Source organism: Camellia sinensis, chromosome 5 (assembly GCF_055761805.1).
Source record: "Camellia sinensis isolate YWXY chromosome 5, ASM5576180v1, whole genome shotgun sequence".
Classification (NCBI taxonomy): domain Eukaryota; kingdom Viridiplantae; phylum Streptophyta; class Magnoliopsida; order Ericales; family Theaceae; genus Camellia; species Camellia sinensis.
The window spans coordinates 113,302,206-113,362,291 of NC_138965.1; the positions used below are offsets into that span (position 1 = coordinate 113,302,206).

General features: G+C 37.0%; 1 protein-coding gene across 1 annotated transcript; it reads left to right on the forward strand.

The window, feature by feature from the left end:
* The first annotated feature begins 25,099 nt into the window (after positions 1 to 25,099).
* Positions 25,100 to 38,323, forward strand: LOC114307401 (3-phosphoshikimate 1-carboxyvinyltransferase 2). The gene is made up of 8 exons (XM_028252808.2): positions 25,100 to 25,689; positions 28,838 to 29,082; positions 29,726 to 29,879; positions 31,845 to 32,059; positions 32,139 to 32,256; positions 33,835 to 34,045; positions 37,495 to 37,556; positions 37,657 to 38,323. The coding sequence occupies exons 1-8, from the start codon at positions 25,351 to 25,353 to the stop codon at positions 37,873 to 37,875; spliced, it is 1,563 nt and encodes a 520-aa protein (XP_028108609.2). The 5' UTR covers positions 25,100 to 25,350; the 3' UTR covers positions 37,876 to 38,323.
* The last annotated feature ends 21,763 nt before the right edge of the window (positions 38,324 to 60,086 follow it).

Sequence of the window (60,086 nt, forward strand, 5' to 3'; positions counted from 1 at the left end):
GTAGGTACTACGTGCCTTCCAGTTAGGAGCCAGTGAAGTGGGAATTGGTAGTGCTTAATATGCCTACTTGCAGACACTAGCCTAGGAATTACCTGAGTCATATTTACCACCTCGTATGTTATATTTGAAATTCATTAAGATAGAGAGCTTTTTGAAAAGAACATTGCATGTGATTTCAAAAGAATAGAACTTGTGAATTGGAGCACAACATGACATTGCATTCATATATAAGACTGCTTAAACATATATATTTTGTTAAGATCATCCTACTGGGTTTTGTACTCACTCTTAGTGGATTTGTGCAGGAAAGGATGTGGTGAGTCTGTCTACTTAGAGGCATAGGAAATCTTTTGAGAGCACGGAGCTCTTTCTCTTTTCTTTTGTTGTTATTTTTGGCAAGTCAAGGGTTTTATATGTATGAGTTTGATAACCATCTTTTGTGTAATCGGGTTTAAGCCTTGGAATTTGTAACTCATGGGGCATTCTTTTGTGTTAGTTCTTGTACTGATTGTTACACATGCTATGGATTCAAACTTTAAAGAGATGGAATATGTATTACATGTTGACTCTTTTTTGTGAATCTCTCACATGATATGATATACAAATAAAATAAATAGATATTTGACCAATTGAATTGAGATTGTTTTGATTGAGTGAAATAATCAAAATTATTATTATGTCATTTATTTGGGGACGTGACAGTGACAATGGAAAAAAGTGATGGGGAGAGTGGGTGAAGGGTTAGAGATATTAGTGGTGGATGGTGAAAAAAGGAACAAGTGGTACGGAGATTAGAGAAAGGAATGCAATGGCGGTGGATTATTCATAACGGCAAATGATAGCCTGTGGGAGTCTGGAGAAATTGTGTTTTTAAATTAAATAAATTATAGCAAGATTTTTTTAATTATTAGTAAATATTATCTTACTTATGAATTTATACATTTTGACAATTTCAATTACAAAAATACATCGGTTTCATCCCTTCAAATGATCCATTTATACAATTTGTATAATTGAGATGATCAAAATTTACGAGTTCATAAATGAGATAGACAAATTGACATTCACATAGTTAAAAAATATCGGGTTATTTATATGGAGATCCTCTAAATTATTGAGAAATATTATTTTGACCCTCTAAACTATAAAAGTATACAATAGATTCCTTAAACTATAAAAGTGTACAGTAGATTTCCTAAACTATTGTTGTGTTTCACTTTGATCTTCTAAACTATAAAAGCGTACAAATGGATCCCCTAAACTATTGATGTGTTCCACTTTGACCCCTTTCATTACTGTATCGTGAGCTAAACTAAGCTTTTGTCATTTTTGAGATGAAAATACCCTTCAACACTTTATATATTTACAATTTCATTATTATTATTTTTTAATTTTTTTGATATAAGCATTCATCCATTATTATTGTTTTATAAATTTCTTTGTAAATATATTTTTGCAAATATTATATTTGACTTTTTCCTTAAGAAACTTAAGTTGTTTGGTTAGTCGGTAGATAGATTGGAATATAGAACATTCTTTTAATTGATTTAATTCTTTGATTTCAGGAGGAGATAAGAATTTAAAGGTTACTGTTTGACCAAAAGCTTGTGTTGTTATTCCATGATTAGTGGTAGTGAATGGGTATAGTAAAAAGATAAATGGAGTTCCTAAAATGACTTTGTCTGTCATATTTCGAACTAAAACAAATGATGTTTTAAAACAAATATTATTTTGACAAATATGTACTTTAGGTAATTTGTATTTAATATACATTTGACTTCCATTAGCAGAACTTAATTGTTCACTAGTTTTATGATAATATTTTATAGGGATTAAACCTTTTTGGATACAATTTAAATCAGCGTCGGTATCAATTAGGGCTATGACTTCTATTTCAAAATCATTAATAACTAACTTGACTTTCGAATGCCATGTTTGAATATTAATTCTATTAATAATATTTAAACGATTATTATCATCGTGCTTATCACTGTCATGATGGGATTTAGTTGATCGATTATCAATGACAACACGGTTGGAATTGTGACTAGAACTAGATTCATCAGAGAAGTATCATTATTATTTTGAAAATTATTAAGACTTTTATTGATTTTTAATATTGCAATTTCTTCTTCTAATGATTTGTCTTTAGTTTTTAATTCTTTGATAGTTAATTTAATTTGGTTAATTTATTTCTGTAAATCTTATAAGGTTACTTCTTATGGTGAGCTTTTTTAAATCTTTCTAAAGTAGAAGTTAAACTGATAATTGGTTTATCTTGATGAGGTTTTTTATCTTTATTCATTAGTAAATATTTTAATTTATTAGTATATTTTCTTTTCAAGTCAGGATTGTCTAATTTTACTAATTAATTCAATTAATGAATCTTCTTCTTGCTGAGATTACTAAGTACAGTGACTTGTTTACGGTAGGTATCATTACATCCTAGTTCAATTGGATCATCACCAGTATTATCAATGGGAGAATAATAGTCAGAAGTACTACAAGATAGATTAGGATCACTTGATGAGGTACTAGATGGATGAAGAGAGTGATTCAGAGTATTAGTTAAGTTGAATATTTCAAATATTTGACGTTGATTTTCTTCAGTAATGTGTAATTGGTTAAGCTTGCCCTTTAGGTTGGCTTTAGCTTTACATTTGTTAGAATAATGACCCTTTTATTGTAACAAGTAACAGTTTAGGTAGATTTGGCTTCTTAAAGTTTTTGGTTTTCTTGTGATATTTCTTGTTAGGTTTAACATAATATTGATCAGGTGATTTAGAGGATGAATGCTTTTTACAATATTTCTTATATGGTTTAGGGAAAGTTTTATTTTTTTTATGTTTTTTACGCGATGGGACTATAGGGGATAGACCATATTGTTCATAGAAGTTACCTAATTCATATTTAGCCTTATGTTTATCTTTAGCTACTTTTTGAAAGTTTCATGTCAATATACATTTTTAATCCTTCTTTTTGAATAGTACTAATTATATCACCATAAGTTAGGTTATCATATTCAATAATACCAGTAGGTTGACTAAGGACATCTCTAATTTTATGGGTAAAAGGACTAGGTAATCCATTAATAAATTTTTCTTTCCAAAATGATTTAATGCAATCATCTCTAAGCATTACTCTAGAAGTAAAAACATCTTTATACCAACGAAAATCACTTAATGTAGCGCAAGTTAAATTACTAAGTTGATCATGAATGCGAGAATGAATATTAGTAGGTGTTCCAATAAAATGTTTGATTATGGTAAATATTAAAGTATTAATGCCATCAGGTTTACTTATTCTTATGTCTTCATCAAATATTGGGAAGTCATTTTCATCAACTTGGACGGCATTTTGAATATCTTCACGCATATCCTAAGTGAGATATTTGTTCCACTAAGATTTAAGCATACCAGTAAAATCAGAGGTAAGTAAAGAGACGATTTTAGGTTGAGTGTAGCCAGGATAATTGCTAAGATAATTATTAGCTATTTTAGGCATGTGATTTAACTTTTGAAGAATTTGATTTTCACTAAGACCATCTATATTCCATTCATATAATTTTTTGACAGAAATAGAAAATTGATTGCTAATATTTGTTTCTTCAAATTGAAGATCAAGTGGAGTTGGGTTATTATACCAATTTTTTGTAAGAGTAGTATGACTAACTTTTGGATGTATATTCGATTAAGATGAGTGGTTTGAAATTGTTGTGCTAATTGACTAATTTCATTACTAGATGTATCGGAGTCACTAGTAAATTCTAAAAGTGGTTGTTGTGTTAAGACATTAATTCCTTTTTTGTTAGAAGGGATAGATAACCTAGTAAATAATTATTCAATAGCTTTAACAGTATGAATATCTTGGGTAACTAGACTTAACCTTTTCCTAGTGCTAGGAAGATTAATAAGAGGTTTGTCTAAAGGTTTACTAGTTGATATATAACTAGTTGAGTAATCATCAAAATGAGTTTCAATTTTATCTAATTGTTTACCAATAGTTTTTAAACATTGATTTGTATAATTATTTTGTTCAATCACTTTTTTTAATTTCAGATTCATTACCAAGAAGTTTAAAAGGAGAAGCATGTACAAGCTACCCTTTATGTTCAATAAGGATGGTTTCTAAAGGAGGATGACTAAAAGAAACAGTAGTATTAGAGGAAGTTTTCCATTTAGTTTTTATAATAGTATTTAATTTTTGATAATAATTTTCAAGATAGTCAAAGAAATTGATTTCAGTATCAATCTCATTCATAAATTTATACAATTTCTTAATTATTTTGGATTGTTGTTGTTTACTATAAGTATTTTGATAAATCTACCGTTTTAATTTATTATTTTTAGACTTAAATTCAGAATGAAGTTTATTAAGATCCGGAGTAAAAGGTTTACGAAGAGTTAATAATTATGGATTAATAGAAGGAACTACTTCAAAATCAGTTTGAGTGGATGAATCTTGAGATGTATTATCTTCCTCTTGAAGATGTGTGTGTGTGGAATAAACATGTTTACTAATTTGAGATGTAGAGGAATTATCTATTCCTTTTAATTTACTATTAGTAGCATGTGAAGGTCGACCTATTAAAAGTTTTCTATCTTTTTGTATAAATAAAGGAGTACTAAAAATTTCATTGTCATCAATAGGGATACTAGCTGTATTATGCCGAGAGGATTGACTATAAGTTGGGCGATTAAAACGTGTATGAACAAAACCATCATCATTTTGTTGTATTTGTCGGACATCATGACTATCAGATTGGTGTGGGTGAACATAATTTTCATTGACTGTGGTCCAATTATCAGGAAGAGTTACGTCTTGCCAAAAAATAGTTATAGGAACATCTATATTGGCGTCATTAGTACTACCTTGTATGAGTAGGGTTTTATCTTTGGGACTTTTAACTAAGGCATGTACATTAAGATTGGTTTTAATACACTTGTAATAAATTCGATATATTAAAGCAATAGAGTGTGCATCTCTAAGCATTTTAGTAAAGGCACCGGAAATTTGGAGGTTTAATGTTAAAGCTTTTAATATGTGAGGATCAGGAAGACTCAAAGTAAAATTAGGAAACCAATTAAAATCGACAGGTCCTTTGTGGAGACCAGATTGCATCATGCCCATTAATATAATAATATTCAATAAACTGAGCATCTCTTAAACATAATAAAACAAAAGAATTATGGCCTTGCATAGTTAAGCGTTTGATTGCAACTTAAATTAAACCAATATGAATAAAATTATGACCAGTGGATAAATGTTTTTTTTATTGATTCTTTACTTAATCATTGACATGTTTCTTGAATTTTTGTTAAAGCATAAACTTGTTCAATGGTTTTAACATGTATATCGATATTAAAAGAGGATTTCAAAAAACTAGTTTTATATATTTCCTTTATAGGAACTTTTGGGATATTCCAACTTAAATCTATTTTTAAATCTTGAAATTCATGTTTTTCTTCATTTATGACTGTATTAGGTATTAGGAGCTAAAGTTGTAGATCTAGAGCTGACTGAAGAGTTACTTCGAAATAATTGACTCATTGTGGTTCTGTAGAGTAATTCAAAATTCAGAATTCTTGGATAACTTATCATGTTTTCACATACTATGTGTTCGCTCATACCCTCTCCGAGAACCCCTATATCTGTCAACTGCCTATCTTGAGGACTTACACAAGATGTAAGACGAAAGTTGAGTGGCTACAAGCAGAGTGGAAAACAACGAGAAGTTAGAAAGAATAAAGGAGGCTTGAATTAAATTACAGAGAAAGAAATGAGAAGAATTAAACAGAAATAACTAAACAGTTAACTATCATCAACCAACTTGGCTCTGATATCAAAAAGGACGGAAGCAGGACAACAATAAAAGATAGTTATAAAATAAAATTAAAACAATAACGTAATTAAAAGATAGATAAATGAAATAGAATAATTAAAGACAAATTTAAAAGACAGAAAACTGAAATAAGACTAACTTACAATCGTAAATTGTTCACTGAAAATAATTTGAAAGCCTAGCTTCAAAATACATAACTTCAAAATATAGCAATAAAAGATAGTTATAAAACAAAATTAAAACAATTAAAACAATAACAGTAATTAAAAGATAGATAAATGAAATAGAATAATTAAAAGACAAATTTAAAAGACAGATAACTAAGTTAAGACTAACTTACAATCGTAAATTGTTCACTGAAAATAACTTGAAAGCCTAGCTTCAAAATACATAACTTCAAAATTCAACTTGAATACAATTTTTTGAGAGCAAAAAGTAAGAGTGAAAGGCTAGTGGATTTTCAATTCTTGAAAATTCTGCCTTCTCCCTGACTAGAGAAGCTCTTTTATAAGCCAAGCAGATGACTGTGAGGCTTGTGGCTTCAACAGTTGGAGGGTAGGAGGTACACTGTGAGGCTTGTGACTTCAAAAGTTGGAAAGTAGGAGGCACATGGGTGCTATGTGATGGCAAGCTGTCTACTTTTAACTCTTTTTTTTTTTTTTCTCTCGTGATTGCACAATTGATTGATGGGGAATCAATACATATATCAACAGCTTTTCTGAAAGTAAAAGCAGTGACTGAAGCTGCTGTATACATGGAATCCAATGACTGTTTTAGTCATATAGGTCCTATACATCTTGGAATTGTGGACCATATGGATCATAACTAGTAGAGACTTCAGATGAGGCTGATCCATTTGAAGCATCTCCTTCTTGTGACTTGGCTTGGGCTAATAATAACTTTGCAATATGAATAAGTTCTTCATTACTGGACTTGGACTTGGGCTTTGACGTGGATGACTTGGATTTTGAAGGCCCATAATTGGCTGTTGGGCTCCCAAGTCTGATTGTGGTAAGAGGAAGTGGGCTTCCTTGAGTGATTGAAGCAATTGGGTTCTGTTAAGAAGATTTAACCATTGCAGGAGTAGGAACATGAATATTGATTGAAAATTCTTGCTAGACTTGTTCAATAATGCGTTAGACTTTGAAAGCATCCCACCATTTGACAAAATGATGGCGACTGACTAGGTTGTTGGAAATATTGTATTGCCATTTAAATATCATAAAATGAAGCAAAATAGGGAATTAACTTTTATGTTTACTCAATTTATAAACTGAAGAGAAATAATTGACTTGTTCCATTAAATCAGTAGAAATAATTTCTAGGATGGCACCATGTTGAGACCACCATCTCAGAAACCATGAAGGAAATTTTGACTTGAATTTATGGTCAAAAGAGAAGAACTAGGAGTGACTGTATGACTTATTGTGGTGGAGAATGATCTTAAACTATGCATCAATGTAATCATAGTAACTATATTGTATCTTGTGATTGGGAAGGTCACGAAAGAAAAAAAGGGAGATCCCATTCATTCATGGATACAATATTATGTATGTATAAAGAATGGTAAATGATTTTACTAACATTGACTCGGTCATAGATAGGTTTGATGACTATGGACTGGTGATGAAAGGGGATGTCTTTATAAAAAGTAATTGACTTTTCTGTATGGGAAGGAATAAAATACCATCCAGAAAGGAAATAGGATGTAACTAGTTCATTGACATTGAGAATATTTTTATGAACTAGTTCTTTGTAGAAAAGATGGATTGGTTGGGGTTTAAGAACATAATATGTTATTGTAGTTCTATATGGATTATTAGGAGGCATTGGAGTAATGGACTGACAAGGGATCTGAAGCAAGGGCAAAAGTGTAACTAGGTTTAGGAATGTTACTAAGAATTTGGTATCCGTTGACTAGATCAATTTGAGGAGCAACAATAGGTTGACTGGTTGGAACAATGGCAAGTTTAGAAAGAGGCTTTTGACTTGACATCTGTAGTTGAACAAACAGAAGTTGATTAGCATCCATTGAGGAGATCTAACTTATCAATATGGAAATTGAGAATATTAGTGTAATGGGAAATCAAATTGCGTTGACTGCAAATTTGTTGGAATTGTAAATAAGGATCTTGGTCAATCATTTCTAAATAGGTTATTTTGAAGGAGCAACAATGAATCAATTTGCGATATCGGGTGACTGCTAACTTGTGTGTAGAACAATAAGGACTAGGCATGATGCACTATCCAAACCAAACCAAACCAAACCAAACCAAACGAAGCCTTAAGTCCCATCAAATGGGGTCGGCTACATGAATCCTTCTTCTCCACGCAGCCCTATCAAAGGCCATTTCATTGGTCAAATTAAGTAGATTCATATCTCTATTTATAACGCTAGTCAACGTTAATCTAGGCCTACCTCGTCCCCTAACACTTCCATCTACCGTTACAGCATCGCATCTCTTCACTACTGCCTCTGTTGGTCTCCGTTGAATATGACCAAACCATCTCAAACGATTCTCTCTCAACTTATCTTCTATCGGTGCTACTCCTACCCATTCCCGAATACACTCATTCCTAATCCTGTCCTGTCTAGTCTTACCACACATCCACCTTAGCATCCTCATCTCAGCCACACTCATCTTATCTACATGTTGTTTCTTAGTTGCCCAACACTCCGTCCCATACAACATAGCTGGTCTAATAGCCGTTCTATAAAACTTACCTTTGAGTCTAGTAGGTATTCGTTTATCGCACAATACCCCAGATGCACTTCTCCACTTACACCATCCCGCCTTAATCCTATGGGCCACATCTGCATCAATCTCTCCCACTGTTGTGATAATTGACCCTAAATAACGAAAATGTTCACTCTTAGGCAGTTCTTGGTTCTCAATCTTCACTTCTCCTCTGCTTTCATTGTTACTGTTACTAAATTTACACTCCATGTACTCTGTCTTAGTTCTGCTTATCCGAAATCCTTTAGATTCAAGAGCTTTTCTCCAGATCTCCAACTTTGTGTTAACTCCTTCTCTAGTCTCATCCACTAACACAATATCGTCTGCAAAAAGCATACACCATGGCACGTCATCCTGAATATTTATCGTCAACTCGTCCATAACTAAAGCAAAAAGATAAGGACTTAAGGTAGATCCTTGGTGTAACCCTACAGTGATAGGAAATTCATTTGTTTCTCCAGCTGGCGATCTAATAGTGGTCACCACCCCTTCATACATGTCCCTAATCACGTCAATGTAGCCTTTTGTCACCCCTTTCTTCTCTAACGCCCACCATATTATATCTCGGGGCACTCTATCATATGCTTTCTCAAGGTCGATAAACACCATATGAATGTCTCTTTTCTTTTCTTTATACTTTTCTATTACTCTCCTCAAAAGATAGATCGCTTCCATTGTTGACCTACCAGGTATAAACCCAAATTGATTCTCTAACACCTCTGTTATGTCTCGCAATCGACGTTCCATCACCCTCTCCCACACTTTCATTATATGACACATTAGCTTAATTCCTCTATAGTTGTTACAATTCTGGACATCACCTTTATTCTTATAGATTGGCACTAAAATACTCTTCCTCCACTCATCTGGCATGTTCCTAGTCAACAAAATTTTACTAAACAACCTAGTCAACCAAGCAACTCCCTTTTTACCCAAACACTTCCAAGCTTCAATAGGGATATCATCAGGTCCTAAAGCCTTATTTGATTTCATCTTCTTAAGTGCAATCTCCACTTCAAAATTTCTAATCCTGCGATAGAACCTATAGTCTTGGTTTATCGTATTACTGATTATTTCTTCCCCTATTGTCGTACTTCCATGTTCCTCATTTAATAGTTTCTCAAAATAATTCTTCCATCTTTCCTTAATCTCATCGTCCTTCACTAATACCTTAGAATCCTCACTCTTGATGCACTTTACTTGATTAAAATCTCTTGTTTTCCTCTTCCGCATCTTAGCAAGTTTGTATACCATCTTCTCTCCCTCTTTACTATCTAGTCTAGTGTATAGGTCATCATAAACTTTCAACTTAATCTCTCTCACTATTTTCTTGACCTCCTTATTAGCCAATCTATAGCTCTTAAGGTTTTCCTCAGTTCTATCCTTCTGCCACTTTTTAAAGCACTCTTTTTTTGCCTTAACTACCGCTTGGACCTCTTCCCTCCACCACCAAGTTTCCCTAGAGCTGGGTCCCGTTCCTTTCGACTCTCCAAGCACTTCCCTTGAGATTCTCCTCATACAATTGGCCATCGAATTCCATATAGTGTTAGCCCCACCTTCTAAGTCCCAAGTACCTTCCTTATCCATTCGATTCTTAAATATTTCTAGTTTATCCCCTTTTAAGTCCCACCATCTCGTCCTACGACGCCCACCATCCTTCCTAGCTTGGTATTGCCCTCTAAAACATAAATCTAGTATCAAAATCCTATGTTGAGAGACCAGACTCTCTCCAGGAATCACCTTACAATCATTGCATTTTAGGCAGTCTACTTTTCTCACTAAGAAATAATCTATTTGGCTCTTAACTAATCCACTCTTAAAGGTCATCAAATGCTCATCCCTCTTCTTATACATAGTATTAGCTACCACCAAGTTAGAAGCCAACGCAAAATCTAAGATTCTCTCTCCAGCCTCATTTCTGTCACCAAAACCGTATTCACCATGCACCCTTTCATAACCTACTTTATCTATGCCCACATGGCCATTAAAATCTCCACCTATAACCAGGTTCTCTCCTACGGGTATCTCCTGTAAGATCTCATCCATTTGCTCCCAAAAATCCCTCTTAGTCTGATCATCTAACCCTACTTGAGGGGCGTAAGCGCTAATAATGTTCACTATATTCCCTCCAATAACTAATTTAACTAGCATAATCCTATCTCCTTTCCTAATGACCGCCACCACACTTTCCACAAGACCCTTGGCAATTATGATTCCTACCCCATTCCTGCGTCTATCCTTACCACTATAATAAAGTTTAAAACCAGTATCCTCAATTTCCCTAGCTTTCTCTCCCGTCCACTTAGTTTCTTGTATGCAAGCTATACTAACTCTCCTCCTAATCATAACATCTACTAATTCCATCGTCCTACCAGTTAAGGTTCCTATGTTCCAAGTGGCTATCCTAAACCTATAGTCTTGGACTAGCTTCTTTACCCGCGCTCGTCCAGAAAAATGCGGAAACCTTTGCCCATTTTTCACCGCACCCAGGCGTCGATGCGGCGCCCCTTGCTCACTTTTCGAAACACCCAGAGGCAGGCGCAACACGTCACTTGAGGGGAACGACCTAGCATTTAAACGATTCAAAGTAGGATTCATTTTCATAAGGGATCCGAGCGGCTTTTTTACGTGTTGGCTGTCGGTTTTTTTACGTTTTGACTACTAGGAATGTATTCAATATCAAAATCAAAGATACTTAAAATAGATTGCCAACGGGCAAAAATATGTTTATTAGCAATATTTTAGACATTTTTTTGTAAAACATATTTGTTAGGTTTTTACTCTTGGCAATCCCGTTTGACAAAACTCCTTTCAGTTGTATTTATTTTTTGCATTTTTATTTTAGTGAGGTTATGAGTTTTTAGATGCGAATCCAACCTGAATTGTGCCTTACAGAGAAGTTTGTGATGTTAATACTTTCAAGATTACCACTTCGCTGATTATGACGGGGATCGAGCTGCCCGGTCAGCTCGCGGGGGTCCAGGGAGCAGCGCCCCTTGGCGGGTTCGGGGCAGTGCCACGGCGGGGTTGAGGGGCAGCGCCCCCGAAGCAAAATGCAAAATTGCATTCAAAGTTGCATGTCCGTCCTTGCTCGCTCGAGCGAAGAAGTCCTCGCTCGAGCGAAGGCTGTGTCTGTGTAAAAACCTGAAAGAGATTAATGTACACTCGAGCGAAGGGTGCGTGGCTCGAGCGAAGCCACTTATGGAAAACACGCATTTTTGGTTCCTTGCTCGAGCGAGAGAGTCTTCGCTTGAGCGAGAGAGTCTTCGCTTGAGCGAGAGAGTCTTCGCTCGAGCGAGCATCGCGATTCAGATTTCTATAAGTACGTGATTCAGTCAGATTTTAGGATTACTTCTCCAGATCTTCTTTTTGGATATTAAGGTTTATCTCTGGAGATATTTTGCTAGTTTTCTTTGATGCTTTGATTGAGTATTCAACTCATGGTTTTAGAAGTTTACATCAAAGGATTTTTTGTTTAATTCTATACAAAAGAGAGAGTTGTTCTTCGGTGGATTCTGAAGAATACGAGCCTGAAGTTTTGGTGGATTCTGGAGTGGCTCATCGTCAAGACAATTCCGAGGTGAAGACGGGGTTGGAAGAGACACATAGAGGTTGGTTCAATTCGAGCGTGGATTCGCTAGGTAATTGAGAGTATACCTGTGTAATTCTTTTATATCTTCTTAGTAGATTGTTTTGTGGCTGTTGCCCGTGATTTTTTTATCACAATTAGAGGTGTCCAATTGTGGTTTTTCCATATAAAATCGTTGTGTCGATTTGTCTTGATTATTTGATTGGGATTGTTATTTACTACTTAAAATTGATACATAATCACAAATCAATATCTAGGGGATTTTTAGGTTTTTCAATTGATATCAGAGCAGGTCGTTCTATTTTTTAAAAAAACAAAAATTCTTTTTGAACAAGATCTTGTTTGATTTGTGATAATGGATTCAATTCGTGAGGGAAATTCTATGGCTCAACCACCCCTACTTGACGGATCCAATTATTCGTTTTGGAAAGCTCGGATGAGATCATTTTTAAAATCTATTGATGAAAAAGTTTGGCAATCTTTCATGTATGGGTGGACTGAGCCAACGATTACCGTTGATGGAGTAACTTTTCCTAAACTAATTGATAAGTGGGACACAATTGATTACCAAAATAGTAGCTGGAATAGTAAAGCTATCAATTCTCTCTTTTGCGCTGTCACACCTGAAGAGTTTAATCGTATTTGCAATTGTGAAGTCGCAAAAGAAGCTTGGGATATCTTACAAACTATTCATGAGGGCACTCCTTCTGTGAAACACTTAAAACTTCAAAGGCTCACATCTAGTTTCGAAAACCTTTCAATGAAAGATAGTGAGACCTTTGATGAATTTTATGCGAAGTTGAGTGACATTGTAAATTTCAGCTTCAATTTAGGTGAAAAAATACCAGAATCCAAAGTTGTGGGAAAAATTTTGAGATCCTTGCCCGATCGGTTCCAACCAAAAGTTACGACTATTGAGGAGGCTCAAGATGTTGACAACCTCAAGTTGGATCACTTGGTTGGAAATCTCCAAACTTATGAGGCACATAGGAATTTCAAAAAGAAACAAAAAGATATTGCTTTTAGTAGTGCTCATAGAGTTGGAGAGGATTCTGATGAGGATTGTGAGATAGATTCCAAGATTACAGATGCTTTTGTAAAACAATTTAAAAAATCTTTTTTGAAAAAGAATCCTAATCTTTTGGACTCTACTCATACTCATAAATCCAAAAGCAAAGATAAACTCAAAATTAATTCTATAGCCAAGAAGAAGAAAGGAAAGATACAAGGGAACTCTGAAAGAGTCCAATGCTATGAATGCCAAGGATTTGGCCACTTTGCTCAAGAATGCCCCACTCGGTTGAGAAAGAAGAATGTTATCGCTATCACTTGGGATGATGAATCAGAATCTGATAAAGATGAAAGTGACAATGAAGATTAAGGTGAAGAGGGACATAAACAATTCCTTACTTTCATGGCAGCTTCTGAAACTGAAGGACGAACAGAGTATCTGAAGAGGCCGGTTGAGAATGCTACTGATGATGAATCCTCGGGAAGTGATGATGAAGAGCTTGAGCAAGCTTATGAAAAGTTGTATAAGGAATCTCTTAACTTATCCAAATTGAATGACAAACTCACTATGAAACTCAAAGCATGTGAAAGTAAGAATGTCAAATTAAAGAAAGAGATTTCTGAGGCTAGAAATGATGCCCTTAAGATTTCTAATGATTGACAAGTTATTTGTGCAAAACTCTTGACTTGTGAGACAGAGAGGAATAAGCTACAACAAATCTATGCAACATATGAATAAAAAATTGAAAATCTCAAGATGTCTCAAGTTGCTTTGGAAGAACTAATGATTAAAAAAGAGGAAGAGCTCAAGTGTGCTATGGCAACCATTGGTCTTTGGAACAAAGGATCAAAGACTTTGGACAATATCATTGGTTCTCAACAAATTTGTTCTGACAAGAGTGGCATTGGATTTAGAGGTAAGAAAGAGCAAAAACAGAGTACTTCCACATCTCATGATACAAGAACTCAAGGGCAAGGGGAGCACAAGATTCAACGAGAGGAAAGACTTCTCAATATTCCTAAAGTTGGTAAGGTCAAAGAAAAGAAGGTACACCCTGTTTTTATTTGTGATCATTGTGGTATGCATGGTCATATTCGCCCTTACTGTTATAAGTTGCATGGGAAAGTGTCTCATAGAGATGGAAGAAATTCCAACATCTTGTGGGGTAGGAGACACTTCATTGGTGGTAATGAGGTTAAGGGTCATTTTAGACCTCGTTATTTTGATGTGCTTGAGACCAAACATAGAGCGAGTTTGTATTTGTTTAGACCTAGGAATAAAAAGTTGGACACCAAGTCTAGACGGGTTCCCATTGAAGGGAAAGGAAACCGCAACGTCAAGACACCACCCAAGAATTGCAATTCTCACAATTTTGTTCATACTAAAGCAGTTTGGGTGAGAAAACTTGACTTGTGTTAATTCGTTTATTCTTTTTGGTTTTTGGGTTTCTGTGTGTTTTTTTTTTTCTCTTTTAAGTCGTTTAATGTGTGCATGTTCGTTTTCTGTCTTGCTTTGTTTAGAAAAAAAAAAGAAAAAAAAAAGAAAAAATCCCAAAAAGATTTTCTTAGTATGGTTTTGCAAGCTTGAAATTTTTGAGTGGTCCTTGGTGCATATTGGAATTGATAAGAATATCTATTACATGTTAATATGTGTGTACTTTCTGTGATCATTACTCATTCTGGAGTGTGTGTTTTTTGATTAGTATGTCTCATTCTGTACACATTCTTGGATTAGCAAATTTTGGAGTCTTCCGCCTTAGTGATTATTTTTTCTCTATGGACTTCTGTCATTGATCTTTTGTTTTTCTAGAGGAATTGACCTATACTAGCATATCATGGGTGATGTTGAGTCTCTTAACCACCTTCCATCTTTTTGCATCTCCATGGCTTTCCCCTCTATTCTTTGTAGTCCAGCCATGAGGAAAAGGCTACCTCAGAGTCACCAACCAGGCTATCCTTATTATATCCATGCTTCTCTGGTTCGGTTTCCATACTCTTGAGCGTGTCAGCCACCAATGAGTGTGCAAAAGAAAGAAACAAAAAAAAAAAAAAAGAAGATGTGCAAAAGAAAGAAAAAAAAAAGATGTAAAAAAAAAAGGAGAAAATAAAGGATTTATTGATTGAGGGGGAGCCTCCGCTTTTACTCACCAAATACCCCTTATTTCCTAGTGGTTTGACTTTCCTTAGTTGTGCTCAGATTCTCTTGTTAGAGGTCCAGCTTTCATATCACTACTAGGATTTGAATCTAGTATTTGTCGAACTCCAAGAGTCACACACACACTTTTATCATGGGATCTATGCATTTCACATAATGCATCACTTTCTTTTATGAGGAATCTTCTAGAGGCTGTGCACATTGCGTTTTCAAGTAATTATGCTTCTTGGATAATCTTGTGTGTTTTAAGGTACTAGTCTGAAATTCCTTGCTTGCTCTACCATATTATTTTTGTCGTTTTTCTTCTTGTTCATTGTTTTTAGTGAAGGGGAGTTTGGTTTATCATTACAAGAGTTTGTTAGCATGAACACTTTGATTTGTTTGGTAAGGGAGATTGGCTATAGTTGTTTTGCATGTTGCTATGCACTGTTTGCTAATTATTTCCTTCTTGCATGCTTTTGATATTTACATCATCATATCATTGCTTGTGTGGTTTCTGATCTTGCTTTAGTTAATTGAGCTTCCTTTGTCAATTCGTGACAAAAAGGGGGAGTAATGCTGTCCGGTGCATGTGTCTTAGGATTTCATGTATTCATGCATGTGTCTTAGTTTTCAGGTTTTCATGCTACATGTTCTTAAAATCTCCAAAGATAATCTTGTCATATGTTTATTGCTTTTTCATATACTCTTGTGGGACTAATAGTTGTTTTGGAGATTGTGGCACTAATAACTGTTTTGCAGATCATGGCATCGAGAAAGAAGTTTGCTTTTGTTGGTGGTAATGGGTTGGGGTGTTTAGGATTTTATTTGTTAGGTGTGTTTTGTCACGGCATTGCCAAAGGGGGAGATTGTTAGGTTTTTATTCTTGGCAATCCCGTTTGACAAAACTCCTTTCAGTTGTATTTATTTTTCGCATTTTTATTTCAGTGAGGTTATGAGTTTTTAGATGCGAATCCAACCCGAATTGTGCCTTACAGAGAAGTTTGTGATGTTAATACTTTCAAGATTGCCACTTCACTGATTATGACGGGGATCGAGTTGTTCGGTCAGCTCGCGGGGGTCCAGGGGGCAACACCCCTTGGCGGGTCTGGGGCAGCGCCTCCGAAGCAAAATACAAAATTGCATTCAAAGTTGCATGTCTGCCCTTGCTCGCTCGAGCGAAGAAGTCCTCGCTCGAGCGAAGACTGCGTCTGTGTAAAAACCTAAAAGAGATGAATGTACGCTCGAGCGAAGGGTGCGTGGCTCGAGCGAAGCCACTTATGAAAAACATGCGTTTTTGGTTCCTCGCTCGAGCGAGCATCCCGATTCAGATTTCTATAAGTACGTGATTCAGTCAGATTTTAGGATTACTTCTCTAGATCTTCTTTTTGGATATTAAGGTTTATCTCTGGAGATATTTTGCTAGTTTTCTTTGATGCTTTGATTGAGTATTCAACTCATGGTTTTAGAAGTTTACATCAAAGGATTTTTTTGTTTAATTCTATACAAAAGAGAGAGTTGTTCTTCGGTGGATTCTGAAGAATACGAGCCTGAAGTTTTGGTGGATTCTGGAGTGGCTCATCGTCAAGACAATTTCGAGGTGAAGACGGGGTTGGAAGAGACACATAGAGGTTGGTTCAATTCGGGCGTGGATTCGCTAGGTAATTGAGAGTATACCTGTGTAATTCCTTTATATCTTCTTAGTGGATTGTTTTGTGATTATTTCCCGTGATTTTTTTATCACAATTGGATGTGTCCAATTGTGATTTTTCCACGTAAAATCGTTGTGTCGATTTGTCTTGATTGTTTGATTGGGATTGTTATTTACTGCTTAAAATTGATACATAATCACAAATCAACATCTAGGGGATTTCTAAATTTTTCAATATTTAACACTTTTACAATCAACTCATAATAAAAATTTGTGATTTAAAATATCATCTTGAAATTTACTAATACATAATACAGTAGATAATTTTTTTTTAATAGTACTATAATTTTTTTATGCTTTGTTCCAAACACCAGAATAAAAACGAACAATTTGTTCAAATGACTTAGGAGTGATCTTCTAAAAGAGAATGCCACCATAACCAACATTAGAGGTATCAGTTTAAATAATTTTGAATGAATTTTCAATAAGAATACCAAGACAAGGCAAAGTTTTGACATATTTTTTGACTTGTTACACAATAGTAATATGACTGGGAGACCATGGAGCAGGATCATCCTTCAACCGATCAAAAAAGGGTTGACAGGTTTTCCAAAGGTCTTGATAGAATTCAACAATGTAATTAAGAGAACCAAAAAATCGTTATAACTGAGTTTTGTCTAAAATTTCATCAGGAAACTTAGAGGCAAATTCAATAGATCGACTAATTGGAAGAATAGTACTTTAATATATATCATAACCTAAAAATTTGACTTTGGTTTGAAATAACTTAATTTTAGGGGCAGATATAACTAAACCATTATGTTTAATAATCTGGAGGAAGGAGTGAAGATGTTTCCAATGTTCATCTATGGACTTAGAAAAAATAAGAATGTCGTCAATGTAAACGATGAAAAATTGACTAAAGGGATTGGATATTTCATTCATGATGTTTTGAAATTCACTAGGTGCATTTTTTAAACCAAAAGGCATGACATTCCATTTGTAATGACCAAAAAGTGTAGTAAATGCATTTTTATACCTATCATTAGGGTGAATTTGTATTTTCTAAAATCCACTTTTAAGATCAAATTTGCCAAAAATGACGGCTTGACTAAGACGTTTAATTAAATCTTTTTTATTAGGGATTGGGTAGCGTATCCATTCTAAAACTTTGTTTAAAGGTTTATAATTGATGACTAATTGTGGAACACCACGTTCAAGTTCAACATTTTTATTAACATAAAAGGTAAGACAAGACCAAGGTGACTTGCTTTTACTAATGATATTATTTTTAAGTAATTCATTGATTTATTTTTTGCACATTTCGACTAATTCATTATTCATTTGAACTGGACAAGATTTAGAAGGAATGCGTCTTTCATTAAAAATTTTAATATAAGGATGTTTAATTATATGTTTTTTCCTATGCCAGAAAGTACTAGGTAAAGTACAACAGGCAATAGTTTCTAAATGGGTTTTAAATTCAATTTTAGAAACAAGAATATATATGTATATATATATATAAATTAGTTAGTTTGATAAATGCTTATCTTGAAGTTCTTGCATCCCAAAAATTTCCTTCCATAATTATTCTCTGTGAGTGCAATTCTCAAAGGAGCTCTCATGTAACAATAGCAGTATACATTATCCAAGTTTTGTAGTTGAGAGCATCTCCAGTGGTTTGCCATTGGAGTTGCCATTGCTATAATATAGCAATTGTTTTGAAAAATGATACTCTAATGGTTGAATATGGCTGCTGTCAAATTTGACAAATGCCAAAACTTGTGTCAAATTTAATACAAGCTTTGGCAACTGCCATTTGTGCTAACTCAACCAAAATCAACTATTTCCCTCATTCCTCCCTCCTAGCAAAACAGATAATTTTTTGCAAAATTAGCCAACTTAATTTTTTGAATTTACCCAAATTCAGTAAAGTTCAATTTTTTTAAATTTATTTTTTATTTATTTTATTTTTGTATGGAATCAGTTAACAACAATTAATAAATATGAACAAATTTGAAATAATTTCAACAAATCTCAAATTCAACAACAATCAACAAAGCAATTTCAAACAAATTTGAAATAATTTTTACAAATCTCAAGCACTTTGAAATAAATCTCACATAATATGAAATAGGAGAAACCCAAAAGAAGAGATCTGTGACTTATTTTGTTAGTGAGAGGGACGAGATCGTTGAGGGAATTAACAGTTTTTCGACCTCTAGGGCTTGTTCCATTGAACTTCGCGATCGGTGGTGTTCCATCAAACCCAAATAGTGGTGTTCCAAACATTGGTGTTCCATCAAACTTCATGATCAGAGATGGGTGAGAGAGAGGAAGACGATCGGTGAGAAAAGAACATGAGATACAGAGAAACAGAAAGAAGAGAGAGAGAGAGAGACCACCTCCTCAATTAATTGCTAATTATGTGATTTGCCTTGATTATGTGTGTATATGCTAATTATGTGTCGTGTGTCATTTGTCTTGTGATAATATAAACAAATGTGTAGTGAATAGGAAATAAACCTGTTTGAATCAGTAAACCATAAGGTTAAAACTAAATATTTGGAATAAGAAATTAGAGCCTAATTCACAAGAGTATGATTAAATTTAGTATAATTTGAAGTGGGTTGTGATGAGAATTTAGTTAAGTGAGTGAAATTGATTTAAATCAATTAATTAGGCTAAACTTATATGAAACTAGGATTTAGAAAGCATTAGTGAATTAATTACACTCTTTGAATCTAGTCAACAAAATAGAAAGAAGAATATAGACTAAGTGGGTTTTGTTGGAGAGAGAGAGAGAGAGAGAGAGAGAGAGAGAGAACTCAAGAAAGGAAAGAGAGGAAGAAGAACAAGAACAAGAAAGATTTGAAGGGATCTTCTTAAATCATCAACTCTAGGTATGAATTTCTTCCTCATGTCTTGAATTTGAGTCATTGTCACTCATAATCCTCTAAGATTGAAGCTTAAATTGAATGAACTCTTGGTTAATTAGGGATTTGTTGTTATAAAGGAATTAGTTTAAAATATTAACATGTATGGCATATTTTTCAAGGAATTCTTGTTCACACCCATGATTTATTGCATGATTACGGAGGATGGAAGAAGAAACTTCATGGATTTTGAGAAAAGGAACTCAAGTATGCATGAATGATGATTTTATACTTCAATTCTTAAGTTTGATCTTTTAAATGGAAAATTGGGTTTTGTTTTGAAGTCATGGTTTTAGTTTGAAGTTAGAAATTGTTCATTTAACATGTTTTTGTGAGTTTTGGGTTCTGAATTGCATGAAAATGAAGATGAGTTTGCAAAAGTTAAGCTTCAAATTTGAAATAGATTTTCGGGCTAAAACTCAACCCAGACTACATGTGCGACCTGAGGCCTCACACGAGCAGCCAGCCTTCCCTTGCCTCACTTTACATTCTGCTGAGTGGCCAAATCCATCGCACGAGCGACCAGGTCTACCGCACGTGCGGTCTGCAGGGTAGTCTCAATTTGTTTTTGTTTTTGTTTTTGTTTTTGTTTTTGTTTTTCTCTGACTTTCGGGCCTCCATTTGCATAGTTTTCATGTGTATTTCAAGTTCATATGCATATCATGAACACGAAAGAAATTAAAGAATGGATAGGAATAACTAAACAATCAGGTAACGAAAGAACCGATTGAATGAATGAAATGTGTTTAGAGACGTTGTGCTTGAATGTGTTGGATAGGACACTTGCACGAGAAGTATTGTCTGACCAAGCACGGTAAGTAATGTCTTTGTAAAGATATTTTTGTATAAATCATTTTGAAATGGCTATGCAGTATGATGTTTTATGAAATCCATGTTTTGTTTACGAAATGTCCAATGTGATAAGTGTTTTTTGAAATGTTACGTTATGCTACGGAATTTTGAAATGCTTCTGATATGATCGGGTTTCCGACAACTTATGTTTGCTAGAATGAATGAGATTCCCTTTTGATTGACGAATGTAACACTCGTGAACACATGCTTTGATTTTTAGAAATCTCTGTTATGCTTATGTCGATCCATTGTGGTCGTTATGTATACTTCGACCCATTGTGGTTGTTATACCTAAGTCGATCAATTGTGGTTGTTATGTCTTTGTCGATCTATTGCGATCGTTATGTATATGTTGATCTGTAGTGGTCGTTATGCCTATGCCCCCAATCTTTTGTGGTTGTTTTCCTAATATTTTGTTTAGTATTGTTGTACCCCAAAACGTAAGTAACTCTGAACGGTTGATAAACTTTATGAATTCTAAATGTGTATATATGATAAATGCTTCATTTCGGCGTAAACGTTCTATATGGAATTTTGTCAAAGGTTTAATAAAGTTTTTGGAAATGTACCGTGCTATGTCTTACACTATGAAAGGGTTAAAGGTTTGAGGAACTTTATTTCTGATTACAATTATCCAGAAAATACTTTGATCATGTTAAGAACATTGTTTTGATTTTATAAGTTATGGACTTCATTCATTTAACCTCTTTACACTGATGTTATTCACTGGGCTCTAGCTCATTATTTTATACATGTATGTAGGTGAGCAAGTGCAAGAGCGAACTTAGTGGCGTCAACCTAAACTCTATTTTGTCAAGCCAAATACCGTGCCTCACTGCGGGGTTCCAAACTGTCAAGCATTAAGGCTTTTGGGTGGTTAAGAGTTCATCATTTTGAAATTGTGATCAAGTGTAAAGTTTAGTCTTAAGATTTTTGTTATGATTGGTTTTACTTTGTTAATGTGATTTAATCCCTAAGTCATGTTTATATTTTGTGTACCTGAACTTGACATGGACTATGTATATATGTTTATATATTGGTTTGTTTTATTCCATTTAAGTCTGCATAACTTATTGGACGTTATGTTTTATTAATTATTGGCTTCCGCAACCCCTATTATTGTATTATTGTTAAGCAGGCTTTTGGTAATCTCAGATTACTGGCCGGTCATGATGCTAAACCTATAGAGGCGGGTTTAGGTCGTGACAAAGATGATCGGAGAGAGAGAGAGAGAGAGAGAGAAAGAGGAAGGCGATCGGGGAAAACAATCGGTGAGAAACAGAGAGAGGGAGAGAGAAAGAAAGACAATCGGGAAAGACGATCAGTGAGAGTGAGAAAGAGAGAGACAGCAAGAGTGTTGGAAAGAGAGAGACAGAAAGAGTGAGAAAGAGAGAGACATAAAGAGGAAAATGGTTCTAGAAGTTAATCTCAGCCGTTGGATTATATCAAGATCCAACGATGAGGGTAACGTCTTGGAATGTATAACATGAGCCCAACGACTCTATTTCAATCTGGAAGTAACAAATGGTTACTTTTCCAAACAGACAAGACACTAACGACTATATATTAAACGGCTAAAAAAAAAGGTCATGTTTTTTTAGTAGTATAAATACACACACTTTGTTTCACCAATTTGAGTTCACAACAAAATATCTTCAATTATATTTTTCTTTTTTATTTTTCACTTAATCAGTATGGAAGGTTCATCAAAAATAAAGAGAGGAAAATCATTTATCACTCAAGAAGATGTGGCAATTTGTTGAGCTTGGTGTCACATTACTAAAGGCCCAATTATTAGGAATTCGCAATCTCATGCTCATTTTTGGGGAAGAATTTTTGAAAATTATTGTTCGTTGTAGAATGATCACTTAAGAACACAAGTATCTATATCATCTCAATGAGGTGTAACCATGAAATGTTGCAACAAATTTCGTGGGTGTTTAACGCAAGCAAAAAATCTACACCCAATCTCAAGTTGATATAGTAAGATTTCATCTTCATTTATTATGTTAGTTTTTTTTTATTTCGTCTCATATAAAAATTAACTAATTACTTAATTTAATATTTTATTGATATAAATGTTTCAAGCAAAACTTTTATACCATCAAGATGAAAAGAATTTTTTTTTTCTTTTGAACATTGTTTGCCAATCTTGCAAAACAATATCAGGTGGCAAGATATAACTCCTACGAATACAGTGAAGTTAATGATACATACATCGTTTTCCCCCTAATTCAGCCCCCGATTCCCCTATGGATGACTGCATTTTCTCTTAAAGATGACAACAATCCAAGTGTTGGTAACAATCCAAACTGTTGGTAATAATCCAATCGATGAGGGTAGTATCTCTACAAGGAGTAAAAGGCCTATGGGTAGGAAAGCTGCAAAAGAATTATTTCAGGGAAATCAAGTCGTTGAAGCTGAAGTCCACAAATTTAGCAATGTGTTGGAGACATTTAACCAACATCTCGCTGAGAAGGAAATGAAAAAAGCTAAAAGAGAAGAAAAAATGCTTCAAGCACTACAGGAGGTGAAAGAACTTGAGATCAAAAGACAAGAACACGAGATCAAAAAGGAAGAACATTTGATAATGACTACGGGTATTCTCATTTGAACCATCAGACAAAAGCGTATTTAATAATGCGAAAAAATGAGATTTTCGTCAAGTGGTCCGCAAATGTTAGCAACCCAAATTTCTATTTTCCCTTGCCTCCTGATGAATAATTACGGGAGAATGTATTTTTTAATTTTGCAATGTCATTTATTTTTTAACGTAATTTTTAGTCTTTATTTGCAATTTCATTTTTATTTTGCAATGTAATGTAGTGGTGCATTTAATTTTGAGTATTTTTTATGTTCCAATGTAATTTCTTTTTTTTTTTAGTGGTTTGTTTTTTAGTGGGGTGAATTATATTTAATTTTTTTTCAATTTTTTTTTTCATTTTTTATATTTGTCTAGTCGGGTATAATGTAAATTTATAATTTTTTTTTTTTTACAAACAATTAAAAAAAAGGTCCAAAAAAAAAAATCACTAAAAAACCAATATCCAAACAACAACACCTACAAACTTAGAAAGTTTGTTGAGATTTGTCAAAATAGCATTTGTACCATTGGAGTACCATTACTATAATTTGGCAAATTACTACTATTCATTGCCAATGCCAAATTATAGCAATGGCTATGGTATTATAACAAATAACATTGGAGATGCTCTTAGCTATTGGATGTAATTTCTTTCTTGTTTGAGCTTGTCCTGTTACTAGATGCTATTTTTTTAGTGTTTGGTGAATTATGGAGAGGAAGAGGTTTAGGGAGAGAGACTAGAGAAAAATTGAGAAAAAAATGTTGCTGGGTGTTATATAAAGTGTTGAAGGGTATTTTTGTCTAAAAAAATATCAAAAGCTTGGTTTAACTCATGGTACAATAACGGAAAAGGTCAATGTGAAATACAACAATAACTTAGGATTCTATTTATACGTTTTTATAAATTAAAGGATCAAAATGATATTTCTCAACAATTATTTGTATATTTTTATAATTTGTGAGGCCGTAGTGTAAATAACTCAAGAACATCTTGATATAATCAACCTTTTAAAATTCCATAAGTAAAATGTAAAATTCCATTAGAATTTCATACTTTCTATATTTTTTATTCCATTTTTTTATGGGATATTCCATTTACATGATTGAAATTTTCATAAACTTTCTATTAGGTCTCCAATCATTCATCTTTTTTTTTCTTTTTTTTTTTTGTTGTTATTATTAAATTTGAGTAAAAGCTTAATTTGATAGGAAATGTTCCAACAACTTTCATCAAATTTGATTAAAAGTTTGATTTGCTAAAAACAATTGAATTCTTCAATTCTCACTTGCTTAAAAGTTTTTATCAATACTTTTTAAAAATTTCAAATTTGTCATCAAAAAATGTTTTCATTAAATTTGGTCAAAATTTTATTCTTACTTTAGTTTTAATTTGGTCAAAAATTTTGATACGATACAAGTTTGATAATATGTTAAAGTAATTTTTTTCTCCCAAATTTTTCAACAAAATTGAATTGGCCATCCAAAAAGAAAAAGAATGAATAAGTGTAAATTACCCTGATTTCTTTGGTATTTTAAAAAAAAATACAATTCTAATATAATTATATTAAGATTCCTTTAATGTTGTTATCATTTTTACATAAAAATTTATACTTTACGTTATTTTTAGTTTTGTATTTTTGCATCATAATCTCAATTTAACTTATTAAAAAGAAAATTACTATAATTATATCAAAATTATCAAATTTATTATATTTTTTTTAAATATTAAAGAATTTAATTTACCTATAAAAAAAAAAAAAATGGGTTGGTAAGAGACATGACAGGAGGATTCAATGGTTAACGTGCGCATCCCCTCCAACCCCCAACTGGGTTCGGTTTCTTTGGTAGGTAAACCCTGAACAACAACTCAACACGCCTCTCTCTTAAAACTCCCAAAACTCTCAAATTCTCACCCTCCATTGCCACCTACCTCCTCTTCTTCCCATTTATAACACATCAATCTAGAGAGAGAAACAGAGAAAGAGAGAGAGAGAAAAAAAAAGAGAGGAAGAAATGGCGCAAGTTAGCAAACTTTCCAGTGGAATCTATGGCTCCCATCGCAATCCCACTTTACCCAAAACCCATAATAATCACAAACCTTTTCTGGGTTCTCTACTTTTTGGATCAAAACTAAAGAAGGGTTCAGAGAATTCACTGTGTTTGAGCTATGCAAGGGTTGTGAAGAACCATTCAGCTCCACTAAGGGTTTCAGCTTCAGTTGCCACCGCCGAGAAACCCTCAATGTCACCCGAGATCGTGTTGCAACCCATCAAAGAGATCTCCGGCATCGTTAAATTGCCGGGCTCGAAATCACTGTCGAATCGGATTCTCCTTCTTGCTGCCCTTTCTGAGGTGCATAAATTTTCAATTTCTATTTTTTGGTGTTCTTGAATTATGATTGTAGTTTAGGATTGCTCATTTGGGGTTTTGGGTATTTGTCTAAATTCTGTGATTTCTTTATTTGATGAATATAATTAATTGTACTTATCCAAAAAAAAAGAATATAATTAATTGAGTGATTTGGTGAGAAATGAAGAGAAAGAGAACTAATTAATCATGTTTGGTTTATAAGTTAGGTGAGAATTGTTGAGAAACCATAAGAAATGGTTAGAAAGAGTAAAGAGAACTCTCTTTTCATTTTTTTTACCAAATGTGATGTGATTTAGTGAGAAATAAGTTGATTAGTTGTAAATTTTTCGTAATACCGATATTACCCATTAAAATATGAAGAAAGAAAAAGAAATTCTACCCATATCACTATATTATATACTTTGCTTTCTTTTCCATCTAAATATGATAGTGACAAAACATATATACCTAGATGAGAAATGAAAATCATTTCATTTTTTTTCTCAGCCTGTGATCAGAACGGAGTGTAATTGAAATTTGGTGCTTTTAGAATTTAAATTTGAGATGCAGCATATTTGGTTTTGAGAGAACTGTATGTATCATGTATTTATGTAGAAAGAACATAATGTTAGTTATGGAAGTTTCATAAAAGGTTGAAAATTGTGTTTTTGTGTAACTCAAAAGTGATGATCATGCACATTTGGATGAGGATGATTGAGTTTAGGTATTAATCTAATCTGCTTTTGGGTGTCCTGTGGAATTTTAATGGTCTTATTGTGTTTTTGTTTTACATAAAATCTGAAGCTTTGAAAGTCTGTGATTTAGTCTGTTTTCCATAATTGCATGCCTTGCACTGTCAGTTTGGTGTTTTTTAATATTACTTGGAGTGCATGCATTTGATGGAAGCAAATGATGCATTGACAAGACTTGCACTCAAGGTTTTAAAAAGCGGCTGCAACCGTTACTGCAACCGTTACGTAACGCTGTTACGTAACGGTTTTGGCGTTTACCGCCACCCGTTACGGCCGCTTTTGCAGTGTGATCGAGATTCACAGGTGTGTCGGCCGTAGCGGCTGCCATAGCGGTCGTAACGGTGTCGTAACGGCCTGTTACGCATCGTTACGTAACGGTTTCAAACTGTTTCTTTCGAAAAAACACACAAAAAAGCTGAAAATAGGGGAAGAGGGATAGAGAGAAGAGGGAAGATAAAGAGAGAAAATAGAGGAGCAAGAGATAGAGAGAGAGAAGAGGGAAGATGAAGAACATGTTATTGATTTGTTGAAACTGTAAGACTTATGCTATTCTATTCAGCTGCTATCACTAAACCATTTTGTTTGTGTGTGTCTATCTATATATTGTTTAATAATAATAATAATAATAATAATAATAAGTGTGGTCATTATCTATTTAGTTTGGTTAAAATATGTATATATATATATATTTAGGTCCTTATTTATTCTCTTACTTTTGTCATTGTTTATCTTATATATAATAGTTAGTAATTGATTTTTTGTATAATATAAAGTTATTAATTATTAAAATAAAATGTAAAAAACTCAGTTTATAATGATTTAAAAATATGAAATATATTGGATCAAACTTAAAAATTTACAAAAATTGATCAATATTTATTTTTAACCCAATAAATATGATTATGGAAAAAAAATATGCGTATCGGTAAATTTTTTTCAAATTGTGCGAAGAATAAAAAAATTCACGGTTTCGGTTACCGCAACCGTTACACTACGGCCTTTACACCCCGCAACCGCAACCGCAACCGCAACCGCGTCACCGCCACCGTTACGGCGACCGCAACCGCTTTTCAGAACCTTGCTTGCACTTCATAGTAGGAGGCCTACACGAAGCCTTGCATTTTCAGTTTATTCTTTTAAAATGATACGGAGCTCATGGAAGTAAATCATATGTCAAATGTTTTGGAACTTGAAAAGTTTCATCTTATAATTCCCAGATACAAAAGTTTGTACATGTTATTGGTGTCTTTAGAGGTTGATAGCGAAAGCTTTGTCAATTTTCAGACCACAGGAACTGACACCTAATTGTTTTTACAGGAGGTAAACAAATCTTAGGAAGAGAATATCAAAACAAAACTTTAAATGATAGCATTGGAATGGTTTGTTTTACCCCTAAAAGTGCGTCAAAGGTAGACTATATTTATTTCCAAAGGAACTTGAAGAATTCATAGAATGTAACTATAAAAATATTAATGAATTTGGAGAACCATAAATTAAAAATTTGTTAATGCTCACTTCGGAAAAAATTGCCTAGGTATCGGAAAAGGTGGACAGAGAACTGAATGCTTGGCCAATTTATGCTGTGTAACGTATCACTATTAAGCGTTATCTGGCCGTAATTGATTCGTAAAATTTCTTGGCTACTAGGTAGAGAGACAAGCAAGGATACCAAGATGGGCTAATTGAAGCTGGGTAAAGCTTAAGTGCTAAGATTTATTTAAACTGCAGTACGTTTGTCTAATGCTGACAAACCATGATTCTAGCATGCTACCTAGAACTAAAAGTATTGATCCAATATGCGCTCTCTTCAGGATGGTTGAAGTAGCATTTGTGAGAATTAGTTAACAAGTCTCACGTTTGGCAACAACTTTTAAGCCAATTTATTCTTCTTCTCTCTCTTTTTTTTTTTGTTTTTTGTTTTTTTTCCCCAGTTATCTTTTCTGTCTTCAGTGAATCTTTTTTTTTTTTTTTTTATATAATTTTTACTTTTGAGGTTCTTATAGACTAGAAGGGCCTAAAAATATCAATAAAAAATTTATTTTTGTTTTTATTCAATATGTTCTTGATGATGGTTGGAGTTTTGTTTATATGATTATTTTCTAAATTCATCATTTTTTGATTTTAGAGGAATTTCTTTGCTTTCATTCTTTCCATTTTTTTTTCCCTTCTTTTATTTGATTTTATCAAGTGATAGAAAGTGCATTATTATTTTTTTGTTTTAAATATGTCCCCTTAAAGTGAATTGTCACTAACTAATTATTGAGCCTTTTCTATATAACTATCATATACATATATATATATATATATATATATATATATATCACTTGTGTTTTTGTATATGTTTGCCCAGGATCTTAATTGATTGCTTAATAATATATGTTACATTTCTTATTTTTTAGGGAACAACTGTCCTGGACAACCTGTTGAACAGTGATGATGTCCATTACATGCTTGGTGCTTTGAGAACTCTTGGGCTACATGTGGAAGAAGATAGTGAAAACAAACGGGCCGTAGTAGAAGGTTCTGGTGGTCTGTTCCCTGTGGGTAAAGAATCAAGGGATGAAGTTCATCTTTTCCTGGGTAATGCAGGAACAGCAATGCGTCCATTGACAGCAGCAGTAACTGCTGCTGGTGGGAATTCAAGGTCTGTCTAAGTTGTTTTTGAACAAAGTTATGCTAATAACTGAAATCCTTTCAATGTTTTAGTGGGAATAATATGATGCCCGCTCTTTGCTAGACACCTTTCATATCACTTTCATTTTAGCTATAACTTGGAATTTTGTTTGACATAAAATTGAATATTTCTTAACATTCACACGACAAGCCTTTGTCCCGGTTACTTGGGGTTGGGTGCATGGATCCATATCCTTCAATGAGTTTGACTTGAAGTCATATCTTCAATTAAGTTTACTCGTGTTAATTGATCTACAATGCACATGGCATGTGACAGAAGCACTGTGACACAAGTTTGGGACCAGCATTTAATGCAGATCAGTTATGACATTTTACCTAACAAAAATTTTATATACCAAAATTTCCAAGTTTTGATATGATGGAATTTTTTAATATATAAATCACTATGCCTTTTTGTTATTATTTGTGGCACCTATGTGACCTTTTATTCCACCTAAAAGGTTGGCATTTGACTTGAGAGTGCCTAGTGATGTATCATATGGTGTACATCACTTTGTCTTAGAGATGTTTAATGTTTACATTTTATTGGTTCACTTTTTATGACCTTTAAAAATTAAAACTAACACCTTTATACCGTTTTGAATTGCTTTTAGCTACATTCTTGATGGGGTTCCCCGGATGCGAGAGAGACCAATTGGTGACTTGGTCACAGGTCTTAAGCAGCTTGGTGCAGATGTTGATTGTTTTCTCGGTACAAACTGTCCTCCTGTCTGTGTAGTTGGAAAGGGTGGTCTTCCTGGGGGAAAGGTGAGCTTTTCATTTACTTTAGCATTGATATTTTGATGTTGAACATGGTATTTATATTGTATGGCTTATCTTTCAATTAACCATCCGTGATTGAATTCCAATTAACCATCACATGCTCTGTTATCAAAATCTTACAATTCAATTTGCAATTTTTTGCAAAATCGATATGAATTTATAGGTGAATCTATTTTGGAAGTCAATTTATGGTGAATTGCACGATTCACAATTGATTTGATTCACTTTTTACGGTTCATACAATTATTGAAACTAGCATGTCTGACATATTTCGATTATTTTTATATCTCCCTCTTTTTAGTAAGAATGAGATAATATAACTTTTAATAGTGTCTAGTACGATAATAACCAATATGTATAAATGATTTGTTGTTATTTTGGTGATTAGGGAGTTTTTAATATGATTTTTAATCGTATTTAGTTAGACCCAACATGTTTTTAACCTTTTCTTTCTCATTTTTTCCTTTAAAAAATATCATAATATATCTTTTAAAGGTGTTTAAGGTTAAAGTAACTTTGAAAGGTACTCATTGTCCAAATGTCAACATTATTGTTACTTAAAAATTGAGGGTTTGTTTTTTTTTACTTGCTTTATTAAGAATGGTTAATAAGAAGTATCTAAAAAAAGGTACTTGTGATAACTTCTTACCTATTAGACCATGTGATCATATATTGATGCATTTGATTGAGGGGTAGAGATATTGCTGTATATGTTGATGCATATTATGTTGATTCTTTGTTTTGTTTACTTTAACAAGGGATTCGGTTTCTCTAGGTTTTTGTTGAGTTTGTTTAGGGCGTTTGAGTAGTTGGTATGCTTTATAGTTTTGTGTTTTTTGGCTTTCTTCTTCTGTTTGTTCTCTTATACACTGTGCTTGTGGTTTGGGTTTTTACCCATTAGGCACTTCTAGTACTTTGTATGACTCATCACAAAACATGTGTTCTACTTGACTCTGTTGATATAAAGTTTTTTTTTGTTGATACATTGGAGGTTGTAGCATGGGGAGGGGGTAGTCTTGTTTATGACAAGACTTGTAACCTTGATCTCCTTGTGAGGTGCAAAGGTTTTGGCCAATAAGGCTTACACCAGGTTGATATATAATTTTGTAGAGGGTAAATTGCACAAATAATCCCTATAGTATACCATGAATTTCATTTTGGTTCCTAATCTCGAATTTGTATCAATTGCATCCTTACACTTCACACATTAATTCAATGTAGTTCCTTCCCTTAATTGTTGCCTGAAGAACAGATGAAAAATACTTAGGTCAGACTCATGTCAAGCATTGAAGGGCACAAATGACATATTAACATATCTAATTATGCAAAATATTATCAATCGAATACCCAAAAACGTTAGGCCCGCAATAATGGACTGAAAGGTTTTGATATGTTTTGTTTCATAAATAATGTGCATTTCATGTGCCTTGCAATTTATTTAGGTAGGAATTGAGAAAAATTTCTCCTATTGCCTTTCAAATGCTTGATATAAGACCGACATAAACATTTTTTGCATGTTTTTAAGTCGATAGTTAAGGTAAAGGACTAAATTGAATAAATGTGTGAAGTGTTGGGATGCAATTGATATCAATTAAAGATTAGGGACCAAAATGAAATTAGTGGTATACTTTAGGGACAATTCCTGTAATTCAACCTTTTCTAGATGAAAAATTGAAAACAACTGCCTTTGCAGATTGTAAAGCATGCTGACTTTTATGGGAATAAAATTCATACTTGAATATTACAACTTCTAACTGTTAATATCGGAGGGTTTCATATGTTATTGTAACCTTCTTATTTAGAGCCTAGTTTCTTTTACAATATGTGTTCATCTGAAGCTTGCCACTTTTTTTGGCTTACCCCTACATCGAGTCTCTGGATGATATGGTTCATAATAATAGAATAAAATTTATTATCACTAATCCTCCTTTTTTCTCGATCCTTTTGCAGGTGAAGCTCTCCGGATCAGTTAGTAGTCAATACTTGACTGCTTTGCTCATGGCAGCTCCATTGGCTGTAGGAGACGTGGAGATTGAGATTATTGATAAACTTATTTCTATACCTTATGTTGAAATGACTTTGAAGTTGATGGAACGCTTTGGAGTCTCTGTAGAGCACACTGATAGCTGGGATAGATTCTTGATCCGCGGAGGTCAAAAGTACAAGTAAGCCTCGTTTGCAAGAAATTGTTGTACCAATTTGTGAAAACTTTGTTGCATTTGAATAAAATGCAAAATTCATCAGGTCTCCTGGAAAAGCTTTTGTCGAAGGCGATGCTTCAAGTGCTAGTTACTTTCTAGGCGGTGCTGCCGTTACTGGTGGGACCATCACTGTTGAAGGTTGTGGCACAAGCAGTTTACAGGTATTGCTCACACCAGTATACAAATTGATTTTTCTTATAAAACAAATTGAATTTTGTTTATAAATAGGGTAAATTACACTTTGCCCCTTTTATGTTTAATCACTTTCTCACTTTGGCCCTTAAAGTTCATTTTTTCTTACTTCGGCTTTTTAGGTTTCAAGTTTTTTCCAATTTACTCCCGAAATTAACTTCTGTTCAAAATTAGACAAAAAATGCCATAATACTGTCACATAATATAAAAAATATATTATTATATTAAGGTTTAAGTTTATGTCAGATGTGTGAAATATATAATAAAATATTTTTATACCGCGTGATTTTCAATGTGTTATTTTCTGTTAAATTTTTAACAAAAATTACCTTTGGGAGTAAACTGAGAAGAATTTAAAACATGAAGGGTCAAAGTGAAAAAAAACAAACTTTAAGGCCAAAATAAAAAAGTGACCACTCATAAAGGGGGCAAAGTGTGATTTACCCTAATAAATAATTTAACATTTTTTTGATAAGTAATTTGTAATTTGTTGATGGTTGGCCTCTTAATCATCTGTTAGAATATTTAGGCCAAGTTTGGCATCTCCCCAAAAAGCCAAAAAGTCAAAAAGTCAAAAAGTTACTTAAAAAGTTAAAAAGTTATCACTATTCACTAAAAAAAAATATTAAAAAATTAATTTTTACACATCAATTCACACAGCCGTACAACTCATCCATTGACCCATGAAGCCCTGTGCTGCATTTGAAAAGAAAAATTGCACAGTTTGGTGCAATTTTCACACACTGCTGTTCGGTTCATGGGAGCCCATCACGGGTCCCGTTTTGATAATTTGAACCGTTCAATGTATAGAACTCCGATAACTATATGATCAAATCAGTTTTGTAGAAAAAAATGGATGGTGTTATAATTAACGATTGAAAAAAAACAAATCTGATCAGATAGCTATCGATATCCGATCAACGTGATTTTTTATAGGCGTATAGTACTCGACGATTTTTACATGTTAAACGGTTCAGATTATCAAAATAGGACCCATGATGGCCCCCACGGGCCAAACAAAACCGTCCAGTGCATTGCCCAAACAGTACCTAATCGTTTCTTAGCCTCAATTGAATTGCCCAGAAAGTAGGCTGCACAACTCTCAATCTTAATCTTTCCCTACACACTATTTTATATAATTTTTTAATACACATTTTTCTATAAAAAGTCAAAAAGTTAACCCAAACATTTATATTTTTTTCCTCAACTTTTTAATCCAAAAAGACAAAAAGTGCACTTATTTAGGACACCCCAAACAACCCCGAAATTTCTTGTGTGTGAATGATCCACAAATATCCTCTTTCGTAATTAATTATGCTTCTTTTTCCAGCTTGGTGATGATGCCTAGCTATTAATTCTTGATTTCCTTGTAATTTTCTGTTGCAATTTGCAAATGAGTGCCCAAATTCACATTTGTACCTATTTTTCAGATGATTTTTAACTGTACATATGTTTATAATGTCTTGTAAATTACATATCTTTGTTATGTATTGTAACTTAAATCAAAGCCGACATTTTTTTTTTTCTCGTCTTTTCTTTCAATCAAGGGGGATGTTAAATTTGCTGAGGTTCTTGAGAAAATGGGCGCAAAAGTTACCTGGACGGAGAACAGTGTGACTGTCACGGGGCCACCCCGGAATTCTTTTGGAAGAAAACGCCTACGTGCCGTTGATGTTAATATGAACAAGATGCCAGATGTTGCCATGACTCTTGCTGTCATTGCTCTTTTTGCTGACGGTGTAACTACTATTAGAGATGGTATGATTTGGCTTTTTGTTTGTGAAAAATGTGATTTAAAAAGAACTAGTCTAATTTCCAGATCTGAGAAATTCCCATTTCTTGGTTATGTACTTCACAACAAGGAACAATTTTTTTGTTTTTTTTCCCATTGTGATGGCCAGAACATTTCTGTTTTCTAGTAAACCAAAACTCAACATTAGTGGAATACCAACATTTTAATGTTTCCATTAAAACATAACAAAATACATCAATACTCCACGAAACATACAAAAACAATGAGTTGTTTTGACACATATTAAGGATACTTAACAATGCTCATTTCTATTTGTCTTTTGTTAAGTAATGAATTTATTAAAGAATTGAGAAACTAGATAGAGGAAGAGGAGAGATAGAAAGAAGGTAAAACAAGCATGATTAAGTCAATTTTTTTATCCCTACTACTTTAGAATTTTGCATTTTTTAAAAATATTCTCTCTTCCCCAATTAAACCTTTGACTTATTTGTTTGAGTTTCTATTATTCATAGGTCTCAACATGTCCAATTATTTAATATTTAGAATGTATTAACATTTATGTAGGTTTTAGTTTTTGTTTCCAAATATGTTCGAACGTTTTCAAATTTTTTAACTCATTTCTTTTCTGCTGCTGAAACATTTTTGTTTCCATACTATTTGAAACAAAGTTTTGATCCTTGCTTCATAGATAGCTTTTTGTTTGAATATAAGAATATGAGATATAGATACATATAAAATTCCATTTACGTGGTGCATATATACATATAGCCATTGTTTGGTTATTTGTTTGAAGTTCAATACTGACTCATTAGAAACCATGGCCCACTTTGTAAGCTTTGCATTGTATTTTTTTTTTACATGCTATTTTTGTCAATTGTTTCTATGTACAAAGCTTGTCTAATACTTAACCTGTTACTTGATTTCCTCTGGTTCCCACTTGATGTGAGAAAAGAAATTTTTTTGGAAAAAATCGTTTTCTTTTCCTTTTTTTTTTCTCCGCCCTCTTTTCTATTCTCCCTTATCAAACTTATTGTAGCTGCATAGCTGCATAGTGATTGTTCATGTTTTAAATTTAATTCTGTAGAAAATTTAATGTATAAAGAGAAATAGAGAATTGTATAGATATTGATTGTATTATTGATAGATGTATTGAATGTTACAATGATTCCTATATATAGAAGAGTAGGTGGTAGTAGGTGGTAGATGGAGTAGGTAAAGTGGAGGTGGTAGTGGTGTAGTGGGTTAGGTTTAGTGGAGTAGGTGAGGTGGTAGTGGTGTAGTGGGTTAGGTTTAGTGGGTGAAGTAGGTGATAGGTTTTAACAGCCCTCCGCAAACTCAAGGGGGATAGGAACTAACCAACTTGAGTTTGGAGAGAGTAATAAAACAAGAAAAATACATAAAAATAAAAGAGGATAGGAGACACTGTATGGTCGTGTCAGACCATTGGTGAAGACACTGGATGGTGGTGTCATAACGTTGTAGAGGACACTGTATGGGGGTGTCATAACGTTGTAGAGGACACTGTATGGTGGTGTCATAACGGTGTAGAGGACACTGGATGGCGGCGTCAGACCGATGTAAAAGACAGTTTATGGGGTCATGTCGGACCGTTGTAGCAGACAATGTTGTGACAGTTGTTGTGACAGTTTACGGAGTCTTGCTGGACCCTTGTAGAAACTAACCGGAATCAATGTCGGGACAGTTTATAGAGTCTTGTCGGACCCATAAAGGAGCTAACCGGAATCAATGTCGGGACAGTTTACAGAGTCTTGTCGGACCCATGAAGGAGCTAACCGGAATCAATGTCGGGACAGTTTACAGAGTCTTGTCGGACCCATGTAGAAGACAGTTTATGGGGTCATGTCGGACCGCTGTAGAAGACTGTTTACGGGGTCATGTCGGACCGATGTAGAAGACAGTTTATGGGGTCATGTCGGACCGGTGTAGAAGACACTGTATGAGTGTGTATATAGGCTGCCCAAAAGATATACATGTAGATATATATATCGAGCCCGCAAAAGTCGCGCCCTCAAAAGGCGCGCCCACTTTATCAAAAGATGTGCCCGACAGAAATCATCGAGCGGCGAGCCATCAAAAGGCGCGCCAGACACGCGGCGATGCACGTGACCGACAGAACGCGTGTTGGCCTCTTCGTCAGGGTCTTTATAAACCGAAGCGGAGGCTGAGGCTTGGAAGCATAACAAACCAGTTGAAACCTCTGCATTCTCAGAGAGCTTGTCTCGAAGAGCTGCAAATCTTGAAACACTCTGTAACCAACCCTGTCTGACAGTACCAATCGGTAATCGCTGCTTCTCTGAAACACTTAGCAACCCAAAAATATGGCCTCTTCTTCCCGTCCAGCTACCCAGAACATGGCCTCTTCTTCCCGTGGCCTGCTTACTCTCTTTCCCGACCTCAACGAGTCCACAAGAGAGATAACTGGTGCGGTTGCCCTTGAACCTCAACCAAACGCCCCTGAGTTTGCTCCGTTGACCTTTCCTATGCGGTCTGTGGAGCAAAGAATGGCAGCGCAATCAGATATTGAGGCGAATCAGTATACTTTGAAGTCATGTGTGGAAACCATGACTGCGGTCACAAACTTGTCGCACCGGCTGCAGAGTAGGACAAATGAGGTGCAGCAGTTAAACGCCCAACTGGCTCTGCTCCAACGCATGTATAAGGATGCGCGAGCAGAGATAAGTGTGCTAAAGGCGGAAAATAAGGAACTGAAGCGGAAGGCCACCGTTATGTTCCGATTTGGAGGTCCGCCATATGCTGCAGTGGAGGAGCAGGGAGTAGTGATCGTGCCCAGTGGAGTGGGTGCGGGAAACACAGAGACAGCACCGGCAAGGGCCGCCCAGGACGGAGGCAAGAAAAAGCGACCCGCAGCAGAGTAGAGAAGCAAAATCCCGCCTGTGGATGTGGTTGTTTTGTGTGTGTGTGTTTTTTTTTTTTTGTTTTTTTTGTTTTTTTGTTTTTTTTTTTGGTGTAAAATGCTGATCGGGGTTGATCCCCGGCATGAAGAAATGACAAGTTTGTAAAATGTTTTTTTTTTTTTTTTTTTTTTTTTTGGGTAATGTTGTGTTGAAAAAATAAAAATAAAATGAAAGAAAACAAGGGAGAAAAAAAATAGATAAAAAAATATGTATAGATGGATTATATGAAAAATATCAATGAATCATCTCGATTGTTTAGGGTTTGAAATTAAATTTTTACGTTAGCCTAGTATGTAAAAGTTTATATTTTTGAAGGAGTTTCTCTCTTTGAAGTTGACATTTTGATCTTAGCAAAAAATCCGAGAACCGAGTTTCTTTCCTCATAAAGTATCGGTTAATATGCTGTTCGTTAAAGATGCTCATTTCCAATTTATCATGTTGAAGTTTTATTATTTTCTGTTTTCTCCTAGACAAATACCATGTTTAAATCGTGGGTCTACTGGTTTATCTTCTTTCAGTGGCTAGCTGGAGAGTGAAGGAAACTGAACGAATGATAGCTATTTGCACAGAACTCAGAAAGGTATGAGAATCTAGTGACATCATAAATATTCAAAAAAAAAAAAAAATCTTATATAATTTTATGACATTTTTAATCTTATTGCAATGGATTTAAATTTCAGTTAGGAGCAACAGTTGAGGAAGGGCCAGACTACTGTGTGATCACCCCACCAGAAAAACTAAATGTTACGGCAATAGATACATATGATGATCACAGAATGGCCATGGCCTTCTCTCTCGCTGCCTGCGCAGACGTTCCTGTCACCATCAAGGATCCGGGTTGCACTCGCAAAACATTCCCTGACTACTTCGAAGTCCTTGAGAGGCATACAAAGCATTGAACTGTTCATCGACAACATTGAAAACAAAAATAACGAAAACAAGAAAGCATATTTGATAGGCTATCCAGCATGGTCTCTTGGCAGCGTAGAAGAGACAGACAGATGATGTGAGCTATATCTATTTCCTTTCGATTTGCCATGTAATTGTTCAAAATGTATGTTGGTTGTTTTCGCGGGACGTGTAATTTTATTTCGACTTAAAAATGTATTGGTTCGATCTTAAGTCGCCGTAAAAGTGAGTGTAATTGAAGCTCTTTTTTTTTTACACAAATGTTATGTTCTTCAGCATTTGTTATTCAAAATTTATATGGATCTAAAGGTTATATATGCCAGTATGTTTGTGTTTTCTTGTTTGGTTGGCAATATGTTAGGTTGATGTTGTTGAATGAACGAGACTATGTAAGCCCAGTTTGAGAAAATTGAATATATGGTTCTCAGTTTGATTTCATTTTAATGGTCAATTTCTCTTGTGTTTTTGTTTTTTTAAAGGAATTATATATATATATATATAAAATTGTTTGAAAAACTATTTTCAAGAAAATTTTCTAAAATGAATTAACATTTTTTTTTTGGAGTACTTTAAAAACATCAATATTATTATCTACCTATGGGGGAGGGGGTATGGGGATGCTAGGGCTTGAACCCTAGTCATGAGCGCCGGATACATAATTCCTAAACTATTGGACAACTGCCTTGCTCGAATTCACTTTTTTAAGAAATATCAAAAAGTTATTTTAGAATTTTTGAAAATAATATTCACATTAAATATGTATATATAGATTTTTAATTTTTTATTAAAAAATTTAAAAAATAAATTGAATACAAAAAATAAAAATAAAATGAAAATACAACCAAACGGGTGAGGAATGGTTTTCTAAGAAAATGTAATCTTTATGGTTTGTTCTGGAGAAAATGTAATTAATTTGTTTGGTTGTGTTTTTATTTTTTTGTTGTTTATTTTCATTTTGTAAAAAAATACAAAACTTGTTTGGTGAATTGTTTTCATTAGTATTATCAAAGATTGCTTTGAAAACAACCTTCTTCTTAAGAAACACAAGAAGTTAATTTCAAATAAATTAAAAATTATTTTTATACAAAATGACATGGATAGTCCTACAAGGCTTACGGCCCACAGCAAACAACCCCAAACCCACCGTTTGGGACCCATAGCATAACCCGGTTGGCAAAGCCCAGGACAGCTGGAGGCCATCTAGACATGGAGGGCCAATGGCATTCGGGCACATAGCAGGTGAAACACAGGCCACATCAGCAGACAAAGATCTGCAGAGTTATTGTCACAACACATCACCATTAATGCAGCCCATCACAGCATTTATTACGACAACACCTCCCCGTCGGAACAGAGCCCCCTCACCCTGAACAAGGTAAGCTACGGCACAGGCTTTTGGCGTAACGGGGCACGTCACAAGGGACAGTGAAATGATTATCAAAGGATATAAGCAAGAATCGAAGACAAGAGGAAGGTTAAGCTTTTCTATCTCTCTCTCTCTCTCTCTCTCTCTCTCTCTCTCTCACTCTCTCTCTATATTTCCTTCTTCCTCTACTGATTCGCTCGCCGGAGGGTTCACTGGGGGACTACCCCGTTCCCCTTTGGACTTGCTTGCAGGTCATCTGGTGGAATCATCCGCCTGAATCGGAACTTGAAGAGCTTGGACCAGCCCGACCCATCCACCGAGGACGAACTGCATTATCAGTTGGCGCTGTCTGTGGGAAAACTTGTGGTTTATTCGTGCGCTAGTTGTGTTCACTATCGCCGGAGCCCTCCTTTCTTACCGTTACCTTTTCCTCTCACCCGTCCAGGTGTATGGTCACGACTAGGTCCATGGCTTCTCACCATAATACCGCCGATCATCAAACAGACCCTTCTCATCCAAACAACCCACCACAATACATCATCGAACTTACTAACAGCATTAACCGCATGGCCGAGCAAAACCAGGTCCTGATCAGTGCCTTACTCCAAAGAAACCTCCCCGCCCCACCTCCAGATATTCCACATAACCAAGAAAGAACCCCGGGCCACACTGCTCCACAACCCCCTCTGCTCAACCCAGAAGGTTTACAACCCCCTCCTCCTCCACATATGAGCCTACCACCTCCACCTCTACGCCCGTCAGTCGTGGCACTAGCCCCTGAGGGGGAAGCCAGCAGTGTCCAGCCTCCATTGACCGACCATGGCGACAACATTCCCCTTTGGGACGCTGAACTCCGAGCTATGAAGCTCCAACTACAAGGAGTCATGCAAAACATTCAGCACAAGCCCTCAGTCACCGCCAACTCGCCTTTTGTTGCCTCTATCCGCGACAAACCATTGCCCGCCAAGTTCAAAATGCCCACCATTGACTCCTTCGATGGCACGACGGACCCAGTCGACCATCTGGAAACCTACCGCACCCTCATGACCCTCCATGCTTTCCTTGACGAGATCATGTGCCGAGCTTTTCCCGTGACTCTGAAGGGATCAGCTCGGTTGTGGTTTAGCCAGTTACCGGCGGACTCCGTCTCCACCTTTCAACACCTCAGTGATTCTTTCCTGAGCCATTTTATCGGAGCCCAACGTTAGAGACGCCCAGCCACCCAACTCCTTAACATTCGTCAGACCGAGGGGGAGTCGCTCCGCAGCTTCGTCACCCGCTTCAACACCGAAGCCCTTCAAGTAGCGGAGAATGACGACAAGGTCATCCTCACGGCTTTCATGGCTGGCCTGCGGTCGTCCGATTTTCTTTTCTCCTTCTCCAAAAGCCCTCCAACCACCATGGCTACCCTACTATCCAAAGCCCAGAAATACATGAATGCTGAAGATTCCCTGGCCGCTCGACAAGAGCCGATCACTAAAAATCCGACCCCCAGAGACAAGAGGAAAGACTCAGAACCCAAGACCGCTCAGTATAATAGCCAAACACCCCACTATAATGGCCGACCCCTCCGAGCCGACCGGTCGGCTCCGACCCGACCGCCGGGTCGGTTCGAGCGGTACACACCACTCAACTCCCCCATGGAGCACGTCCTCAATCAGATCCAGCGGGACTACCCCCTCAAGTGGCCCCTGCCTTCATGAAACCCTTCCAATTGCAAAGATCAGTCCAAGTACTACCGTTTCCACCAAGACCATGGCCATACCACCGACGAGTGTATCAACCTCAAAGATCAGATCGAGACCTTCATACGTCAGGGCCGCCTCAGCCGATTTACAGACACCCGCCCTCAACAGAGGCAAAGAACTGACCTTCCCAGGAACAATCGCCGACATACACCACCCCGCAATCAAGCCCCACCTAACCAAGGCCACGATCGCCCCCCACCACAGCCTCGGCCTCCAGGCAATCCCCCTCCACCAGTTGGAAAAATCAGAGTCATTTCAGGCGGCCTTGCTTGCGGGGGACCATCCCGCTCGGCTCAGAAGGCAGAGCTCAGAAAAATCAGGCAGGGCTCAGACAAAGCAGTGGCGACGGTGGACCGACCTCCAAAACAGTCAAAATAATGGATCGAACCCATCACCTTCACAGACACCGACTGTGCAGGAGTCCGTTACCCACATGATGACCCCCTTGTCATTTCCGCCATCCTCTCCAACTACAAGGTCAGACGAGTCCTCATAGACAACGGCAGCTCTTCAGACATCATCTTCCTCAATTGCTTCCGCCAGCTCAAGATTGGGGAAGAAAGCTTGTCTCCTCTCCAAACCCCTCTGGTCGGTTTCACCAGCGACCGTGTGACCTCCATCGGCTCCATCGATCTACCTATCACCATTGGCGAACACCCGAGGCAGACCACTAAGTTGCTCACCTTCCTTGTGGTCGACTGCTCCTCTGCTTACAACATCATCCTTGGCCGCACAGCCCTAAACGCCTTCCAAGCCATCACATCCACCTATCACCTTGCCATCAAATTTCCTACCGATCTCGGTGTCGGAACTGTCAAAGGAGAACAGACCGTGGCCAGGGAGTGTTATGTCGCCTCACTCAAAGAAGTCAAGCTAAAAGAGGCCATGATCATCGAAGGGCTTGACGTCCGAGACGAGGACGAGCTGGTCAGAGGTGAACCCGTGGAGGAACTTGTCGAAGTTAACATTGATCCCACCAACCCAATCAAAACCGCCAAAATTGGCAGCCAATTACCTTCCCAAGCCAAGGCCGACCTCATCACTCTCCTAACTGAGCACAGAGATGTATTCGCCTGGACCCATTCTGACATGTCAGGCATTGACCCCTCCTTCATAACCCACCGTCTCAGCATCGAACCCCACTTTCGACCCCACCACCAGAAGTAACGCATTTTCCATCCGGAGCACAACACTCTTATAGCCGCAGAAGTTGACAAGCTCCTCGAGGCCCAATTCATCAAAAATGTGGACTACCCTAGATGGTTGTCCAACGTGGTCCTCGTCCGCAAACACAATGGCAAATGGCGACTCTGTGTCGATTACTCTGACCTGAACCGAGCTTGCCCCAAAGACAACTACCCTCTTCCCCGCATAGATCTGCTGGTCGATGCCACGGCCGGTCATCAAATGCTCAGCTTCATGGATGCCTTCTCTGGGTACAACCAAATCCTGATGCACACATCTGATCGGGAACACACATCATTTATTACCGACCGAGGTACCTACCCCTATTGTGTAATGCCGTTCGGATTGAAGAATGCTGGGGCCACCTACCAACGGCTGGTTAATGCCGTTTTCCATCACCAAATAGGCCGGAATATGGAAGTCTACGTCGATGACATGCTAGTCAAAAGCAAATACTCCTCCGATCACCTCACTGACTTACAAGAGACCTTCGCCACCTTGCGCAAGTACCAGATGAAGCTCAACCCAGAGAAGTGCGCCTTCGGCGTAGGATCTGGAAAATTTTTGGGTTTTATGGTCAGTCAGCGCGACATGAAGCTAACCCTGAGAAGATCAAGGCCTTGGTTGAGATGCAGTCGCCTAGAATAGTCAAAGAAGTTCAAAGACTCACCGGCCGAGTGGCGGCCTTCAACCGCTTCATTTCCCGTGCAACAGATAAGTGCCTACCCTTCTTCAAAGTTCTTCGGCAGACTTTTGAATGGACAGCTAAATCTAAAGAGGCCTTCCAACAGTTAAAGCAATGCATGGCCAAACCCCCCTTCTTTCCCAAGCAATCACGGGCGAGCCCCTCTTCCTCTACTTAGCAGTATCGAGCACCGCAGTCAGTACAGCTCTCCTCAGAGAAGATGGCTCAATCCAACGGCCGGTCTACTACATCAGTCGGGCTCTCAAGGGAGCGGAGCAGAACTACCCCTTATTAGAAAAACTGTCCCTGGCCTTGATAATTGCCTCCAGACGACTCCGCCCATACTTCCAAGCCCACTCCATAGTGGTCCTCACCGACCAGCCCCTGAAAAAGGTCATGCAGCAACCAGAACTCTCAGGAAGACTGATGCAGTGGTCAGTAGAACTCAGCCAGTTCGACATCTCCTACCGCCCTCGGACAGCAATCAAGGGGCAAGCTGTAGCTGACTTCATCCTGGAGTTCACCAATCCGACCCCGACCACTACACCTCCACTCCCACCACCTCCAACAGAGCCAGAAGATCCTCATTCTTGGACTCTCAATGTCGACGGTTCGTCTCGCAGAGAAGGAAGTGGGGCCGGCCTCATCCTCACCTCCCCCGAGGGCGGCTATTTCAAATGTGCCCTCTGTTTCTTGTTTGAAGCAAGCAACAATGAGGCCGAGTATGAGGCATTGATAGTAGGACTTGCCAAGGACATTGGGGTCAGTCACCTCTGAGTATTCAGCGACTCCCAGCTCGTCGTCGGTCAGATGACGGGGGACTTCGACGCCAAGGAAGACACAATGCGAGCTTACAGGGATATGGCACTCCCCCTTGCTCGCCTTTTCAATACCTTCCACATCAGCCACATTCCTCGGGCAGAAAACTCCAAAGCAGATGAGATGGCTCAACTGGCTTCTGCTGACCATCCTAATCTCAGCCATGATGTCCGTCTCGAATATCTATACCACCCGACCATTTCACCCGACCTGCAAGCCGTACAGTTCATCCAAAACGAACCCATCCCTTGGGCATCCGACATTCTCCTATTCTTGACCACAGGGGCACTCCCAGATGACCAACAGCAGGCAGCCAAAGTCCGATCCCGAGCGTCCAATTACATCATTGTTGACGGTATATTGTACAAGCGCGGTTTCTCCCGGCCATATCTACGGTGCCTCAATCCAGCTCAAGCAACTTATGTAATGCAGGAGATCCACGAGGGAATTTGTGGTAATCATTCAGGCGGCAGATCCCTTGCCCAGAAGATACTCCGTACTGGGTATTTTTGGCCAACTCTTAATCAGGATGCGACCGATTTCGTGCTCAAGTGCGATAAATGTCAACGCTTCGCCAACATCCCTCATGCTCCTCCTACAGAGTTAATCACACTCTGCAGCCCTTATTTGTTTGCCAAGTGGAGGATCGACTTGGTTGGTCCACTTCCCACCGGTCGAGGCCAGACCAAGTTCACGATTGTCGCCATTGATTACTTCACCAAGTGGGTCGAGGCTGAACCCCTTGCCACAATCACCGAGCGGAACACCACCAGGTTTATCTAGCAATCGATCATTTGCCGATTTGGCATCCCTCAAGCCATCATCTCCGACAACGGCAAACAATTCGATAACGCGAAGTACAGAAAATTTTGTGCAGATCTCCAGATTCAACCATGCTTCTCTTCCCCCGGTCACCCCCAAGCAAACGGCCAAGTCGAGGTCAACAACCGTTCCCTTCTGAAAATCATCAAAACTAAGCTCGAAGCTGCTAAAGGCCTTTGGGCTGAGGAACTACCAAATGTACTATGGGCTTACCGAACCACTGCTCGCACTCCCACTGGGGAAACCCCTTTTCGCTTAACATATGGCGCTGAGGCGGTTATTCCGGTAGAAGTCGGTCTGCCCACCCCTAGGGTTTTACATCCGGATCTGGCCTCAACCGAAGAGCTCCATCGAACAGACCTGGACCTCGTCGAAGAGCTCAGAGAGACTGCTGCTGTCAGATTGGCTTCGTACCAGCAGAAAATGAGAACACACTACAACCGCAGAATTCAACCACGAGAGTTCTCTGTGGGGGACCTTGTCTTAAGAGAAGCAACTCTTGCCACAAAGAATCCAACCGAGGGCAAACTGGCAGCCAAATGGGAGGGACCCTACGTAGTGAAAGCCCGACCACGACCAAGCACTTACCGACTTCAAGACATGGAAAGGCGCGACCTCCCCCACCCTTGGAATGCGGAACATTTGAAGCGTTACTATCAATGAGTTCATACTTTTGTATTGTCAACATTGTTGTATTTCCCTCTTTAATACATAATGCAAATTCCGACTGAAGTTCTCAGCTTTTATAATTCAACTGTCTGTATGTCGCTCCCATGACCCTTTCACTTGCAGCACTTCAAGGCCTCAGCCAGACTGAGCACTTCAAAAGCCTCGGCCAGACCGAGCACTCAAAGCCTCAGCCAGACCGAGCACTCAAAAGCCTCGGCTAGACCGAGCACTCAAAGCCTCAGCCAGACTAAGCACTTCAAAAGCCTCAGCCAGACCGAGCACTCAAAGCCTCAGCCAGACCGAGCACTTCAAAAGCCTCGGCCAGACCGAACACTCAAAAGCCTCGGCCAGACCGAGCACTCAAAGCCTCAGCCAGACCGAGCACTTCAAAAGCCACGGCTAGACCGAGCACTCAAAAGCCTCGGCCAGACCGAGCACTCAAAGCCTCAGCCAGACTGAGCACTTCAAAAGCCTCGGCCAGACCGAACACTCAAAAGCCTCGGCCAGACCGAGCACTCAAAGTCTCAGCCAGACGGAGCACTTCAAAAGCCACGGCCAGACCGAGCACTCAAAAGCCTCGGCCAGACCGAGCACTCAAAGCCTCAGCCAGACTGAGCACTTCAAAAGCCTCGGCCAGACCGAGCACTCAAAGCCTCAGCCAGACTGAGCACTTCAAAAGCTTCAACCAGACTGAGCACTTCAAAAGCCTCGGCCAGACCGAGCACTCAAAGCCTCAGCTAGACTGAGCACTTCAAAAGCCTCGGCCAGACCGAGCACTTCAAAAGCCTCGGCCAGACCGAGCACTTCAAAACCTCGGCCAGACTGAGCACTTCAAAGCTAAGCAGGACCACATTTTTAACACTTAGTCACATCTCAAAGCTTATTCATAATTCCAAGACCACGTTTTTACTTAGTTAGATTCCAAAGATGCTCTCACATATTTCATTTACTAATCAGATTATCTCCCACCCCATCCAATTTATTTCTCCAACCTCTTCTCTACAAGTTTACAACTAACTGTTTAGTTACGATTTGCAACCCACTTTTCTATTCCCATCCATGGATCCTTCATCCCTCCTCATTAAACTAAAAGTCCTAACCCCATTCGAATATTATGTTCTACAATTTCATAATCCAATTTTTTAATAAACCACTATCACCCTTTCAATTTTCATACGAATCTAATCTCGCTCTGCAGGGAGGAACGTTTAACTTAACAATTTTTAATTTTCATACGCATTTTTATTGTACAATTCTTATGACCAGTTTTTATAACAAGACTTCATTCATTTTAGCCAGTGCAGGTCAACACAGTCAATTGACAACATAAACGAAATTTTATTCATTTACAATGTGTACACAAGTTCATTACAATAATACAAAAAAAAAAAAAACAATAAAAACACAAAACAAACACAGAGAGGGGGCTCTTCATCTCCCTTGGTCATTCCTCCTCGCTAGATACAAGCTCTTCTTCTTCAATACCCTCGTCCAGGGGGGTCTGGGCCACATCATCTTCACCAATCACTACACTACTCAGGTCCAAGTCTGGGAACAGCTCTTCAGCTCTGCGTTTGAACATCTTCCAACCGCTGTCCCAGAACTCAGCCATTTCGTGCTTGTAGAAGTCTGACTGCTGGAAGCTCTCAATCACTTCTGCCTTTGTCCTGCCTCCAGCAGTCGTCCTTGATGGGCCCACCCCCCCAGATTCTTGCCCAGCCAGACTCTTGGCAACTGCGGCATCTACCGCCAACTGAAATTCGGGCGACCCTTTGTATTGCTCCACTGCTGTGACGCACAGATCAGGGTAGGCCGCCCTCTCAGAAGCCGCCTTCGACCTCTCTTCATTTAGCTCTCTCTGCAGGGCCCCCCTTTCAGCTGCCGCCATCGCCCTCTCCTCTTCCACCCCCTTCTTCAGACTCTTCATCTCCGCCATCGCCTTCACCTTCTCTGTTTCCAACTCTCACATCAACCTCCTATTCTCCTCCTCTGCTTTGACGCGCTCATCCTCCAACCCTCTCAACAGATCTCCAATTCTGGCGTCTGCCTCATCTTTTTACCTGACCAGCTCTTCATTGCTGCTCATGGCCTCTTCATGCCGCTTGATCGCAACGGCGCAGGCTCTTTCAGACTCCTCAAACTTTTTCTGTTCGCCAGCCAGTTGGAACTCGAGCGACACGACCTTATGGTGTGTGTCCTCCAACTCCAACTTCACTGCTTGCAGTTCAGCATGGGCAGTCTTCCAGTCGACGCTTTCCTTTTTCAACTTGGCTAACTGGGTCTTGGCCTCTTCAGCCTTTAACTTGGCAGCCCCTGCCTTCCTTAGAAGGGCCCCTGCCAAGGTAGTTACCTCCATTTGGGCGGAGCATAACCCCCTCAGCAGGTCAGCCTCATTATATCCTTATGCCGAGCGCAGGGCTGTCTCCTCCACAATCTTCACCAAGCGGTCTGCCCCCGCCCTGGCTGGGCCTCCTTCTCCCTCCAACCTTCCAGCTACCGCGCGAGCATGATAGATTGCCGTGGCCAGACGGACCCTTCCTTCCTGGGGAGCAGGGCCCTTTTGGGTCTGCTCCCCTCCGCTCGGCACACCCTCGGTCAGCCCAACTCCTACTCGCTCTGTGGGGGCAGTCTCCATAACCTCCAGTGTTGGGGTGACCCCCACCACCTCTGGGGTATCCTTGGCCATAGGGACCTCCACCTCAGCTGGGGCCACCTTAGCCCTCTTGGCCCCAGTCTCATCCGCAGGTTCCTCTGGGGCACTCCTCTTTGTCTTCTTCTTCTTCTTCAGAGCCTCCCTCTCCTTTCTGGCCTGTTCTTTTACAGGATCTATTGGGGGCGGTCGTCGCTCAAAAATGCTTAAGTCTTTCCCCCCCAACGGCCTTGGGCGCGGTCGGATTCTCTCCTGTGCGATTGGTTGAGGCGGTCGGTCTCCTCGCGCTTCCTTCAACTTCGTGGCTTTGGCCAGTACGACCTGATCCTCTACCTCATGAGCTTCACTTCTCGCCTCCAATTCTGCTCGGTCGAGGTCCCCACCCCTCGGCTGCGGTCCCAGCCCTGCCTCGAACAATGCGGACGGTTGAACAAGCTCGTCCCATTTGGCCTTCTCCCTCTCCCTCCACTCCTTCACCCTCTTCACCCTCTTTTCCGCCGCTGCCCCCAGTCTTGACTCCATGGACCTAATGGGCACCTTCCAAATGGTGCGCACCCCTAGTCCCCCATTAGCAGACACGTAGAACCACCGTGGTCGCCACCCCTTGATCGATGTCGGTAGCCCCGCCACCAATCCCCTCCCGATCACTGCCTGTAGGGTGACTCACGTCTCTTGCTGCCCCGAAGCCTTGTAACAGGAAAAGAACTCGTCTACCGCCATGGCCTCCCCTCCATTCGCCTTGGGCCACGCGCTCGCACAGGCCAGCAGAATCTTCCATGCATTGGGCATCAATTGCCCCGGTGCTACCTCCAGACGGTTCAGTACGTCAACCACCACTTGGGGCAGTGGCAACCTCAACCCACCTTTTAGCGCCTCCTCGTAAAGGGAAAACTCCCGTGGCCTAGCATCAGACGGCCTTTCCCTTGATGTTGGCAGCAATAACTCCACCTCTGCTGGAATCTGGTATCTTTCCCTGATAGCCTCCAAACCCGCCGTAGTAATTGTGGATTTGTCAGCCTTAGTGTGCCACTGATCCGGCTCTACCTGGCTTTTGGCCTTGGGGCCAATATTAGGGCCGACATCTGCGATTGTCCCACCGGTTCCCCCACCCCCACCACTCGTGTCTCCGCCCTATATCGCGCCGCTAGCTCTTCTGCATCATCGTCTCCCAAAGGATCCACCCTCACATTCACCGCTTCTTCTTGTGCCATTTCTAGGGTTCGCTTACGAATCACTTCTGACGCAGGAGCAAGGAAGTTGAGAAAATGTTGCACAAGTGTGTCGTGCGCAATGACGGAATTAACACTTGGGTATTTTGATTTTTGTTAAAAGGTAGGTGAAACGAATCATACCAAAAACCCACGGTCTACCCGTATTCCATGGATCCATATTAATTTTCGCCCGTTTCAAAACCTTTCAAATCAACCGCCAAAACCGCCTTTTCAAAACCCTCCCTCGTGACCTATCGTTTCATTTCTGCCCCAACGCTTCACTTCCCCCACGATTTTACCACGTGTATGGCCACGATGCACTGTCCCCTCCCCTTACCTTGTCCTTTCTATTTCACATCATCACATGGCAACCCCCCTCTCTTTGAGCCCCGCGCCGCCCCGGTCGGCACGCCTAACGGTCGACCCCTCCCGCTCGGCCACCCTCACGGTCGGCACGCCTCACGGTCGACCCCTCCCGCTCGGCCACCCTCACGGTCAGCTTCTCCCGTTCGGTCACCCTTGCGGTCGGCATGCCTCACGGTCGACCCCTCCCGCTCGGCCACCCTCTCGGTCAGTTTCTCCCACTCGGCCACCCTTGCGGTCGGCACGCCTCACTGTCGACCCCTCCCGCTCGGCCACCCTCACGGTCAGCTTCTCCCGCTCGGCCACCCTTGCGGTCGGCACGCCTAACGGTCGACCTTTCCACTCGGTTCGCACCTCTCTTCCTTATTACTATTCCCTTCGTTGGGCTAAAGCTGCACTCAGAAATGGGGGACTACTGACATGGATAGGCCCACAAGGCTTACGGCCCACAGCAAACAACCCCAAACCCATCGTTTGGGACCCATAGCATAACCCGGTTGGCAAAGCCCAGGACAGCTGGAGGCCATCTGGACATGGAGGGCCAATGGCATTCGGGCACATAGCATGTGAAACACAGGCCACATCAGCAGACAAAGATCTGCAGAGTTATTGCTACAACACATCACCATTAATGCAGCCCATCACAGCATTTATTACGACAACACCTCCCCGTCGGAACAGAGCCCCCTCACCCTGAACAAGGTAAGCTACGGCACAGGCTTTCGGCGGAACGGGGCACGTCACAAGGGACAGTGAAATGATTACCAAAGGATATAAGTAAGAATCGAAGACAAGAGGAAGGTTAAGCTTTTCTATCTCTCTCTCTCTCTCTCTCTCACTCTCTCTCTATATTTCCTTCTTCCTCTACTGATTCGCTCGCCAGAGGGTTCACTAGGGGACTATCCCGTTCTCCTTTGGACTTGCTTGCAGATCATTTGATAACTTGAAGAGCTTGGACCAGCCCGACCCATCCACCAAGGACGAACTGCATTATCACAAAAAAATAAAAATAATGAGGTGTTCAGACTTTTAATTCTTTTTATTTTATTTCAGTAGCTTTAAACATAAAAAAATAACAAGCAACAAACAACAAAAACACATGCTCATTATCTAATTTTTTATTTTAAATAAAATTATTTGTTTAGGTGTACACCTTGCATTAACTAGCAAGCAAGTCATGGGACATGATGCCCAGCCAACAGCTAAGGACGTGTTTGCCTCACCTTCTTATCAGACTGTCACATGGACCTGAATGTGCCTAGCTGTTTACTAATTAATTTATTTCAACATCTTTTCTTCAACAAAATTGTTTACACATTACACCTTTTTATAATGTATTAAAGTCCAAAGGGTGTAAGATAAACAAATCCTCTTAGTTTTAGCATTTCCAATGTTGCAAATTACAATAAATTCTCTTCCCTTTGGTAGGTGACAAGGTGGCATACTAAGTTTTATTATTTTTTATTATGCTCTAAGTAAGATTTTTGAAACTAAATCGTTGGACAATCAACTGTTTAATAAAATAATATTACTAATATTAGATAGTTAACTTCTCTCCAATTTTTTGACCCAATTTTGTGAGATCTACTAGTTTTTGACTAAAACCTATACTCGATCTCTAGTCAACTAAAAAAAAGTCAAATTTCATATAAATTATTTGATAAAGAGTCAATTTCTTTCTTAATTTTTTTCAGATCTAGTCCAAATTTTTATAAGAAAGTCAATGAATTCCACAGCAGATCGTAGTGTTATGAAATTCATCGTCTCTACAGAAAATTGGACTGGACTTCCAATTAGAAAGAGGCTCGTCCCCATCGAGCTCCAGTCAAAAAAATTTCACTTTTCATCGTTGTGGGTCTACTCTGAGTTCATCTTGATAATTTAAACCATTTAATCAATATGACTCATTAAGCAAATCATCAATGCAAAAAATCAAATTGATTAGACATTAACAGTTACCTAATTGAATTACATTTCTTTTCAAAAATAAAAATAAATAAAAATAAAAAATGGGCAAGTATGATTTAAAATGTAGACCGTTTATTTTTCTCATACAAATATAAATCTTCCATCTTGATATTGATATCCGATTAATTTGATTTTTTGTATAAATAACTCATTTAACGAATCCTGTAAATTGAATGGTTTGGATTACTAAGATAAGTCCACTGTCATAGAAACCACACCTTCCAATCTACACTTAGGCCTCGTTTGGGAATATATTATTTTAGTAATTTTTTAATTTTTTGACTAAAGTGTGAGGTAAAAAAAAAATTTAGTATATTTGGAATAACGTTTTATATTTTACAAAAAAAAAAAGTATAAAAAGTAGAGAAAAAAGATAATTTTTAATTTTTTTATATAATTAATTGGTTTTTTTAAATTTTTTTTAATAATTATTTGACTTTTAAACTAAAAAATGATGTAACCAAAGAGGCGAGCGGATCCTCTAGAGTGAATTCTCTAGAGTGATCCTCTAAAGTGGGATCGGACGGCTGAGGATTTTTCAAAAAAAAAAAAACAGATGATGGCTCTCGCCCATCTCTCTACTCTCTCCCTTTCTCTTCCCTCACTCTTCTCTCTCCTCATCATCTTCCAAAAACTCTCTCCAATTCTCTGCAATCCACACAAACTCATACATTTCACATCACAAAAATGGAAACAATTCATGGATTCAGACTCTAATTTCTCTCTCTTCTCATCATCTCAACATCAACAAATCTCTCACAAGCATTCGCAAATTCATGGGTTGGTTCAAAGTACCAAATCGAATGCACAATGTGTTCCGCCTGCGACAACCCATGCAACACTCCACTCCTCCCCCCTCCGCCGCCGCCATCCCCTCCTCCCCCGCGGTCTCCATCTCCTCCGCCGCCGCCGCACTCATCTCCCTCCTCCATTTGTCCCCCGCCGCCGTCCCCTCCCAGCTCCGGCACCTTCTACTACCCTCCGCCGCCTCCCTCTCAGACCACCACCTACTCCTACCCTCCACTGCAGCCATCTGGCGGTGGCGGTGGTATGGGCGGCTTGTACCCGCCACCGCCGTACCGGAACTTCCCGACGCCGCCGCCGCCACTAGCCGAGGTCTTGATACATGGATTGATTTTCAGAGATTGATTTTTAGAGATGGATTTGTGAGATTTGTTGATTTTGAATGGTTTTCTTGATCAAGAAAATGGAAAAGAAAAGGTAGAGAGAGAAGAGGAGAGGAGAGGAGACCATGGATTGAATTTTTTTTTTTAAAGAACCTCACCAAAACGACGTCGTTTTGGTGAGGTTCAATGTCAGCCGTTAGATTTTTCACTCTAGGAGATGACTGTAGGGTTTTCACCCTAGAGGATCCGGACGCACCAAAGAGGCCATGGACTGAAAAAACAAGCTTGATTCTTCCAATTAATTGGAGAAAAGACCATCCCATTTGGAATAATAAGTGCAGCATTAAATGAATGTAATTATAATGAATATGGTGATAGCTAATGTGGGGCACTGAAAAAGTTTATTTATTTTTCCTTAAACGACACTCTTTTTCATTCCAAGTCATAGTGAACTTTGAGATGAAGGAAACTAATTTTGTGCTTGTGATTTCAATTATGAGAATAATCTCCACCTAAGCTAGTAGCTAGTACATACACACATGGTGGTGGTGACCTAACATGAATTGGAACGTAAGGTACCTAATAAAGGGGTGGTGTCTTGATAAAGAAGAAGCTTTTGCCTTCTTTTCAAGTTTGTTTTCTTTGCACTATTACCTCACACTTAATGTGACTATCCTCTCACTCTCACATGACTCTGTCTCCTTCTTAGCCTCTTGCATTAACTCACCTCTTTTTTTATTTTCTCTCTCCTTTTCATAAATATATAAAAATATTTGATAATTTTCCAAGATTATATGACATTTACATAGAGCTTTCAATCAATGAGAGTATATATATAGGATTGTGAAACAAATTAAATTGCTTAAGCTCGGTTTGTGATTGGCTAACTATAAGTTCATTTGAGATTAATTCATTATGTAAATAAGTTGAATTTGAACATATTTTGAAATTCGTTGAACTTTTTAGTTCGATTTGAACTCGGATCAATAAATTTATATACATTATAAAATATATTTAAAAAAAAAATAAACTACTCGAGCTATATTGGCTAGATTAATACTTACTAGTTAAAAAAAAAAACAAATCAAGTTTGACTATATTTTTTGAACTTGCTAAAATTTTAAATTAATTTTGAACAATTCAGTATTCAACCTAGCTCGGCAAAAGAGATGAGAAGGGCTCACCTTGTATTTATCCAACTAATTAAAGTGAATCAGGTTACTTCCACTCATTCCACGTCTATTACACTTACTGATCCGAGAAAAAAACAAACAAATGAAAAATGAAAACAAAACCAAAAAAATCACAAATATAGGGGTTGTTTGGATTTGTTCCTATTTTCACAACTTCGAGAGAAATATGCAACACGAGATAAGGAGGAAGTGAATCTAACAGGTTCAGTGACAGCCATAAAAGGGGTTTGTCTTAGCAACAAGAAGCCCCTCAAATAAGGCATATTATTCATCAATGTTTTTATTATTGTTTTATATTTGGAAGGAAAAGACAAACATATCCAAAACACTAACCATCATCACACATTTGGCACAAGAAGGAAAAATAGAGACTGAGGCTATGTTTGGTTTCAATTAAAAAAATTCATTTTTGGCTATTTAAGTGCCAAAAAAAAAAGAAGCAACTTTTTTGTTTTTGATTAAAAAAAGTCAATAATTGATTAAAAAAAAAAAAAAAAAAGAAGTTAAAGATCCACACAACTTTTTCACTAGCAAAAAATTACCAAGCATAAAAACCTACTTAAAAAAAGCAATTGCTAAACCAATCTTACAATTAATGAAAATATGGAAAGTTTTCGTGGCATACAAACCCTATCAAATAAAACTTGGGAAAATTGCATTTCAGTGGAATGGTGTGGAAAAAATTACATTTCCATGATGGTGCAATTCTCCTGCGCGTAAAAAATTACATTTTTGTACTTGGTGCAACTCTTTCTGGAAATCAGAATTGCGTAAAAAAAAAAAAAAAGAAAAAAAAAAGAAAAGCTATTTGTAGTGTAATTTTTTTCCCACTGCTTCATGTATTTGTAATTTCCCCATAAAACTTAACAAATTGGTTATGGTCAATCAATTGGGTTAACTGATTGGCCTGAACACTTGTACTTCAATTAATAGGGGTTCGAATATTTTCATTTGTATTGATTTGATTTTTTAAACATTTATTTGGAAATTTTGTTTCATATTTTGAGAATTTCTTTGTATTCATTATATGTCGTCTTTATGATTGTAATTCATTATATTTTTTTGTAATATCATACATTGATGAAAAAATAGTTATAACAGTTGTGTTAGGATTTTAATATGTCAACAAAAAAAAATATAAGAAAAATAAAATTACTTATATATATATAAAACAATAAATGACAATTTTGAGTAATATCTATTTTATATTTTTCCTGATTTTTCTATGCCAACAAAAAGGATTTAAGAAAAACTTATTTGGTTTTATTATTTTTTTTCTTCTTATCTTTTCTCTCCGTAAATATAAGATAAAAACACAATTCTGAATGTTCAAAATTTCTAGATTCACATATTGACTTCATATTTTAAAAAATAATAATAATAATAATATATGCATATCTACATATAGATATTCAAAAATGTATGTGTGAGGTGTTATTTATAAGAGATTTAAATTATTATTGATATAAAAGTACGCCTATAGTTTACAATAGATGATGCAAGTGTAATCAACATGGAAGCTGAGCGGACCTTCTCAACCTTCAACCCTACCCATCTAATGTGTTTTCAAAAAATAAAAAATTATTCATTTAAAAAATTTATACAAAAAAATCATAAGAATTATGTGATAATATTATTTTATAAATTAAAATTATTTTTATAGAGTTGTTTTTTGTTGTTGGTGAATTTCACTTCTAATTACCTGAACTATCACCATTTTTTTTTTCTATTTGATCCTTGAATTATCAACTTCATCCATTTAATCTCATAAATTTCTTATTTTAGTTCATTAAAATCGATTGAAAAATAAGTAGCTGTTGAAGCTTAATGTGATGGTCAAAAAGGTAATTTCAAAATTTGAACAATTCAATCATATAATCAAAAAGAGTGCTGCTATTAGCGCCATATTTATTATTGACATCAATCATTTTGGAACATCTCATATCATAATTAAGCCCACACACCCACTAATGAGATAGGATTTATGAGAGCACTCACATTTATCACCATCCATTGATCTTCTCCAAATTTCACCCTCAAAACATTGAGAATAGCGGCGATATACCTGCGGCAACAATGACAACCATTTGGTTACACACACTTCTCCTGTAATGGCAATGAGTGAAAGTTTTTCCTAGTAACCATAGCTTCATGAGACGAGAGGAGTACAATAATGTAAGTTTAGAGGAGGTTCATAACTTTGATTGTGTTATCAACTCAGAGGAGGTTGGCCATGTAAGGAAAGTTTCTTGAAAAACAGAGCAAAAATGATGAAAACTATTCGTTTTTTTTTTTTTGATACCAAATTCCCGAACATATGACCAAAATTCGGGAATACTGACCCAAACATTGCTTATTTGTTCGAGAATACAGGCTTGAACATTGATGATTTGTTCGGCAATACAGGTTCAAACATGGAAATTTAATAGATTTTGAAAGGTTAAAATTGTTTACATTTGCAAGAATTTTCATTTTATCAAGTTCGAGGATACATGCTAGAATATTGATTATTTGTTTAGGAACACATGCCCGAACATAACTTATTGGTTCAAGAACATAGGTCTGAACATTCTCAGTGAAAGAGAGACGAGAGAGATTTCAGGGAATGAGGAAAGAGCGAGATTGAGATTGAGCAAAATGCGAATTTGCTCCCTTTGAACTATACATACACATAGGTATATATTTATATCCGTTGTTTTCAAGGTTTAGGGTTGATCAAAGAAATGAATAGAATTGAAGGAAGCCACATGCACCTAATGCGAACAAAAAAGCGAAGATCATAAGGAATACGTTCTTTGCACCAATTAATTCACTTTAAAAATATTTTTCTTCCATCGTCGTGAGGGACAATTGGTTTTGGGGAATTTTTTTTGTTAGGGTTTTGGGAGAAAATGGTTTTTAGGGGTGTGAGAGTGTGCATTTGAGTGAGGGTGAAATTTTTGTAAGAATAATTTTGGTATTATTTGATGGGAGAAAAGAACTTTTAAGAATTTTAAAATTTATAAGTGGGGGTCTAAAGAAATGGAGAACCTAAAATAATAAATGAGGTATTAATAGTAGTACTCAATCAAAAATCCATCAAATTGGTTTTGAGCAGTAGTTTTTTCAAAATAGTGAAAAAAAAAAAAATAGTAGTGCTTGATTATATATAGTTTAAGTTGTTCAAATTTTGAAAATGACATTTTGCCATTCAAATCAAGCTTCAACAATTACTGATTTATACAATCATCTCGAATTGAATTACATGAACTAAAAATTAGAACTTTAGGAATTAAATAAATAAAATTGATAATTTAAAAATGAAATATAAATATAACGATGGTTTAGGTATCGAAAGTGAAGTTAACCTTTTGTTTTAAATTAAAAAATCATAATGAATCACATTATTTTATATAAAAATTATGTATGAATTTTTTATTTGTATATTATGCTTCTAAACATTTCAATCTTATTCATTTCCTTACACAACAGGAGCTCTAATTTTTTATATATACTATTTTATGTGGTGTTTTGAAAAGTTGGTAAAAAATTGACTTTTTAATTTATTTTTTTTGGTGATTTTTTTGACTTTTTGTGTTAAAAAATTGACTTTTTTTATGACTATTTGTGTAAAAAAAATTAAAAAGTCAAAAAATTAGTTTTTTTTTTTTTTTTGGTGTGTGTGTGGGTAAGTTTTTGTTGGTAGTTTTGTACAATTAAGTGCTAGTCTCTCTTTTGTTAGGTGCTAGGTTGTCTTCTTTCAGTCCAATATGTGTGAATGCTTATGTTCTCCATTTATTTAATTGTGCAATTAAGTGCTAGTCTCTCTTTTGTTAGGTGCTAGGTTGTCTTTTTTCAGTCCAATATGTATGAATGCTTTTGCGTTCTCCATTTATTTATCTTTCATTTAAATGAAGTTGTTATCTTTTTGTCAAACAAAAAACAAAAAAGGTTGTTTGATAAAATTAAATGAATCTTGGTAGTAAGTGTCCAGTGAAAAGTTTTAAAGGCAACCGTATTTATGGTTCCTATCATAAACTTCAAAAAAATACTGTCTTCTTTCAATAGAACAAACAGAAAATGTTTTGTGTTGGACCCAAAAAAAAAAAAAAAAATTTGGATGTCAAGTAGTCTCTCACCTAAAGTACCTTTAATATTATTTAGAATTCAAAATTCATAATAATGTATATTTATTTTTTGAACTAAAAAAGAAGTAAAAGAAAGAATGCCCAACCACATTCATGATTCAAATGTTTAAGGTTAGGGTTTACTCTACAGAGATTTTGGATTTTCAAATAATTTGAATTTTGCAACTTAGGTTTAAAAATTTTAAAATTCATAGTTGAAAATTGAAATTTAAGTCATTTTGGAAACACTAATTATTCATGATTGAAATAAAGATGGTTCTTAAATGAGATAAATTATACTAATCTCTCTTAAAAATTTGAAAATTTTGTTCCATCACTAAGATTATAAAAGTATTGTATATTGTCACATTTCATAGTTTATCGTTAACTCATGTTAATTAGTGCTTCAACTTCGAAAGTAGAGAATGTTTCTAGTTGAAAACATTTTGATGTTTATTGTTATTGAATATTGTATATATAGTGAATATAATACATATACAATATCAACTAACATGAATGAGCTTTGTGTAGATGTGAGTGATGATATAAGTGAAATTGGTGAAATGAGTGCTTGAGATTAAATAAACAGAGATCCTATTAAATTTTTTTGGGATAACGTTTGGTTGATAAAAAGGAGTTTGTATTAATGTTTTTAAATGGGATAATGGGTTCAAAGGATTGATGTGTTGATATTGGAGATGGGAATGAATTTCAATGGGGTAGCAATTGAAGGATAGAAGATAAGGGTAAGACAATGTGGCTTACAACAATGTAAGTTATAGTTGGGTGATGGATGAAGAGAGAAGTAAGGTAGAGTAAAGTAGAAGGGAGAGGACAATAGAAAAATTAAGATAATACGATAATTTCATCTATTTATTTGATAGTATTAATAATTACACTTTTTTCTTTTTTTTTTTGGCCACCATTAAACAATAAATATTGATAGAGAAATTAGTGTAATTTTTAAAATGTTATTGATAGAAAAATTAGTGTAATTTTTAAAATGTGAAAGGAATTTGTAATATTAGTGTAATTTATCTTAAAAAATATAACTACTATCAAAGGAAATACTCTTCAATTTTAATGATTGTATTAAGACTGCGTTTGTTTTAACGCTGTGTTTGTTTGGTTAAGCGATTTGGAAAAAAAGAAAAAGAAAAAAGTGGATAAAATTAAATGAAATATAAGTATATTTATTCACATTCCACCTATCTTTTCTATTTCTCTTTTTAAATTCTTCTTCAAATTCCTAATCAAACACAACATAAAGGTGTGATAATTATACGCACTAATTGGTATATGTATTAATGAATGTGGTATAATTTTATTTACTTTGCTTGGTTATACTTTTCAAAAAATATTTTTCAGAAAATTCTACTTTCTTGTTTTTCATGTTTTTTTATTTTTACTAAATTTTTTTAATATTTTAAACAATTTGTTTTTTACTTTTTAGACATACCTAACATAAATATATCTAAAAATAAAAAAAAATTGTGAAAAAAAATCTTTTAAAAATTCACTAAATATCAAAAATATAAAAAAAAATTACGAGAATTCAGTGCATTTTTTGTATTTTTATGTATTTGTTAATTTTTTAAAATATTTTTTTACAATTTTTTTACTTTTTAGATACATCTAAGTAATGTGCATCTAAAAATGTAAAAAAATATTTAAAATTTTAAAAATATTCACTAAAAAAAAACACGAAAACCAAAAAACTCAATTTTTAAGATGCTGTTTGGTAACACTTACGTTTTCAGTTTTCTGTTTATATTTACAAAAATTTAAAAAACTCAAATAAAAACTTGTTTGTTAAAATTTTTGATTTATAAATCAGTGGTCTCAGTTTATAAATTTGGCCAAAAAATGAAAACACAAAAAATGTGTTTCCATTTTGAGTTTTCAGTTTTTTTTTTTTTTTTACCACCCAACACTAGCCACCACCCGCCATCATTTTCCACCACCGTCTTCCACCACCACCCACCTGCCACCCACTCGCCGCCACCACCCACCCCTCACCGCCACCGCCGCCACCACCACCACCACCACCACTACCCATCACCCACTTGCTATCCACCCGCCACTACCATCCACCGCCCGCCACCTACTTGCCACCACCACTCACCACCCACCTGCCACTACCATCCACCACCATCCACTCACCACCCACCTGCCACCACCACCCACCACCCACCTGCCACCACCACCCACTCGCTACCACCTACCACCCGCCACCGTCACCCACCCACCCGTCACCACTTGTCACCAGCCACCCACCCGCCACCACCA

What these genes read in the sequence shown, in the direction of transcription:
- LOC114307401 (XM_028252808.2), top strand. Translation starts at nt 25,351, where the DNA reads ATGGCGCAAGTTAGCAAACTTTCCAGTGGAATCTATGGCTCCCATCGC. An exon ending in TTCTTGCTGCCCTTTCTGAG is followed by an intron (nt 25,690 to 28,837) that starts GTGCATAAATTT and finishes CTTATTTTTTAG; the next exon opens with GGAACAACTGTCCTGGACAA. An exon ending in TTTGCACAGAACTCAGAAAG is followed by an intron (nt 37,557 to 37,656) that starts GTATGAGAATCT and finishes TTTAAATTTCAG; the next exon opens with TTAGGAGCAACAGTTGAGGA.